At 44.9% G+C, this 70,316-nt stretch overlaps 4 protein-coding genes across 5 annotated transcripts; 1 reads left to right on the top strand and 3 right to left on the bottom strand.

The window, feature by feature from the left end:
- Window positions 1-4,992: 4,992 nt before the first annotated feature.
- On the bottom strand, window positions 4,993-9,863 carry CNGA4 (cyclic nucleotide gated channel subunit alpha 4). The gene is given in 6 exon segments (XM_065882397.1): window positions 4,993-5,504; window positions 7,222-7,571; window positions 8,345-8,984; window positions 9,258-9,364; window positions 9,565-9,666; window positions 9,802-9,863. Coding segments are annotated over 6 exon segments (1,773 nt in total).
- Window positions 9,864-13,906: 4,043 nt separating this feature from the next.
- On the top strand, window positions 13,907-35,042 carry FHIP1B (FHF complex subunit HOOK interacting protein 1B). 2 transcript variants are annotated; one of them, XM_065881885.1, is made up of 12 exons: window positions 13,907-13,992; window positions 21,110-21,438; window positions 21,569-22,207; window positions 22,574-22,732; window positions 22,925-23,011; window positions 23,218-23,385; window positions 27,361-27,440; window positions 27,654-27,817; window positions 28,248-29,027; window positions 31,507-31,685; window positions 31,845-32,007; window positions 34,520-35,042. In XM_065881885.1, the coding sequence occupies exons 2-12, from the start codon at window positions 21,301-21,303 to the stop codon at window positions 34,879-34,881; spliced, it is 2,919 nt and encodes a 972-aa protein (XP_065737957.1). In that variant the 5' UTR covers window positions 13,907-13,992; window positions 21,110-21,300; the 3' UTR covers window positions 34,882-35,042. The 2 variants fall into 2 exon arrangements, with proteins under 2 accessions (XP_065737957.1, XP_065737956.1); XM_065881884.1 differs by lacking the exon at window positions 13,907-13,992 and having other exon boundaries at window positions 21,301-21,438; window positions 27,654-27,859; window positions 34,520-34,881.
- Window positions 35,043-35,365: 323 nt separating this feature from the next.
- Window positions 35,366-40,067, bottom strand: C8H11orf42 (chromosome 8 C11orf42 homolog). The gene is made up of 3 exons (XM_065882396.1): window positions 39,996-40,067; window positions 35,765-36,563; window positions 35,366-35,499 (listed from the first exon to the last, which is right to left on the bottom strand). Exons 1-3 carry the CDS (start codon window positions 40,065-40,067, stop codon window positions 35,366-35,368), a joined length of 1,005 nt encoding a protein of 334 aa, XP_065738468.1.
- Window positions 40,068-45,057: 4,990 nt separating this feature from the next.
- OR52W1 (olfactory receptor family 52 subfamily W member 1) lies at window positions 45,058-46,019 on the bottom strand. The gene is given in 2 exon segments (XM_065882395.1): window positions 45,058-45,363; window positions 45,366-46,019. Coding segments are annotated over 2 exon segments (948 nt in total). The 5' UTR covers window positions 46,008-46,019.
- Between the last annotated feature and the right edge of the window lie 24,297 nt (window positions 46,020-70,316).

The raw sequence follows: 70,316 nt of genomic DNA, 5'->3' as shown, positions 1-70,316 counted from the left end.
GAGGTTAGTGACCCAAGGAGGGAAGCGGGTGAGGCCCTAGATCTTGCAGGAGGGAAAAGAGGTAAGCCAGAAGCAGCTGGGCTCTCAGCAGGAGGGCCCTTGAACAGTTCTGACACCCCTGTAGGAATCTGGCGGTGACTCCCCAACACTTGCCCTCCTCCCACAGCTGCATGTGTGCGGGCAGAGAGCTGGAATTGGCAGCTCTTCTCCAGAGCAGTGGGTGGTCCCTTGTCTTTGGCAGTAGCCCTGAGATCACACTTCAGCACACTGGGCTGGCTTGCTGGTGATTCACAGGTTCTGCTCTGCACCACTGGCTCCTTCTCCTCTAGTTACTACTTGTTATCACCTTCACAGCTTGCAACAGTCATTCTCAAGAAAAGAAGGAGCTTGCCTGGCCTTGACCTCAAGCTGAGGTAGTCCCTTTACTTATCTCCCTAAAAGAAACAGTAAGACAGACCTCGGTTTCTTTCCATGTGACTTAGGGGCCCTGAGATACTGGGCAAGTTATCTAATCTCCCAGAGTCTTGGTTTCCTCATTTCAAAATGGGGAAATAAGAACATCTTTTTCATAGTTGTAAAGATTAATTGAGACAATGCACTTAGCCCAGGACCTGGCATAAAACAGCTTTACAATAAATCATATGTAATATTTTTAGTTGCTCCATGGGCTTGTTTCCTGATTTGGAAAAATGAGCATAAAATCATCTAAATTTCCTAATATTGCTAATTTAAATTTCCAAATGAGATAATTTATATAGAGCAGTTATAAGTGATTCCATAACAGTGTGTTAAAAAATTGGACATTTCCTTGATTCTCTAAATCAGACAATTCTCATCTAAGTGTTTAACCACCTACCTTACAGAAGATTTAATCTCACTTGTGTTTTGTGACTTTCTTTCCATTCTCTCTTCCTCCAAATTTAGGGTCTTATAAAAGTCTCTGGGGGTTTTATCTCGGACAGAATAGCTGCAGAGGGGGAGGGCCTCTGTCAGTCCGACCATGTTGGTTATGAAGGTATGCACCTCGCTCAAGCCTGTGCTCCCCCTGGGGGTGCTGCTGAGGCTCCAGTGTGAGCTGGGGCAAGGTGATCTTTCTCCACTTTCCAAAGACTCAATTCTTAGCGTTCCCTATTCTGGGCCTGCGGTGAAAGTAGGGTCCAGGCTGCTTTCCTTCCCAGAAACCCTGTGATAGGTAGAATTTTTACTTCCATTGTCTTTGCCCTCTGGTGTTACTTCTCCAGAACTGTGAGATAATAAATGGGTGTTGTTTAAAGCTCTTAAATTTAAGGGCAATATGTTACAGCAGCATAAGAAAACTAATAAAATGCTGAAGAATCCCATTCCTTTTCTTAGTCTTGGGGAATCTCCTTCCTCAGAAGTCCATAAGCTTCCGCTTCCTCAATTCTCAGTCCTCGCAGACAATCGGGCACAATTCACCCCTAGGTGAATTTTTTGTGAAAACCTCGGAGCTCTGATTTTCACAAACAAAAGCTAGGGCAGAGAGTTTCTGAAAATTTATATATGCTTTTAACTTTTTATTTTAAATTGGAGTATAGTAGATTAACAATGCTGTATTCGTTTCAGGTGTACAGGAAAGTGATTCAGTTATACATATTCATGTATCTATTCTTTTTCAAATTCTTTTCCCATTTTGGAAATTTCTATTTTTGATGCTGCAATTCAAAAAGCTTTAAGTCAAGGGGATACGGAGATTTAGGTACTTTCTTATGATGAGAGGAGGGATAAAATGAACAAAACCCAAATGAATATCTCAGTGAAGTTTCTTGCCACATATATAAGTACTGAGCCTAGCAATTGACACACAGTAAATAATATTCTTTGGGCTAAAAGATTATTTTTGTTGTTGTTTTGTTGTTGTGATTCCAGGAACTTAAAATTGTGTTCGCTTCTGCCCATCCTGACTCAACTCTATGCAGCTTGATCCCAAGTTGTCAAAACACTGTCTTCCACACGGAAGTCACTCCACAACTAGAGGACCCCAACACTGTCTTGCTGATATTCAAGATGTCTTGTGGTGTGGTGGCTCTACCGGGAGGAATTTGATCCCCTCATCCTGGAAAAGCAGAGGCAGAGCAAGATGCACAGCTGACTCCAGAAGAATTTTGTTTCTGCATCCAAGATAGGCAAGATGGCCAGTTATTACCCTCCTTGTGCTGTAGACCAGGATTCTATGGGGTGGCAGGGCCACCTGTTCTAAGAGAGCCTTCTCTTGGGACAGGTGTGCACCTCATCAATGAAAAGCTTATTCTCAGCACCCCAAATCCATCAGGAACCACTAAAAAGCCTTCATTACATACCCACCCATTCTATGTCAACATGATTTGAAGGTAGAGATGGTAGGAAAACCTCTTGAGAAATTGACACTCGTCTTCCTCCAATGTTGGGCCTTTACCTGCTTTGACTCCCATCTCTTTGGTTGCCAAATATATATTTAGGTACCTACCATATGCCAGGCACAGTTTTGGCTCTGAGGATACAGTGATAATCAAGACAGACAGTGACAATCTGATGGATCTCATAATTTGTGAGGAGGCTATCAAAAAATAACCACACATTTTAAAATGACTTAATGTGGGGCTTCCCTGGTGGCACAGTGGTTGAGAGTCTGCCTGCCGATGCAGGGGATGTGGGTTCGTGCCCCGGTCCGGGAGGATCCCACGTGCCGCGGAGCGGCTGGGCCCGTGATCCATGGCCGCTGGGCCTACGCGTGCGGAGCCTGTGCTCCGCAGCGGGAGGGGCCACAGCGGTGAGAGGCCCGTGTCCCGCAAAAAAAAAAAAAAGATTTAATGTGCAATGACCCTCATAATCTCTCTTGACACCCTGGCTCCAGCCACAGCCTCAGTTTCTATGGCTGTTTGAAAAAGTTGTGTTTCAGGTCCTTCATATCTGAGTCCTGCATCATATTTAAAAGGTTGATCAGCTTAGAGGGCCCCAACAGCTCTGGGGAATGTCTCCATGACAACACATTAGCAGGTGCTCCCTACACATCCTGCCCTCACAGCACTGGGGGCCCTACCCTACATTCTTTTGTACTACATGTAATAATCATTCTTGATATTTTGTAACTGATGATTCAACATCTTGAGATCATGAGAAAATTAATGACCTAAGTTGTTTGCATCTCCCCTGTGATCTGACTTTCATGGATGCTTGAAAATCATATTGCAAACACTTCAACCACAAGACCCCAAACTGTGTTTCGCTTCCTACCTAATAGGGGATGTCCCCACCTAAAAACTTGCTACCAGTATAGAAATAAAGGCTCTTTTACCCATGTTTTCTTCTTGTTGCTTCCGCCTCCTGACCAACGCTGGTGCTTCCCCATGTGGCCCTGCATGGCACAGTGTGCCCCCTCCTGTTGAGGACTCTAAGTAATAAATTCTTCTTTCAATGGCATTGATCTCTGAGTGTGTCACCACTCATCAGTGTACTATAAATTTATCAGTTTGATATTGATAAATTAAATTCCAGGCACATTTTAAAATACCACCTGGCACAGCCCACACCCAAAGACTTGCCAGGCCCTGGAGGAGCTAGAGTTGTGGCAAGGGTGAACCTGATTCAGAGATGACACCTGACTCTGCTCCACAGACCCTATAACACCTCTTCCGCCCCAAACCTGCAGACCTTCTTCTAAGTATGTAAAAGTTTCTCCAAAACTCCCCAGACACTCATCTCCTGTTGTCCCCAGTCATGATATCCCACTCCACCTAGCCTCTATTCTCCACCCTATATCTTGGAATGTATAGAGGAGGAGGACTGGGTTTCTGACAGGACAAAGGCCAGCTCTGAGAACCAGCATGGTAGGACAGGGCCAGCTGAGTAGTCCTGGGAACTACTCTCCCCTTGGAATCAGTCCCGAGAGCAAGGTAGCCCTGCCTCAGGTTCCAGGGCTGAACCAAAGGAAGGAAAAAGGAGCAGAGGTATTTCCTCTGGCTTACTAAGCTAGATCAAACCCTTCAGAGCTCACGAGGTTGAGGACACAAACTCTGCTGTGAGATGCAATGGTCAGTGTGTATATGTGAATGTGTCTATGAAAACATGTGCCCACTTACAGCAGTGTGATGCATAAGCCTGCTTTGCCTTGGCTCAGTGCTTCTTTTTTTTGCGCTACGCGGGCCTCCCACTGTTGTGGCCTCTCCCGTTGCGGAGCACAGGCACCGGACGCACAGGCTCAGCGGCCATGGCTCACGGGCCTAGCCGCTCCGCGGCATGTGGGATCTTCCCAGACCAGGGCACGAACCCACGTCCCCTGCATGGGCAGGCGGACTCTCAACCACTGCGCCACCAGGGAAGCCCGGCTTAGTGCTTCTTGATTCATCAGGTACTCCCGCCTCTTTGAATCCAGCCCACCAACTCTACACAGCCTGTGCCCCTTGCCCCTGTAACCGAGAATTCAGACAGAATTCATCCTGGACCACATTGGCTTTGCTTTTTCCCATCAGCCCCATAAACGCTTAGTGAGGAAGTAGATATTTATTGAAGTGCTACTTGCAGGGTACACTTGTGAACCTCCCATATGGAGGGGCATTTAAAAGATATCTTGGAACAAGAGGGTTATGGGAGTACTTTTGTGTGTTCACAAGTGTGTGCAAATCTGTGGAAGGCATGTGTGTGTACTGATGTGTGATTCTCAGTATATGTGTGTTTATGAGGCGTGTGACTGAATGTGCATATATGATGTGGGTATAAGACGTATCTATGTGAGAAAGCACGTGTGCTCTGAGAAGGGGAACTCCAGAGCATTTTATATGGATTTCACAGTCTCACGGCCAGTGTGGATATATGCAAATAGGTGTGTGTGCGTGCGTGTGTGTGTGTGTGTGTGTGTGTGTGTGTGTGCGCTGCGTGAGCAGGGGATAAATGTGTGTTATACTCCTGCATCTCTAGGTGGTGCACCTACATACCCAATTCACTCCCATCTCTGTAACCTAGCAGACTGGATGGCAGAGTTTCTGCAGGCAGGCTTTCCTACAACTCTGGATTCAATTGGTGGTGGGGGTCTGGGGAATGGCCATGGGGTCCCTCTGGGCTTGGGGGTCCCTCCTGGCCAGCTCTGCCCTCTCCATCCTTGGACGTTCCCTCCCCAGGTTCGCCCTCAGCGTCGGCCTCGGCCAGGTCCTCAGGCATTGGCCACTCCTGAGTCTGCCACTCCAGCCGCTCGATGCGATAGGCGATCTTGAGCGCACTGGACTCCAGCTCAGCCAGGAGTCATGCGAACTTGGTCTGCAGATCATCGAGTTGCTGGTCGAGGCCTCGCAGCTGGGCCTCCGTGGCCTCCTGTAGGGCGGTCCCAGCTGCCTCGGCATTTACGTCCAACTTGTTCATTTTGAGCAGGATCTCACGGCCCTTTTCCTCCATGACGGCCTGGGCCTGTGGATACTTGCTCAGCACTTCCTGCAGGTCCTCCTTGCTCAGGTAGAACAGATCCGAATAACCTAGACTCTTGATGTTGGCTGTACGGCGGTTCCCAGACATGTTCCCTGTGGCCACGGGCAGACACGTGGGAGGTTAGTCAGGGTGGGCGTGAGGGGGTGAGGGGGCATCTCCCTCTGGAGCCAGGACCCCCACTTCCACATCTGTGCTTCCGAGCCTCTCTTCCTGCCTCATTAATTCTCTCATCCAGTAGAGTACTGGGTAGGGACTGGGCCCTGTGCTGGTTGGGTATCAGTGACCTGCCTCCAAGAGTTCACAGTCTAGAGGACTTAGACATTTCAGGGGATAGTTATGTAACAGTATAGCCAATGCAGCGTAGATGTGCATCTGGTACTGTGGGAAGACAGGCAAAGAGCCCCTGACAAGCTGTAAGGCAGAGAATTTAGGGAAGCCTGGAGGAACTGATGCCTGGACTGAGTAGGAGGTAACTAGGGGAGGGGGTGGGGAGGGCAGCTAGGCGAGCAGAGGGATGGACTTAGGAAAGAGTCAGGTGGTTACAGAATACAGTAAGCAGTCCAGGGAGGCTGAAGTTCAGGGTGTGAGGAGAGATGGAGAGAGCCAGGTCATGCTGGCCTCGTAGCCCTGGCAAGGAGTCCAGACCTTGTGTTGAGGACAGTGAGAAACTATTGAAATATTTTAAGCAGGAGAACTGTATGGTGTCATTTGCATTTTAGAAAGACGTTGGTGGGTGGTGGGTGGGAAGACAGGTTCGTCTGAATGCTGCAACGTCTCAGAGGTAGAAGGATCTTAGAAGGGGCAAAGGAACTACCGTTTGTTGAACTCTTGCTATGTGCCAGGCATTGCACTGGGTGCCTCACTCATAGCTCATTTAATCCTCCCAAATAACTCTTTGGGTTTTTAATATCATCCCTCTTGGGTAGGTGAGGAAACTGAGGCCTAAAAGAGGGAAGTGACTTGTCCAAAGTCAGGTAAACAGTGGCCAACTACATACAAGATGTGGGTCTTGAGGGGGTCCTTGGAGGAAGATGTGAGGCATTTAGGACATCCCTCTGGAGAGTGGGATCCCCAGACTGAGAGCACATCCAGTGCTCTCACGCCCTTTTCAGTCTTTCCCATCTCCTGTGGCCTCAGTGTCTTTACCTGTGATTAGGTATAACAACTCCTACTGCACAGGCTGATAGGAGGAACAAATGAGCCAGTGTGCAGTACCTGGCCTGGACTGGAGCTGATGCAGCAAATAGGAATTCCTTCCTTCTACCTTCCTTTCCACTTGGCTATGAGATATTTGTTTCTTGTACTATTCCCAGGAGTGTACACTTATTACCTGTGTGACCTTGGACAAGTTCCCCAAACTCTCCGTGCTCTGATTTCCTTACCTTTAAAATGGGGATAATAGTACCTACTTTATAGAGCTGCTGTGAGAATTTGATGCGTTGGTACATGTGGAGAACTTTGAACAAGGCATGTAGTAAGCAGGCAATATTAACCATTATTATTATTATTATTGATGGTAATTATCTCTGCACTTTCCACTGATCTGTTGGTGCCTTGGGTGGCTATCCACAGAGCAGGTCTACTCTCTCTTCCAAGGACCCACCCTGCTCATTGACCTTGGCACAGCCTCTTCTCAGGGAACAGACCCTCCTTGTCCCGCTTCTCTCTTGAGCCCTCTAGTGGCTCAGGCAAGGGCCAGGTGTCCTTAATCTGTAGGCTCTGAAGTACCACCTGGTCTCAGCATGGGGTTCTGCAGTCCCCATTCCCCTCCCCTAGCCCTGTCACCGGAACGAATGATGGCGTGCCCACCTTTGATGTTGATGATGCTCATCTCCCCAAAGTAGAGCCCTGCACCAAGCACAGCATACTGAGTGACACCATCATCGGCTACCACAGCCAGCTGACCCTCTCGGATGATGTACATCTCTCGGCCAATGTCCCCCTTGCGGCAGACATATTCGCCTGGTGAGTAGGTCTGGGGCTGCAGCTTCAGCACCAGCTCCTCCAGCAGGCTGGCCTCACAGTTCTGGAAGATCTGCACCCGGCTCAGAGTAGGCAGGTGTACAGACACGGCCACTTCTGCCCGCAACCGCTCAGGCAAGTGCTGTAAGATGGCTACCTCATTGGTCATCTTCTTGTTGATCTGCAGGTGCTGGTACCTGGGGGCAAGGTACATCATCAGTCCTCACCAGCCCACTACATGCCTCCCTCTACGTCTTCCATCAGGGCTCTCAGCTCACCCTCATCCAAGAACCCAACCACACCAAGTTCTCACAGGGGTCATGGGAATACTTGACAGTTGGTTGATAAACATCTTTAATGCACTACCTGCTGGTCAGAGATATGTTTTGACAGCTTCTCCCTCACCCAGGGCCTGGAAGCCTCCACCAGTGAACAGTGACTAGGATACCCTTTAGCTCTTGTCAGGATCTACTCACCCACCATTCAGCAATGTCTTGTACCATATCACCGATATCTACTTCAGTCACCAAGCCCCATCTTCTTTAGCGATCCTCTGCTCTAGGTCCCCAACTTGGTGACACTTCCCCTTGTTCAGCCTACACTATGGACTCCATGACATAGTCAACCGTCTTGTTGTTGGCCATCCCCTGAGGAGTATTGCTTTTCCCTCTTACCTCTTCCAGGACCTGAGTCCTACCAGGTGGTGGCAGTTCCCATTCCCTGGGTTCTGGGTTATCCTTCCTTGTGTACGAATTCCTCTCCCTGTCAATCTTTTACCCAACCCCTCGCCCTAAGTCCATATCCAATTAGTGGAGGAAATCCTTTTCCAAGTCCCACCCAGTGAACCCTCCAATGAGCCACATCTTGAATGCCCCGCCTGACCCACCAGGCAATAAGAACCCAGCCACCTTCCTCAGATTCTATCCAGTACACCTCTCCCTGTCCTGGTCTGGAACCCCAGCATCCTCACCAGTCAATGACTCGCCGCTGCCGCCTGCGGTTGACGTGACGCAGCTTCACGTATTTCTTCACCAGGGCGTGGTCTGGGTAGAAGGCTGCATCTGCAGTGTTCATGTTGTAGATGCTCATGCTACCCATGATGGTGGCGAAACCCATGACGGCCAGTAGGAAGTCTCCCACCATGAAGAGGTACTCCTCCTCCCGGTCTGGCAGCGGTGTATCGCCCACGGTGGTCAGGATCAGCGTGGAGAAGTAAAAGCTATAGAGGTACTGGCGCCGCAGCTGCTCAAAGCCAGGCTGCGCGGGGTCGGGGTACACCCAGGCGTCAGTCCCGAAGTCCAGGTACCGGGACAGGGCAAAGTATAGGCAGCTGTTCCAATGGATGACAGCAAAAACGTAAAGCATCAGCTTGGCGACGCGGAAGGCATTCGGGTGAACTGTGTGGGTCTCCATGCGGTCAAAGGCCTCAAAGAGGCAGGGCACCCGCAGAAAGCGGTTCAGCCTCAGTGTGGGTGTGTGCGGAGCCAGACTCACATAGGCCACTCCCGTGGGTAACAGGGAAGCCAGGTCCAAGAAGAAGCTCCAGGTGCGAACGTAGCGACTCGAGATCCTACCCTTGTCCACCACCAGTATGCCTTGTTCCAAGAATCCTGGTGGGGGTAGTGGGGGCCGCCGTGGGTGGTGTCAGATATAGGGTGGAGTTAGGGCATCTGCCTGCTCCAGAAACGAGGTTGAGGGTGGGCAGGCCAGGGCAGGCCAGGGAGACAGTTACCAGGGACAGGGTGGGGGCTGGCTTAACCCTGCTCCAGGGTTTCTGGGGTGAGCCCAGGGATACCGTCAGGGAGGGGGTCACTTTCTTTTTACTAAGAGGCTCTCTTTAGGAAGGGAACATGGAAAAAAAGTCAGTACTGAGACTCACTGACCAGTGTGGAAGTGCACCACGATGTCCAGTAGGTAGAGCAGGTCACTCGTGCAGTCCAGTACTAACCAGGCCACCAGATAATAGCGCTGCAAGTCGGGGAAGCAGGCTCTGCATGGCAGGGACAGAAAGGACTGGCTTAAGGGCGCCCTCTGTGTGTTAGGTGTTCTCCCGCAGCCGCTGAGCATTAAGCGCTGGGCTCTCCTATAGACGCCGCCCCTACACCAGCCCCGTGCAAGGGACCCGCCCCTCTCCTGGGCCTCACTCTTTAGCCCTGGTCTCTGCTTAAGGCCTTTCCCATAGCGCCAAACCTGCACACGACGATGATGAGGTTATACATTACTGGGAAGACCATAGTGTTCAGCCACCAGTAGTAGTAATCCCCACATGGGTCCAGGACAGGCAGCAACTTCCTGTGGGCAAGAGGGGAAGCTGTGCTTCACTTATTCACCGTTCAGTGCTGCGGTTGTGACCGGAAGCAGCAAAGAAGGATCAGGCTCCATCTGGTGAGGCAGACAGATCTTACACAGGGGACCAGGATCTCTCACCTGGCCTTGGGTGGGGCAGAACTGCTGGACTCTGTCGTCTTCACTTTGCTGTCCTGGCTCATGGTTCTGTGGCCTGGTCCCTGGGTGTAAGATACCCAGGGCCTCTGCCTGCAGGTGGCTTCAGGAGGTGGGGGTAGTGCCAAGCTGCCCTTGGTCTCCAGGTGCGATTCCTCCGTCTTTGGCTTCTAAAGCTCTTAGCAACACAACCAGGGCCAGCCGCTACTGAAGGAATGGAGGCAGTGTGGCTCCAGAGCTCCGCCCCCTCTCCTAGGGCCTGGGCTTACACCTGCCCAACTAAACATCTCTAATGGGGTCCCTGGAGATGGTGGAGGTTCATGCCTCAGACGTTAAGGCTACGCCTCGTCTCCCTCCGCCTTCCTCAAAGTTGAACTACACAGGGGCCCTCTAGTCAGGACACCTGTGTGTCAGTGTAGGCTCAGAAATTCATTCTGTTTTACCCTGTGCACGTTCCCTGCTTGCATCTCATTTTTTATTCATTGAACAACTATTCACTGAATGGCTCATTTGTGTCAGGTGCTGAACTAGTCTCCAGGGACAAAGAATGCCTGTCACATCAGATATGAGCTCTGTTTCCATTACCTGCACCCTATCCTTCCTGCTGGATGAGTGTGATGGGGGCCATCCTGTGGCATTTTTGCCTTCATTCCCTTCTTGTTACCTCTCATGCCTGTTCTCACCCGTTATTTCATGTGCTTTCTAGATCCTCAACCTCTTTCAGTTTTCCCTTTCTGTGAACATGCTTAAACCTCCCATACCAGAACAAACAAAAAAATCCTGAAAATTCTCCCTCAACTTGATGTCCCTTTCACTACTAGCATCTTTCTCAGTCAACAAGTCATAACCAGAACACCTGCTATGTGCCAGGCCAATATTGTGCTAAGTATTGGGGATAAAAGATGAATGAAGCACATTCCTTGCCCTCCAGAAACCCACAGTCTGGTATGGGGGAAGAGTCAGGTAGATAGGCAATTACACATCAGTCTGATGGGTACTCTGTTAGGTGGGTACACAGAGGGTTATTACAGTACATAGAAAGGGTCCTAATTGAGACTGGGTTCTGTAGGATGAATAGGAGTTAGTCAAGTATAAGATGGAAGAGTGAAGAGTACTCAGGCAGAATGTATAGAGTATGCAAAGGCATAGAGATTTCAAAAAGCATGGGTGACTGGGAGAACATCACTTGGTTTTTGTAGTGAACCTGAGAGGCTAGTGGTAAAAGATGAGGCTGAATGGTGGACAGAGGACAGCTCAGGGAGAGCTTTGTCAGTCATGTTATACAGCTAGGATTTTATCTAAAGGCAATGAAGAACTCATGAAATGTTTTGCACAGTTAAGCGATATGGCTAGATTTGTGTTTTCAGAGAGTTTCTTGGAAGGAACATCTATAGTTTCCAACATTTTATTTTATTTTTTTGAAATCCTCTTTTCCCATGGCTTCTATTGATACCATAATATCTTGGTTTTCTGCTTATTTCTTCTCAGTCTCTTTCATAAGCCCCTGTGTCCACCCTTCCTGTTTTGGTGTTTCTTTGGACTCTGTCCTAGGCCTTCCTCTCTTTGCATCCTCCCAACTCTCTCTGGTCAATCTTGGCCACCCACAGGATCTCCTTTTGCATCTAATGTCTCCCAAGAACTCTCTTTGAGCTCCAGACCTACCTATACCACTAATTGCTGTCTGGATGTCCCCACTCGGACATTCCACAGTCACCTTCAGCCCATTGGCTCCATAATTGAGCTCATTATCTTCCCCCATCTGCTCTTTCTCTTATAATCCCTAGCTCTGGCTTATCAGCCAAAATACCTAGCACCAGTATTTATTATTATTACTATTGTATAACATTGTGGCAGTTTTCAAAAATAGTCACAAATTCTTTGATGCTCCTTCCTTGTGGCTGTTCAGTCAATAGAGTATAGCAGGAGTGATGTTGTGTGACTTCTGAGACCAGATCATAAAAGTCCATGCAGCTTCCTTCTGGTTTTCTTTGAACACTCACTGTCTGGAAGCTCCCTCTCAGGATGCTCCCTCTTGGAACCTAGCTGCCACGCTGTGAGAAGCGCAAGCCACAGGAGGAGGCAGGTGTCTGTACTTTGTTTGACAGTCCCAGCTCAAGCATCAGACATGTGAGTGAAGAAGCCTCCAGATGATTCCAGCCACCAGCCTCAAGTCACCCGCCACACGTTTGAAATTTCTAGTTGAGGTTCCCCAGATATCAGGGAATAGAGACAAGCCATTCCTGCCATGTCTTGTTCAAATTCCCAGAATCTGTGAGCAAAAAAAATGGCCATTTTTTTACACTATTAAGTTTGGGATGGTTTGTTACACAGCATAGTAACCAGAACATACATAGAGAAAAGTACATATTTCCTAAGTACACAGCTTGATGAATTTCAGAAGGTGAACACAGTCATGAACCAGCACTCACATCAAGAGCCCCACTCTGTCCTCTTCCAGTCAACGCTTTTCCAAGGGTAATCACTGTCCTGGCTCTCAATCCTGTAGTTTAGTTTTGCCTGTGTTTGACTTCTATAAACTAAGCATCAGTTTTTAATCCTTCCTCTTATTTTCCTTACATATTCATCCAGTCATCAAGCCCTGGTGACCTAATAACCACGTATCCATTTCTCTACATCCTTACTATTCTAATTTGGGCCTTATCAATCTGATCATAAAATTCTTTATAGTTCTCTATTATCCCAAGGATAAAAATCTAAACACATTAACACGGTCTGCAAAGCTCTCTGATACCTGACCTCTGTTTGTGTCTTCAGCCTCATCTCACAGTGTTTCCTCTGCACATTTCCTAGGCTCCAGACAAGCTGTACTGATTATGGTTTTCAGAGTACCTCCCACATGTTGTGCATTCTTTCTCACCTTGTTATGTGCTGATCTTTTGGGCTGAAACTTCCATTTCTTTTTCTTTTTAAATACATTTCCTTTTGAACTAATTTTAGGCTTACAGAAAAGTTGCAAAAATAGTATAAAAGTCCTTGTAAACTCCTTACCCATGTTCCCTTGTTATCATCTTATATAACTAGAGCACAGTGATCAAAACCGGGGAATTAACATCGATACAATACTTGCAACTAAACTGCAGACCTTATCTGAAACTTCCATTTCTCAGTCTTACTCTTGCTTGGTTCTCAAGACTGCTCAAACATCACCTCCTCCTGGATGGCTTCCCTAGGCCCCTTCGCTCTTCTTTCCCCTCATCTTCTAAACACACATAACACGCTAAGTGCTGCTCCAAGATGGCAATTACACTACGTTGCAATTGTCTACCAATAAGGGCTGAGGTCCTGGAGGGCTGAGACTGGTTTTAATTGATCTGGAATCCTGCCTGACAAAGAGGACCTTACTCCATGTTCCTTGGGTTGACTGAAAACGATAGTGCCCAAGGTATCACAAGGCAGCAGGTGTTGGCGAGCCAACGAGGGGCGGTCATTACCCGGGTACTATCCAAGCCGTTCGTGCAGATGGTGCAAAAAAGGAACTAGACCTCTCGCTGTCAGCCCTCTCTAGGGCTCTGCTTTTCCACAGGCCCCGCCCACCTACCGACTCCTCCCCTCAGGCCTACCCTCTTGTTATCTCCTCCCCTTCCACGCCCCCTCTTCCACGGTCAGCACAGCCAAGATCCGTGACCCCGCCCCTATCACGTTAGCCTCACTTTCAGCCGGATCTCTGTCCTAAGCCCCGCCCCCCGGTCTTTCCCTGCCTCTTTAAGTCGCGTCGCTCTTTAGGTCCCTCCTTCTGCCCTCCGGTTCGACCTTTCTTCCTCAGGCTCCGCCCCCGCCCCGCGGGCCTCCGCCTCCCCAGAGGTCTTCCCCTATGACACGCCAGAGTCCTTCAGAAGGGCGGGGTTTTCAGTGCGAGGGGGCGGAACCTGGGGGAAGAGGCGGTACTCCTTGCTTGGAATGCCGTCGGCGACCCCGCCCCTGCGCTCTGCCGTTACCAGGAAACAAGCATCAACGCTCTGGCTTTGGCCGGGCCCAGCCAATGAGCTGGCACGCCGCTGCCCAGCGGTGCGTCGCTGGGCGGTTACGTGTGGTGCGCGGGGGCGCGGGTTGCGTGTGGCGCGGGGCGGGGCGCGGCTGGTGCGCCTGAGGAGCGATGGCGGCCTCAACTCACCTAGCACCGCGGTGGCGATCGGGCCTGCTCAGGGTCGGAGTTCTGTGACTGAACAGTAAGTGAGGGCCGGAGGGCGTGTGAGAGGGGAAGAGGGGCTGGGGAATGACGGCACTGGGTTTGGTGACTGTCCTGGTTGTGAGGGGACAGGGTGAGGGGCTGGCATGTGGTGAGGGGCCAGGTGTGAGTGTCTAAGGTAGGGGAGCAGGGCAAGAGCCTCGGGGTGAGTGGGCAAGTAAGGAGCTGGGTTGTATGAGGGGCCGGGATGCCTTCTGAGGGGCCAAGTGGAAGGGACTTGTGAACACGATTTACTGAGGAGCTGGGGCTCCTGTGGGCAGGCGTGAGGGACAGCCCTGGGACCCGAGTGAGGGGCTGAGGCCTGTGCGGGGAGGGGGAATGGACAGGGCGAAGGCGGGAGCACGCGGGCTGGTGGTGAATCGGGAGGGAGTTGAGAGTAGGGCATGGGGGAAGGAATGAGGGTTGTGAGACTTGGATAAAGGTGAGAGGTCGGTTCTGAGTGGAGTGTTCTGCCCAGTGAGAGCAGTAGTTTTAGACTGAGTAGGACAGCTTGGGTGGAAGTGTTGTGCTCTTGGCTCTTCTGCTGCCTGGGCTCTACATATTTTGGAGGATCAAAAATGATAAGCGTCGTGGGCAGTAGTAACAATGATAATGGAAATCATTTTTTAGGCTTACTCTTCAACAGAGTCATCATTGGAATCCCTCGTTCCCTCAAGTTTCTCCTTGGGACTGCAGACTTGAAGATGGTCCCTCTCATGGAGATTTTTTGGCTATGACCGCCTATGTTTGTTGTCATTCCACCTGCTTCTGGGCAACCTTACTCCACTGCTGCTCCTTACCTGTGCTGAGCTGTGGGGCTTTGACCGTTGCCATCTGTATTGGACTAACCACTTACAGCTGCTAATTCTACTTTCACGGAAATCATATGGTTTGTTACATACAACGCTGTATTTCGACTCCCAAACAGGATGGCTTTGCTTTCATTTTCTTACAGTTAAATTAAAAAAAAAAAAAAAAGAGAACTTATGTACAATAAACTACTCATATTTAAAATGCACATGTTTGATGAGTTCTGACATACGTTTACATCTGTGAAACCATCACCACTTTCAAGATACTGAACATTTCTCCCACCCCCAAAAGTTTTCTCCTGTCCCTTTGCAGTTCATTCCTCGCTCCACGACGTGTTATTGGGTTCACTTTATTAGCATTTTACAGGTCCCCTTTTCCCTGCCAACCCATATGCACATGGAAATTTTGAATGTTCTAGAAAGCTGGGTTGGCCCTCAGATAATGGCTCCTTTCACACCACTAAAATTTCCTCTCTATTGACAGTCTGCCACAGAGCAGCCTCAGGAAGAGGTAGACATCCCCTATCCCGACCATTCTTTGGGAATTAGGGGCAGCCCAAGTCCCCATTCTGTTCTAGAGTCTGAGCCTCAGACCAGCTGTTCTGTCCTATGGTATGTTTTCATTGCTTCTCTCTGGAGGCTGAACAGGTTTTCATGCTGGTGGAACCCTTGGCAATCTGCCCAGATGGTCAGAACCTTATAGAACTTACATGTGTAATGAAAGAGGTTAGAACAATGATTCCTGAACACTGGGCCAAGGACAGTGCCGGTCCATGATAAAGTTTTTTATCTATTCAAGGTGGAAGGAGAGAAAGGCAACATATGGAACATGAGTTTTCCATAAAGATAAATTTATTCTTAAATTATCTTTCCTATTCTTTTGGTATTAAAGTGCTCTCTCACTGGTAAAGTAATGGTGCCAGTGGATGATGGGTTTTAAAAAACGGATCTATTTGCCAAAATAAAAAGTAACAATCCTATTTAAAAATTTTTAAAATCTATTTCTACTGGTTCATGAAATCCAGGAAATTAGGGTGATGATAGTGTGCCTGCTGAATTATGTTGAGGAAGCATCCATTTATACAGTAGAATTACTGTCTGACATCTAAATTGCATTCATGCATTACACAGCGATGTCAGATTTTACTGGAATTACATAGATTCCTTGTGAAGTATGCAAGGGCAGGAATTCTTATTTTATAGATGGAGAATCAAATCGAAGAGCCAGAGACCACATAGTGATAAAGTGGCAAAGCTGGACCCAAAATTTGGTCTCAAGAGAGTGACAGTGACTTGGGAAAAAAAAGTTTGTAACAGAGAGTGAAGGTGATGTGGAGTAAAAAGCATGTGATATACAGGAAGGGTTGTGATGACATGGAGGACGTTATCCTGGCAAAAAAGTCTTTTCTATGATTTGTAATTGTTCTGTTTCCAAAAGAGGTTAAAGAGACTTTGAGGGTGACATGGGTTTGAAGTTTTTGTTTAATAATGTGACAAAAACATAGGAACAGGTGTACATAATACCTGGATCACATTGTGATAGTGATAGGTGAGTCAAGTCACATGTCCGATGGTTCTTAGGGACTGTCCAAATTCTTGGCTGATCTGGAGAAAGCACTAGGTTTCATAAGCTTCCTGTTTGCTATACTGAATTCTTTGTTGAATAGTAGTGCGTTAAGTATAATGGATTTTGCTTTATGATATATATAGCTGAGTGGTAGATCTGAGGAGATGAAACGTAGATGTAGATGATGATGTAGAGATAGAAACGTGCTTGGGGTGCTGTGTGTAACCATCTATTCCATATCTGCTATGTGCCAGGCACTCTTATAAGTGCTGGGAGGACAAATTCATTCATTTGTATAGTAATTCATTTATTCATTCAGCAAATACTTTAGCATATAGTCTGCCCTTGTGATGCTCACATTTTATGAGATAACAAGATAGATAAGATGTGGTCCTGTGAAGTCTCAAGGAATTTTCAATCTGGTTGGGAGAGATGGACACGTGAAAAGATAATTTCAGTTGAGAGAGAGAATGTGAAATATGAAAGTATATCATAATGAGGTGATTACTTGTCTGTATCTAGTCTCAGTCTCTCTCTATGTTCCAGTCATATTTACTCAGTGATCTATGGTATATCTCCACAGGTATCGCAGTTAACGTGTCCAAAACAGAACTCATTGTCTTTGCTTTGAAAGTCTGCTTTTGTACCGTGTGTCATATCGCAATCCAGGCAAGGACTTCAGTGTCATCTTCCATCTTTCTGCTCCTTCACCCCCTGTATGTAGTCAGTCACGAAAATCTTAATACATTTCCCTTTATATTATCTGTTTTCTTCATCTCCACAGCTACATCTTCACAGTTAAGGCTTTAGTTTACTACCTCCTCATCTCTCATCTGGATGTTTTTCCCCAGACAGTCTCCTGCCTTCAGACTTGCTCTTTTCTCATCCATCCCTGGAATGGTCTTTCTAAAAATGCAAATTTGATCATGGAGCTCCTCTGCTAAAAACTTTTGGCTCTTTGTGTTCTGTAGGATAACATCCAAATTCCTTAATATGGCATCATTTGGCCTCAACTCACCTCTCCAGCCTCATCTTGGGCCACTCTCTCTCTACTCTGTGTTCTAGCTTGAATAAATTGTTCACAATTCCCTGACAAACATGTTACTTTTTTGAGCCTTGAAATCTTTGTAATAGCTGCTTCCTCTACTAGGAATGCCTTTTCTTCTCTGCCCAGTGAACTTTCCTCAACCATTAGGATCTAGTTCAGTTTCACCTCCTCTTTGACTTCTTTGTCGCCCTTCTGCAAAAGGGTGGAGAAAGCTGTGTGTGACTGGGGATTTACTGTTGTAAAGGGGAGTCACTATGCAATGGAGTTCATGCTGTGAGTTATGAGGGCTCTGCTGGAGTGAGGTGGGGAGATCCCTGCAAGAAGCAGAGGTGGTACTGGGGAGAGGGGAGGGAGTGAGTTAGCACCATACACTGATAACCCATTTGTCTCATACATATAGGCTGAGGGATAGACAGGCAGAGAGGATATGTCTGAGCTGAGCTCTAGATCGTAGGCTCCTATGAGGTGGGGTTTGTTGATTTGTTCTTCCCTTTTGTATTACTATGAAGTTTTAATCAGATCTTTCTACTTTCAGAATCTAGGGTAAGAACCCATCGCTGCCTCTTACGTCAGTAAGAGGAAGAGCCATTGTAGGGGGAGAGAAGCCTCAGAACTTCACTGACCTGTTCTTAGAAGGTTGTTTTGGTCTCTCTCTGTCTGCTGTAGATGTTGCAGGTGTATCCCTGCCCCCACCTTCCTCCCTCTTTGCCTCTCCCAGGGCAAAGGTTCATAAGTGAGACTGAGCCATTTCCTGCCTCGTGCCTGCTATTCCGAGATTGGTGGGCACCCTTGCTGAGTGTTCCTATAAGGCTGTATTTCGGGCCCTCTGGTGAGTGCTTGACCTTGGCCATTTTGGGGGGTCTGAAAGATCATCTCCTTCTCTTTTCCTTGTGGCTGAGCCTGTAGGTAAATTTGGGAAGAGGGATCTACTTTTCTCTAGACTTTGCTGTGGGAGGAAAGGGCACAGTAATAGGGTGGTGATCCCATTCTCTTCTGTCTTGTTCTGAACTTTTCAGGGTTAACAGGGAGTGAGGGAGTCTTAGGTGGGTGACAGGAACACCAAGCTGTGGCTTCCTTTTAGATTTCTGAAGTATGTGAAGAGGGTCCAGGTTAAGTGTTAGCTTTTGGGTTCTGAGACAGTGATTTCAGTGTGGCTTTTCTCTTTGAGGTCTTTGAAAAGAAATGGGGGTGGGGTGGGCAGGGAAAGTCCTGGAGGCCAGTTCCCCTTGGGTCTGTGAGCATTGCTCTATGTTAGTCAAGGAGTGGAGCAGAAGTGGGCGCCCCAGGTACACCCCAAGGTAGAAGCTGTTTGTTAGTCTTTGGAATTGAGTTCTAGAAGCTGGAAGCAGTTTAGCTGTGGACATGTTAAGGCCTTACTTTGCTGAGACTGGACGCTTGGCCCTTCTTCAGCTCCCCTGGGGTATGAGTGTGAGGTTAGGTCTCTCTTTGCTCCACCATATGTTGCTATCTGACATATTTTTAAAGGCAAATTTGATCTTGTCATTTCCTTGTTTAAAAACCTCCTTTATTCCAGGGTGTTGATAGATAAAACCCAAAGTCCTTAGCATGATATTCAGTGGTATTTATAACCTTCACCCATGTTTACCCTTCAACTTAATATTGTATCTCTCTTCTCTAAATAGTCTGAGATTAAGTCACACCAAACTTGCAACTGTTCTTCAAATTTGCTATGTTCTTTCACAGTACCATATTTTTGAACATACTGTTTTTAATACGAAGAAGGCCTTTCTGTCTGCTTTCTTTGTGGCCAGTATCTCGTTGTTAAAGATTTAAATCAGATATCACCTCTTTTCTGGAATCCTCTTATAGTTTCCCAGGAAGATTTAGTTGCTTTCCTTAGCACCCCCATGACATTTTTGTAAGTACCTCTGTTTATAATATCTATTGGAGTTTTTGTTTATGCTCCACCAACTGTTTTTATCCATTTTTGTATTTCCAGTGCTTACCTATTATTAGCACAGTGTCCCAGCACTTATCAGTATGATGTACACCGACTTAATCAATGAGTGAGCCCTGCCTGCTGTTTAGGACTGCTCCCACCCTTTATAAGACTTCTGAAAAAAAAAAAAAAAAAGACTGTCTTTTGTTCTCCAGAAGGTTTTCTTAAGCATAGTTGCTATCTTCCTTTAGTGTGCGCTGATAATGGTGAGAGGGAGTGTATCTGGGTGGAAGGGGTGGTGGTTAATATAACTGGAGGCCAAATGTGGGCCTGTTGCTAGGTCTCTGGGTTCCTTTAGCCTTATTGAGTGTAAAGAGGAAGGACAACTGAACCACACCTTTCCTCTGAAGTTTTTTTGTTTTTTTTCCTCTGAAGTTTTTATACTTGTGAGATATTGTTGACAGACAGTATTGTTGAGGGGGTGGTAGATGTGATGAGAAGGAACTGTGAGCCATGGCCAAGGCCAGCAGCTGTTTTGGTACTTTTCCCCATTCTCTAGTGAGGGTGTCACGTCATGTCCCCAGGAGTGAGTGTTGGATGCATCTGACAGGAGTGAGTATATGTGTGTTTATGGGAGTGTATCCTTGTGTTCTTTGCTAGAATGAAAATTCTTTTGCTCTTTTGGTTGGCTCTGAATTTTTACCTCTTAAGATTATTCAGCCAGTTAAAGGTCTATTAGTGTATTTCCTCCTGGGTGGGCTTCTAGGGAGGGACCTGTAATAGTTAGAAAAAAATTTCTTCCTCAACAGTCCCAGAGGGCCGGAGTCAGATCAAGACTGGATTTCCTGATTGTTCTTTGTTTGTTCATTCACTCATTCACTTAAGCATCTGTACATTCAGCAAATATTTATTGAGTCCCTAGGCACTGCTCCAGGTACTGGGGATACAACAGAGAAACCTTGCCCTCAATGAGCTTCATTGTAGTGGGGAAGATAGACAAATAAATAGGCAAATAAATATTTTTAGAAAGTAAAAAAACTGCTAAGAAGAAAGGATTAGGAAGCTAGAGAGTGAAGGTGGGAAGATGTGCTATTTAGATAGAATTGTTAAGTAAGTTCTCTCTGAGGAGATGGCATTTGGAAAGAACTGAGCGATGTGAGCAATGTGAAGATCAGGAAAAGTACACTCCAGACAGAGGGAAGAGCAAGTATTCAAGAAGCCTTGTATGAGTAAAGTATGAGTGAGGAGGGGTATGGTAGGAGGTTAGATTATGTAATGCCCTAGAGACCAAGGTAGAGAATTTGGATTATTACCAGTGTGATAGGGAGTCAATGGAGGGTATTCAGCAGAGGAGAGATGTAGTATAACTTATGTTTTAAAACTCTGGTTGCCGTGTGGGGAATAGATTCTCAAAGGGGCAAGACTGGAAGTATGAAGACCAGATTGGAAGCTATTGCAATAGTGAGACACGTTTGGAGGGTATAGATGATAGGCTGATGAACTGGATATTAGAAGTAAGGACAAGAAGAAAGAAGGATGATGCCTAGGTTTTTGGCCTGAACAAGTAGGTAAATATTGGTATCATTTATTAGGGTGGAGAAGGCTGGGGGAGTAACACAGGTTTAGTGTTGGAATGAATTCTGTTTTAGACATGTTGGATTTAAGGTGCTGACTGTGTGTATGAAGTTCTCAGTGGAGTGGTGGTTCTGAGTTCTTCCTGCTGGGCGGTAGAGAGAGGCAAACTTCTATTAACCTCTTCCTTCCTTTCTCTTTGAATTAGATTTGTAGGTCTGGATCGGGCAGTGACCTCTGAGCTCACTACTTCAGCCTGGTATATCTTCTGGCTCCATGGACAGTTACTAGCTCCTACAGACCGGATGAAGCAGACTAGAGACACAAGTAGAGAAAGCCTCCGGCTGGCAAATTCTCAGAGTGTGGCCCTCTGGCCACTGGCCCTACCCGGCCTACCTCATGGAGAGGATGAACTGGCTGAGCAGACTGGCCTCCCGGGGCCCTGGGCATCGTGTACCACAAGGGGCCAGTCTGCAGACTCCTGTCATGGCTGACCCTGAGACCTGCCTCATGGTCTTCAAGAATCACTGGTCCCAGGTAGGAGACTATATGCTAAAGGTCCCAGTCTGCTGGCTGCCCAAGTCCTAACATTCTTTGTTCTCTCACCTTGCCATCTAGTCACCTGATCATCTTAAATTTTTTTCTCTTATCTGTCCTGCTTCCCCAGGTGGTACGAATTCTGGAGCGGCAAGGCCCTAGGGCAGCTCCTGGGGGAGCCGACGATCTCAGTGCTGTGTGCAACCACACTTACCAGATGCTGACACTGCTGGCGGAGGATCATGCGGCGCCCTCGGCTCCCACGGCTCCTGGGCCCCTGCTGGAGTTTGCTCTGCGCGAGGATCTGCTAACCCGTGTGTTGACGTGGCAGCTTCAGTGGGATGAGCTTGGGGATGGGGTTGAGGAACGGCGGGCTGAGCAACTGAAACTATTTGAGATGCTAGTGAGCGAAGCTCGCCAGCCACTGTTGCGGCATAGTCCCGTTCGTGAGGCTCTGCTGATCTTGCTGGATGCCTGTGGCCGCCCTGTGCCCAGCAGCCCAGCACTGGATGAAGGCCTGGTGCTACTTCTCAGCCAGCTGTGCGTGTGTCTGGCCCGGGAGCCTTCATTGCTCGAGTTCTTCCTGCAGCCACCTCCTGAGCCCGGAGCTGCTCCCCGTCTTCTCCTCTTTTCTCGCCTTGTACCTTTTGTCCATCGAGAGGGCACCCTGGGCCAACAGGCCCGTGATGCCCTACTCCTGCTCATGGCTCTATCAGCTGGAAGTCCCACTGTGGGCCGCTACATCGCAGATCACTCTTACTTCTGCCCGGTCAGCACCTCCTGGGATGGGGGGTAGGGTATGGTGTAGGCACAGGAGAGCACCTTCCTGTCCAGGAGTTGTGGAGGGACTATGTACCAGGGCCCTCTCCTTCAGGAAGTAGCCCCCCCGGGTTTGAAAGCAGCACCTGGAGTTGGGGTGGGGATGAAACATGGGCTTAGGTGGATAAGGCAAGTATGAAGGCTCTTCATGGGCCAGTGTTCCCAGGTGATGTGTTGGCACCCTGGGTGACTAAATATCTGCTCTGGTAATAGCTCTTACCCCTACTCACATAAAAACTCTGGGTTAATAGTTCCCTGTTCCCCTTTTTTATATCGTCTGAGTCTTTGGTAACCTGTCCTTGGGGCTGGCCCCCAGGTGCTGGCCACAGGGCTGAGTGCCCTGTACTCTTCACTGCCCCGAAAGATTGAAGTTCCAGGAGATGATTGGCACTGCCTGCGACGGGAGGACTGGCTGGGGGTGCCAGCCCTTGCTCTCTTCATGAGTTCCCTAGAGTTCTGCAACGCAGTCATTCAGGTGGGACTGGGGTTCCCAGGACGTCTGGCCTTTGGTCATTCTGGGGAGATGGGGTGGGAGGGGGTGCATTCCCTGGAGTTCTGGTTTTCTTTCAGCTTGGGGGTAGGGTGCCTATTTGTATTTACCATTCTGCTCCCTTCCTGACAATGGCCCCCTTCAAAATCCTCCGTCCTGTGTCTTGCACCCTTACAGGTGGCTCACCCTCTAGTGCAAAAGCAGCTGGTAGATTATATCCATAATGGGTTCCTGGTGCCTGTCATGGGCCCTGCCCTGCACAAGGTGAGAGTCATGGGTGGCAAGGCAGATTAAGGGATTAGGTTGAGGGGTGGTAACCTCAATGCCAGGACCAATGTGGGTGGCAGTGGGCTGGGTACTCCTCCCTTTTTCCCTGTCTGCTCCTGGTACCTCCTTAGAACTTAGGGAAAATGGCTTAGCATATGTGCGGGGAAGCCCTAAATTTCCAAACTTTCCCTTTCTTTGTCCAGACCTCTGTGGAGGAGATGATTGCCAGTACCGCTTATCTGGAACTTTTCCTACGGAGTATTTCAGAGCCTGCCTTGCTCCGTACCTTCCTGCGATTCCTGCTATTACACCGGCATGACACCCACACCATCCTTGACACCCTTGTTGCCCGTATTGGCAGCAACTCCCGGGTATGGCCCCTACCTCTGTCCTGGCTTACCTGGGTGAGCCATCTTCTCTCTCCGACCTTTGTTCTGGGAGGGTGTTCCTGCCCTTCTTTGGCCTTTGTCTCCAGCAATCACTTCAAAGTTAGGTGGCATTTTCTTTCTAGTATTAAACTTTTAACTGTTTTGGGTACAATTTTAATGTGGCCTCCTGCTTTTGTAATATACAAATCTAGGACACAGTTACCTTTTCTGGATGACTTCGGCTGCTCGTCACGGCTATAGGTGTTGCCATTGTGTGACACTTGTTACGTAGCGTTGACCTGAGGTTCTCTTCAGCTGTGTAGCGCTTTGTGACTTGCTCTGGGTGACTTGAGATCACTTCTTCAGGCTTTGTGTCTGCTTTGATAGGTGATCCAGCTGCTACTAGTACGTTTACCTTTTCTTCCCTCTGGATTTGCTGTAGAGTTATAGAACTTGGGGCACCCATTTGCCCGCCTACCTACTTACGTTCCTTCTTTCTGAACATTTTGATTGAATGTTCACTGTTTGTCATACTGTTCTCTGGTACTGAGGATATAATGGTAAGCAGTGGTTGTTGACTTCATGGAGCTTCCTTCATAGAGGAGGTAGACAAGTAAACACATAACCAAAATAATTGAAAATTGAGGTCATTGTTGTAAAAAACCCAATAGGGTGCTTAGAAAACAGTAGAGTGGTCAAAAAAAACCATTCTGAGGAGGTGACATTGAGTTGAGACCTAAAGGTCATGAGGGAGTTAGCCTATTGAAGAGCAAGTGGAAGAACAGTCTAGGCAGAGGGAGCAATGTATGCAAAGTACATAAGTGGGGAACAGGAAATGAAATGTATTTGAGGAAATGAAAGACCAGTGTGACTGGAGGTATAGTGAGCAAAGGGGAGAAGGGAAGGAGAGGTGGGTGAGTTCAGATCATGTGTGGCCTTGTAGACCATGGTAAGAAGTTTAGATTTTAACCAATAGAAATGTATATAAAATAGGAGTAAATCGTTTCTAAGTCATAAAGACCCGAAGTCTTTCTGGGGGAGTAAAGCATTAGTTTAGCCATGGACTTTATGGCATTTATTTTGGCTCTGTCAACCATTTTTGTTTCCTTCTTTTATTATAAATAATTGAAGTTCTCTGGGTCCTTGTGTTTAAAATAGAAGTTCTTAGATCACTAAAGGTTCTAGAAAACTGTTCTAGATAACTGAGGTACCCGGTAGTAGGGTTCCAGGTAAGTAAGGTTCCTGGATAGCTATGTTTTGTATAGTTGAGGTTTCTGAAGCTACGTTAGGGTGTATATGAGATATTCTAGACTGACTCTGATTTGACCAGTGTTTCTGAACCAAGTGTACACTTTAGAATTTGAAAATGACAGTAACCGTAACAACAGATTCTAGGCTCTGCCTTAGATTTCTTGAGTTATAATCTTTGGGAGTAGGCCCAAGGCATGTGTACTTTTATAATACTCCAAAATGTAATTATGATACATGCCTTGGGTTAAGAATTATTGTCATAAACTGATAGGGAAGAGATGTCAAAGCTTTAATTTTACAAAGGCATTGAAAAAGTTTTATTTCTCATTATGCTGAAGCTCGACCAAGGTCTTAAATCTGTTTGGCCTCATGGAATGTCCTGTTCATGTTTTGGGAATGTTGATTTCCTTCCTAGGATTTGATTTTTCTTCCTGTATTGGGCTCTGTCTGTCTTGCTTTTGTCTTAATCTTATCCTAACTTCTTTGATTCTCCCTCAGTGTCTTTAGTCTTCAGCATATATTTCTGTTAGTCTTGCATTTGGTTCCCTGGTCTCAGGAGCCTTTCATGGTTTTGGGGTATTTATTCTTGGCTCTCAGTTCTTGGAGGAAGCAAATCTTTTCTGATTTTAGGATGCCCATGTTAAACATGCAGGTGCTTTCCTTTCCCCTGTTTAGCCCTTTTAAGCTTGATTCTGTTGGCCTGACTTTGTAACTGCTATAGTCCGACTTTTGTGGCTTAAGGTGAATCATGCTGGCTAGCTAGCCTGCGTATCTGTATTAGTTTCCTATTGCTGTCATAACAAATTACCACAAACATAGTGGCTTAAAGCAACACAAATTTTTTATCTTACAGTTCTGTAGGTCATGTATCTGACACGGACCTCACCCCACTAAAATCAAAGCATCAGCGGGGCTGCATCCTTTCTGGAGGCCCTAGGAGAAAATCCGCTTCCTTGCTCATTGGGATCATTGGTTGAATTTACTTAATTGTAATTATAGGACTGAGACTCCTGTTTTCTTGCTGGCTGTCAGCTGAGGACCATTCCCATCTTCTAGAGACCAACTAAATCCTTGGCTTGTGATCCCTTGTTCCATCTTCAAAGCCATCAGTGGTGAATCGAGTCCCTCTCATGCTTCAGATCTCTCTTCTTTTTGACCCAGCTAGGAAAGGTTCTTGGCTTTTAAAGACTCGTGTGATTTGAGTGGGCCTATCTGGATAATCCAGGCTACTCTTCCCATCTTAAATTTTTTAATAACCTTAATCATACCTGCAAAGTCCCTTCTGCCATGTAAGGTAATTTACAGGTTCTGGAGATTAGGACCTGGACATCTTTGAGGGGCCATTTTTTCTACCTACCACACAATCTTTCAGTGAGTCTGAATGTTTTCATTGCTAGTTAAAATGGTCATTTAGGATAAACATCCATGCTGTCTAAAATGGGAACTGCTATCTTATCTCTTTCCCACCATGATTGGCTTTTGTTTGGTTTTGTTTTGTTTTTTCCTTAAATGTATGTATGTATGTATGTATTCATTTATTTATTTATGGCTGTGTTGGGTCATCGTTGCTGTGCGTGGGCTTTCTCTAGGGGTGAGCGAGGGCTACCCTTCGTTGCGGTGCACGGGCTTCTCATTGTGGTGGCTTCTTTTGTTGTGGAACATGGGTTCTGGGCACGCAGGTTTCAGTAGTTGTGGCACGTGGGCTCAGTAGTGTGGCTTGCGGGCTCTAGAGCGCAGGCTCAGTAGTTGTGGCTCATGGGCTTAGCTGCTCCACGGCATGTGGGATCTTCCCGGACCAGGGATCGAACCCATGTCCCCTGCACAGGCAGGCAGATTCTTAACCACTGCGCCACCAGGGAAGTCCCATGATTGGCTTGTAATTCCCCCACAGTCATTTAGTTAATGATGAGCACCTAGACTGTGCAGGTAGTGCCCTGGACTAAGACCCAATAGTTGTCTTCAGGGTGCTCAAGGTATACTTGCCGTAAGGGAAGTATAGAGAAAGTGCTTCGGGGATTCATAGGAGTGAGGGAGTGCTTACATGTGTCTCTTCTCTTCATCTAGCCAGAGGTGAACCACCTTTTTTACTTTTTTAAAACAAAAGTTTCCCTTGTTCTGGACCCACCTATTTTTTCCTTTTCCTGTCAGCTGCCCTTGAACTTTTCTTTATCCTACCTTCTGAGAGAGACACTGGTGTTGGAGAGGTGACTCAGACTCCTTGTTCACAGCCCCACCCACTTCCCAGCTGGGATTCTTCCAGGTTCCCTCTGGTTTTTTGTTGGTAGGCGTTCAGTTACTATGCTGCTATAGTCTGTTGACAGGCATTCCCTTAGTTATCACGTTGCTGTTGTCTCCTGTTAGTCATTCACTCAGTCCCAGTATTTCCTGGGGTCTCTTCATGGGTATTCATTCCATTTAAGTATTGCTGGTATCTCTGCTGCCAGGTATATATAGCCAGAGAGTTTGCTGACATGTGTATGGTCTATAGAAATACATTAAATCTGACATGTGGTTCATTCCTATCTGTGAATAATGAAGTCTTGACCACAAAGATCATGTGATCATTTATTTAATATTTGAATGATTGTTTTGTGCCAGGCCCTGTGCCATCATTGCTCCAGGAGAGGTTGGTTGGGCCTGGGGTTGGGGAGGTTTCCATTTGGTAAACATCTTGGAGGGTAGAGAGCTCTTATGGTGACTCCCCGCCCCCCCCCCCCCCCCCCCCAGCTCTGCATGGTCTCTCTGAGTCTCTTCAGGACCCTACTGAACCTCAGCTGTGAGGATGTCCTGCTGCAGCTGGTTCTCAGGTACCTGTGGGGGCAGGGCTGAGGGATGGCTGATCCTGAACCCTCCGGGCCCTCAGGGCCTTGTGCATTGCTGGGGTGATGGGTTGCATTGGGGTTGCTTGTGTGTGTGTCCTCTCGAAGCCTGGCTTAGCCATATAGTTCCACTGATGATCTCCCAAGCCCTGTCCTTCCTTCCTGATCTATCCTGTGTCCCTTTTCTGCTGTCTTTCCCAGGTATCTTGTCCCGTGTAACCATGTGATGCTGAGCCAGAAGCCAGCTGTGCGCGATGTGGACCTATATGGACGAGCAGCAGACAAGTTTCTCTCCTTAATCCCACGCTGTTGTCGGCACCGTGCCTCTAGCCCACCTCGTCCAGAGCATGCCTCGTGGGCACGAGGTGGGCCTAGCAGAGAGGCAGGGAGAAGGGAGGACACGACGGGTATGGCCCGGGTTCTGGGGGAGCCTAGCAAGAAGGTGGGAGGAGGGAGGTGGCCGTGAGTGGCATTCCATCTTTGGGGAGGTTGATGAGGGGTGTTGTAGGGTGGATCCTTAACTCCACCAAAGAAATTTAGCTTCTGAGCAAAGCTGTTCCTTTTCTTCACTCCAGTTGTACTCTTCTATTTCCATTGTTTTTGTGGTGTTGGTGGTAATGAGGAGGGGGTGGTGGATGAGGAAAAGCTTAATTTGAGGAGTGGAGAGTCAGCTGTCTGAATCAGTCCCATGTTTCTTCTGCTTCGTTGCCTTCTCTCTTAGTTACCCAAGGTGTCTCATCCTTCCTCCTGCACCTCTGGCTCTTTGATCTCTCTTATGTGTTTTCCCCTCTGCAGGCCCTGGAAGCCCAAGCGTTGACTCCTCTTCTGTGGTGACGGTACCCCGGGCCTCCACGCCGTCTCGTCTGGCCCTCTTTCTGCGACAGCAGAGCCTGGGTGGCTCCGAGTCCCCAGCCCCAGCTCCTCGCTCACCGGGGCTTGCTGCATCCCCAGCCTCCAGCCCTGGCCGACGGCCCAGCCCTGTGGAGGAGCCCGGTGAGCTGGAAGACAATTACCTGGAGTATCTGCGTGAGGCGCGCCTTGGTGTGGACCGCTGTGTCCAAGCCTGCCGTACCTGGTCTGCCCCCTATGATGGCGAGCGGCCCCCTCCTGAGCCCAGTCCTGTTGGCTCCCGGACTAAGAAACGCAGCCTTCTGCCTGAGGAGGGCAGGGGCGATGCAGGGGAAGGGGAGGTGGAGGAGCTGGGGAGGGGGGCGCTGGCTCTGGGTGTGAGGGAGGGCCCTGGCCACCTGCGCCCTCCCCAGCTCAATGGGGTGCCAGGACCATGGCCTGAGGGGGCCAAGAAGGTTCGTCGGGTGCCACAGGAGGGAGCTGGGGAACTACTAGAGGGCACCTCCGAGGGCGTGGCAGGACTAGAGAGCTTTGGGCAGGAGCTCCGGGAGCTGGAGGTGGCGTTGAGCAATGGGGGCGCTGGCTCAGAGCCCCCTCTAGAGCCTTCACTACCTCTTGAGGAGGAGGAGGCCTACGAAAGCTTCACCTGTGCCCCTGAGCCCCCTGGCCCCTTCCTCAGCAGCCCTTTGCGGACTCTCAACCAGCTGCCAAGCCAGCCCTTCACTGGTAAGCTACTTAGCCTAGGTCTTCTCCTTTGTGTACTCTTTGCATGTTCTCGACATGTTTGTGCTGGTTTCTGAGACTTCTTGCCCATGTCATTCCTGTGTACTTGCCTAGCTCCTCATCCATTTTGCCTGGGTCCCCTCCAGATACATATCATGTCATACTTGTGTCTCAGTGTCTGTCTGTAGTCTTCCATGCTTGTGCTGGTTTGAGTATTGACTTATGTCTGAGTCTTGTATGTCTGTCCTTTATGCATGTTCCTCCTCTTCCTCAGTCTGGCCATTTTCTGGGATGTGTGATTACGATATTCTGTGTTTGGTGTTTCCTGGTGAATCACAGCAATACATCTGAACCATGTGGAAGACATACGTGCTGTCCTGTATGTGAGGCACCTATAAATCATGCTGTTCCATGTTGTTCCCACCAATATATCTGTCTGGGTGTTGGGTCTCTTGTCAGCTCTTCTGTGGCCCAGGGTCAGCTCTCTGGTATACTTCTCTTCTTCAGCCCTGGCCTCCTTTCTCCCAGCCTCTTTAGAGAAGGGCTCAGTTTCAAGTTGCTCCTGTTCCCTGTCCTTGCACCTTGTTGGTTGCCCTGACTGCTCAGTAAGACTTTCTAAGGGTTTATGGTTAGTGGTAAGAACTGAAGCAGATAGAGTGAAATAACTCTCTCTGGGTAAATTAGATCAGTGAAATACCTCTATCAGGGCAAATGACAAAGCATGGCCCTGAGCCCCCTGGCTAAGTTCTTTTGGTCTCTCCAAAAGGCCTTGGAGCTAGATCTGGCCTGAGTGGCAGGGCTAACTCCTCTTTGTTTTTGTTTGAGAGCCAGCTTTACCCAGCCCAACCCTCATCTGGCTCTTGTCCCTACTCTACACCCCATGCTGGGGATTGGTGGGGAGGCTCTTCTGGGAAGCTGTGTAGTGCTTTGGACTAGACATACCTTGAGTTAGCATTCCATCTATGTCTTTGTTGCATGTAAATCACTTACTATGATGCTGGTACATTGCGAGAACTCAACATGTGGTAGTTTAGGATTATCATCTCTTGGGTGCATGGCGGATACAAGTTGACCAAGGTACCCGCATGTCTTCCTGTTGTTTGTAGTCAAGTTATCATGCATTGATCAGTACATGCCCTAACTGGGCCTTGCACAGCATCAGGCCTTTTGCTCTGGAGTAATGACAACTCTTGCAGACTACAGAAAATATGTCTTTTCATTTATTTAGGCTTTGCTCTGCTCTTTCCTTCTCTAGACCACTAGAAGGTGGTGTGCAGGTTTTACCACTTTCTTGAAGCGTTATTTGAAGTTCTGTCCTTTTTCTTCTTCTAAACTCATGTGAGCTTTTTCTCTTGCAGAAAAGTCCCTGGAGATGAGAAGGACAAAGTTATGGGTTATCTTAGGACCCTGCTAAGCTAGAGTTGTTTTAGAGCTAAGGCTAGTCATGTGCATGTGGAGTAAGAATGTTCTAGGATCTTTCTCAGGATTCAGTGTCTCTTGCCCTTCATTGTTCTCCTGCCTCAAGTCTTAGTGCAGTTCCTAGGCACACTCCCTCTCCCTGACAAATCCCTGACCAGACAGACTGTGATGGTTCTACAGTCCTAGTGTTGGTGATCTGGCTCAGTTGAGGCCAGTTCTCCCGGAAGATCATTCTAATCCCTTCTGCCATCCTCTTTTCCACCAAAGAGTCTGTCCTGAATCAGTTTTCTCTGGCCCTGAACTAAGCTCTTTTTTCCCTACAGATTCTATTTCACCACCTTGGTTCCCCGCTCCTGAACAGACCTGATTTCTTTTTTGGTTCTCCAAAGATTCCTCCCCTAACTTTAAGTTGACCAATCTAGTCACCATCTTTGCCTTCACTATGCTTTCTTCTTGCTTTATTTCTGACTCAGGTCTAGTGTTATCCACTGTCTTGTATGTAACCTGATTTCTTCTTTTGGTCTAATCACTTTCTCACTTGTTCTTTCTTCAGTTGTCATCTTGGGTGCAGCTTTTTAAAAAACTGAGAAATATTACATAGCTTATGGTTATTATTGAATACTTATAACTTGCTAGACTTTGTCCTAAATGCTGTGTATCAGTATCTCTTTGATCCTCTTAATAACCTTATGAGGTGGGTGTATTTTCTTATTTTACCAAGTAGGAAACTATGCTTGGAGAGTTTTGATTCATCCAGTAACTTAACTAGTAAATGGTAAAGCTAAAATTTGAACCAAGTCTGTCTGATTCCAGAGCCTGTGGTCTGGCCCTTCAGCTAAAATGTGTATAAAGCTGGCATCTGGACCTCTTGTGGGTCCATGTGGTGTCTGCCATTTTATCTCCTCCAGAATAGGTGGTCACAGGATATTTAAACATGCAAATCATTTTCTGACACAAATAATTTTCATCTAGTGGTGGTGGGGGGTTTCATTTTGGGGAGGAATGCGTGTGATGTGCATTGTGTTTAGGCCTTGTATCCTTGTGCCCACCCCCCTCACCCCAGGCCCCTTCATGGCTGTGCTCTTTGCCAAACTCGAGAACATGCTGCAGAACTCCGTCTATGTCAACTTCCTGCTGACGGGGCTGGTGGCCCAGCTGGCCTGTCACCCCCAGCCCCTGCTCCGCTCTTTCCTGCTCAACACCAACATGGTCTTCCAGCCCAGTGTCAAGTCCCTGCTGCAGGTGTGCGATGCATGCATGCATGGGTGCGTCCAGGCTCCATGGTGGGCCAGGCCCACAGCTGGAGTGGCCCTGGGGGGGCTGGGAATAGGCCCAGCGGGGCTAGAAAGGACTATGTCAGTCTAGAGCCACCCAGAAATGTCATGAAGTTGTGCTTCATAGGTGCTGGGCTCTGTGAAGAATAAGATCGAGAGCTTTGCAGCCTCCCAGGAGGACTTCCCAGCACTGCTATCCAAAGCCAAGAAGTACCTCATTGCCCGTGGCAAGTTGGACTGGACGGAGGGCCCTGCGGCAGGATCTGCCCCCCGCCGGTCTGATTCCCTAGGTGAGGCCTACCCTGCCACCACCTCCCTGTCCTCCCTAATTAGCTCAGGTTAACTGAGTTTCTTATTAAGGTTGAAGCCTTGCACCGGGAACTAGGGAGTTGCAGAGAGTAGAGTCTTGATTTTGCCCTCAGGTTTCTGGGCAGAGGAAAAACATAGTTCTGTCCACTGAGAGCCAAACCAACGTACCAGCAAAAACTACTCTAGAAGTTGGGGACGGGCAAGGGGACAGAAGAGTCTCTAGGTTGGTAAAGGACATGGCATTTGACATGGGCCTTGAGAGATGGGTAGGACTTGGGTAGGCAAAGGAGTGGGATGGCTTTATTCTTTTGTTCAGGGGACAGCATGAATTGTTTAGTTGGAGCAGGGGATTTGGAAGTTGGTGGAACAGTTGGTAGTAAGGTTGGAAAGATTTGGTCAGAGCAGAAGGTTCTCAGCATAGAAGTTGGGCTAGGCAGAGGTTGTAAACTTTTAGGCAGTGAGAAACCATTGGAGGTTCTTAGATCTGGGAATGGAGAGATAAGTGTGTTAGTTTATGTGCTAGTTGCACTGGAGCTAGGAGAAAATGAAGTCAGAAGAGCAATTGGGAGGCTTATGCCATAATGCAGATGTGACCTGTGAGGCTTGAATTAGAATAGTGGAAATAGAAAGGAAGAATTTGAAAAGGTGGAAATGGGAAGGAAGTACTGGCAGAGTTTGGTGAGTGGTTGTGGGGTATAAGGAAGAAGGAAGAGTTAAATATGACCATGATATTCTAAATTTAGATCTTTCATCAACAAGTATCTGAGTGCTTGCCATATGTGCTAGGTGTTGTCTGTGATACAGGGGACTCAGGGAGGTACAAGATGTGATCTTTGCTTTCAAAAAGCTGATAGTCTAGATAGTGACTAGAGGATTGTCATAACTGAGGGAGCAAGGTCCCAAAGGTGGTGGAAGTAAGTGGGAACCAGAGCACAGGAAAGTTTTTTTCCCCCTTTGAGGCAAATGAGGAGAGATCAAAGGAGGAAATGTTATGTACAAGTGGAGTTTTGAGGTGTGGAGGGAAATTTTAGGCAGTCGAAGTCATCCTTTATTTGCTAATTGAAGTAGGAGGCAAAATAATATGCTGAGCAAGAGAGCAGAGGTGAGATGGGGGCTTAAGGAGGAAAGTGTATAGGTTGGGAAGAGAGTACCAGAAGGGTTATTAGATAGCTATGAAGGCCCAGCTGAAGTTCCTTAGCATGATTTCCTCATGGTCCAGTACCAGGAATTATTTCTTGCTTCCACAGTCCTGGTACTGTGTTCACTGTGGAGGGCCCAGGGATATAGAGGTAAATAAGACAGAGTCCAAGCCCTTAAACTCACAGATTAATGTATGAGGTAGAAGACATGAGAACAAGTTATTAAAATGCAATGTGATAGAGCAGTAAAATGGGAAGTCAGTGGAGGGCAAATTAGAGGAGAGGTAGGGATGGGGAAATTAGGCCAAGGATGAAAACATTGAGGAAAGCAAAATTAAGGCAGAAGGGGCTACAGAGGCATGAAAGGAGCCTGGAGGGTTCCAGGAGGAGCACATAGGTGTGGATGCCAAAGCAGGGAGAGTTTCTAGAAGAGGTGGGAGGAAGTGTGTAGAGAGTTTCTAGAAGAGGTGCGAGGAAGTGTGTGAACCTGGTTGTAAAGGACTCTGAACGCCAAATCTAATATATCTGTTTAGCATATCTCTATAGCCATTATTAGAACTCGAGAATGGGAATGGTATCATGATCTAGAGACTAGATCCCTAGAGTCTAGGCCCTAGGTCCTGGACAGGGCCAAGAACAGATCCAGAGCCAGCAATCTAGGAGGAAGGAAATTAGAGAAGAGAAGGCAGTATTTTAAATGGTTCATTTGAGTCTAAGCTGACATGAAGTTGTCTGGCCACAACCAGTGGGAGAGTGGCTTTGGTGGATGTAGGAGAGGAATTGGTGGAAGGCCAAGTGGTGGCACAGGAGAGCAGAACTTGGAGGGACAGTGGTGTGTGACAGATGTGATAAAGTCACTGAACTATGACTGCATATGTAGCACCTGTGGGTATTGAAGGAGCAGGGGTGTGGGTGAGGTGTTACAGATAGGCAGGGGAAGGAGGAAATGTCTAGAGGATTGACCCATCTAGTATAGGAGGGTGCTGGGCAGCAAGAATAAGGGCATGTTACAGACTGAGGAGAAGGAGCTTGGTGATGGTAGAAGAGTGATTGGAAAGGGAGGCGCAATAAGAGAACCCCTCAAGGTGAAGGGGCCTGGAGAAGGGAGGGGTCTTGTCTGGGAATGAAGTATCTGAAGGGTTGACTGCCTAAAGACTGAGCATGATGGTTGGCTGTTGGGGAGATTGGGTAGAGGGAAGGAGGCTGGGCAGGCAGCACCTTGGTGTTAAGAGTTCTAGTGGAGAGGTCCATGCCCCTGGGGGAGTGGGGGTGCGTGGGGAGGGGAATCTCCTCTCCCAGACCAGGGAACTTTGCCTGACGCCAGCAGCTTCACGACACTCCTGTTTGTTCCCAGTGAAGAGCCGGAGGCCATCCTTGGGGGAGTTGCTCCTGCGGCATGCACACAGTCCAACCAGGGCTCGGCAGGCGGCACAGATGGTTCTTCAGCCTGGGAGAGACGGCACAGGACTTGGCCTAGGTGGGGGCTCCCCTGGGGCATCAACACCGGTCCTACCCCCCCGGGGTGGGGCCCCTGACCGCCAAGGTGAGGCTCTGCGAGTCAAGAATGCTGTCTACTGTGCAGTCATTTTCCCTGAGTTTCTCAAGGAGTTGGCTGCCATCTCCCAGGCCCACGCTGTCACCTCGCCTTTCTTGTTGGATACTTCAGAGGAGGGATCTGGCCCTCCCATCTCAGGCTTTGGGCCCCTCAATCCTTAACTTTCTTCCATGGACAATCAGGGCCTTGAGTGGCCTGTGCTGGGGCCAGGGTGTAGGCTCCTTTTTATGTTTGGAGGCAGTGGCAAGAGGACTTTTTAATTTATTTCCAATGAATGTTTTCTGGAGAACTTGTTGCAATATGTATAAAAGGGAAATCTCTATTCTGTGCTCATTCTTCTTTCCCACCCTTTTTCTGTAGGGCTGGGCCCCCAAGAAAGTTGTACATGGATGGGGAAGTGGTCAGGGTGTTTTCTCTCTGGCGAGGACATGATGCCAAGGTTTTGAGGTACTTCTTATGCCTTTAGAGGGTGAGGGGACATGAAGCCTGGGGAAAAACGTTGGGACGTTCCTCCTCCAGACTCCTACAGGAAGAAGCACCATGGGCCCAGGACGGTTTGGGGGAGCAGCAGCTGATGTTTATTGGGGACCAGTATCCCTATGTCAGATCTTGGGGGCCTGGCCCCCTGCATCTCTCGCCTCAGCTTCATTCGTCGTCACTGTCGAACTCCGAGGACAGACCCTGCAGCAGGGGCAGGGACATGGAGTGCCGCTCGGGGTCCCCAGGGCCCCCACCCTGGGCTCCTGGTGCGGGGCTTCGGGGGCTGAAGAGCCAGTTCTCTGCCAGGGTTGGGGATAGCCACAGCTTGACTCATGCCCTTGTCTTTCTGCCGCCCTGGTCCCTCCCTCTGGTCTTCTGTGCTGTACCCACCCCCTCACCAGGACCATGCTTCCATCTCGCCCTCCCCTGGCTCCCTCACTCCATCCCCCTCACCAGGGTCCAGTGTGGAGTTATGGGTGCCCCACACACTCCTGGGCTCTACACCCCACGCCCTTTCCCTCCACCTTATCCCATCCCTCTCATCTTCATTTCCCCTAGCAGTACCTGACAGCATCTGGGGCCCCCTTCGGAAGGGGTTTCGGCCCTTGTAGGAGAATCTGGGTGGTCTGCCCTCTGGCCCTTCCTGGGGAGATGGTGAAGGTGGGGCTGGGCCAGGTGAGGGCACATCAGCAGCTTCGGGGACATCGGCAGGGGCTGACATGGGGGCCGGAGGTGGCCTGATGCTGAGGTCGGGTCTGACCCAACTGGCCCCATGGGGCAGTGGGTCTTTGATCAGGGGCTTCTGTGGTCCCAGCACTCCCTTGGGCTGCAGTGAAAACTTGAGGCAGGAGAAGGCAATAGGCAGTGACCGCTGTAACCAGAGCAGTTGGGGCTCCCGGGCTGTAGGCAGCAGTCCCAGCTGTAGCCAGGAACAGGAGAAGACCTGGTAGATGACATAGATGCTGTGGGTGCTTCGGAGCCAGGGAAGAGTCTGCAGTAAGCTCACCTGCCCTGGTGGCAGCAGCAGGAAGGCCACCTTCTTGCGCAGGCCACCCATATGTAAGCGGATCCGGCAGGGCTGCCCATCCAACAGTCGCATTTCTTCATAGGCTGTCTCTGCTCGGCCATTTGGTGAGTATTCTCTAGTGCAGTGGGCAAAGGCACCTTCAGAGCCTGCCTGCTCCAGGAGGTTCGGTAGTGGCCCCACTGGTTGTAGTGCCCGCCGGCCCTGCCGACCTGGCAGAGCCAGGCGGGTGTGGGCTGGGCGGGACTGTTTCACTAGCACACCCAGTAGGTCAAAGCAGGCTGCATCCGACAGGAAAGGTACTGCCACTACATTGGGCCCAAAGCGCTCCTCTGTAACCTGCAGGTGGCCAGTTTATAGGTCAGGGACTGAGTTAGGGTCAGAGTTAGGAGTTACCTGGTAGCCTACTCTAGCTTGACCCTCCCATTGTCAGTGCACACTGTGCTCATACTGTTGTGCTTCCTGCTTGTCTCCCAGTCCCCTCTAGCTAAACCTGAATCTCTACTCTGTGCCAGACTCTGCTAGATACTGGGAATGCATTAAAAACTGAGACTTTGTTCTTGTCCTGATATAGCTCAGAGAGCAAGCTGTGGAGCAGATGAGATGTGATTTAACAGCCTTTGTCTTTGATAGAAGAGGATCAAGGATAGTTTCTAGGTGGTAATGCTTTAACTTTGAAGGAATTAGCCAGGTAGGAGAATGGTCAATCCAGGCAGAGGGAACAGCCAGCGAAAAAACTTACAAACTAAGAGGGGCATAGTCAGGAAAGTATACTTTCATATTACTTAAGTGTAGGGTGTGGAGAGGGACAAGCACACAGGAGCTTGATTATTCAAGGCCTTGTGTGTGTGCTAAGTGATGGGACTTTTATCCTGAGGACAGTGGGAAGCCACTTGAAGGGTTCTGGTTAGGAGGGGCACAATTCAGATAGGCATTTTAGAAAGTTAATTTTGAATAGGAAGGCATAAAATAAAGAGAGAGAGAAAAAGTCAGTTAGGAATATTGTAAAATTCCAGGCAAGACATGGTGAGGCCCTGAACTAAAATAATGGGGGAAGGTATTTAGGTTATAGAATTAGTAGAACTCGGTCACTTAAGGGGTGTGGGAAAAGGCATCCTCAAGGATTAGGGTTACATGGGTGATGTCATTAACCAAGAGTGGTTACACAGAAATAGGTTTGGAAGTCCACACTGCGTCTATAACATCTTAGTATACACCTTCTGCCCGAGCTTCAGAGGGTAGTTCTCTTAGGGATTTGAGGCCTCATCTTTGTAATGCTAGTTCCAGTAGGCTTTCACAGATTACAGTTCCTCTTGGTTTGGTCCTTCTGGCCTTTTTGTGCTGGGTAACCCAGTTCTGGAAAATTTAATTTCATGACCAACTGGGAAGCCCTGTAAGATCCTCTCTAGTAATTGTACTTAATTATGATCTTGACTCATCCAAGATATTGTTGACTGAGACTTCTGGCTCTGTGTTCTGCTAAGGAGCACACACAGTTCCCTCTTTGGGCCCCTTTCACGTTAGGGTCCTATTCTTAAAATGCTGTGTGCTCTACTTCCCTCCGCCAGACCCCCAATCCCATGTGTCTGTGCCCCTGCTGATGGCATTGCCCACTTTACTGGCTTTCTTGTAGAATTTACCAGTGGTCCCTTAAGGTTGATCTGCTTTTTGCTACGCAAAGCTGTTTTGGAAGTGCTGCCCCCCAGCGTAAGGGGGGGCGTAGCTAGTTGTGTCTGGACTTTACACAAGCTGAGGTAGCTTGTCACTACTGTCTTGTCACCTAGCTAAGGAAATAACTGGTGCTCTTTGTTGATCTGCATGGAAGAATTTCCTATCATTCCTTCTCCTTTGTTTCACTAAGATATGGGACATTTAACTTTTGGGTGGGGGCATAGGTCTGAAGAACAGGACCCTGAGAAGAACAGTTGGATTTCCAGGGGTGAGAGCAGAGCAATGGTGGGTTAGCATTTTTGTATAGAATGCTCTACCTCATGACAGTGAAAGCATAATCATCAAATATAACCTCAGAATCCCAGCCTAGCTGCTCATTTGGTGCCTAGGATTCTGTACAAATGAGACGAATTGGAATGTCTCCAGGAGAGGTCCCTCTAACAGGAGTGTGATGTTTCTTATGGTCTAAATTTCTGCTAAAAGGTGATTAAGCTGGAAACTCTCTTTCAGAATATAGACATGAATTTGCCATGGAAGTTTATTAGGCCCTTATTCTTATCCTGAGGGCTCCAGTGGTTATCCTAAAGCAGGAAAAATAAAGCACTCAACTCTATGCTAGGGTGAACGTGTTCTTGGCAGTCACCATTTGAGACCACGACCTGCTTCCACTGCACTTCTGGGTAGAATTTCTGAGGACTTAGAGGCCTGCAAATTCAGCTCTCCCCGGGGCAGCCCAGGAAAGTGATGGTGGAAGATTATCTTCCTGGAGGTACCTTGGCGGGTTTGAATTCTGAATAGGGAGCCCTTGAGCCACATTCTGTTTTTCTACAAAGTGCCCAGTAAATCAGCAGTTCTGGAAGAGGAGACCAGGTTACTCAAAGGTATCCTACTTCTTGAACTTGTCACATACTACCAGTGATTTATCCTGAATGTCCCTACCCTGACTTTCCTGGCAATTTTCCATTTAAATAGGACAGGGAGTTTTTCTGATACTCAGAGATGGTGTAGCTTTTTAATAGTTAAAGACCCCATTTACTTCACCCTAATTCTGATTGATCTAGTCCAGGACCAACCTCTAACGCTGCTGAAACTAGTTGCTCTCATTCTTGGGAGGACCTTGGCTCTTCTCTTTCTGCTTCCTTGGGAAGCTGACCTTTGTGGTGAGCTGCTACTCCATTGCAGATGGGAGCTACATGCCATTAAGGCTGCTTTGAGTTTGGTAGGCACTGCTTTAAGATGATTGTTTTAAACTTGGTGGGCTGCTTCCTGCAAATGCTTTAAATTCACTCTCCTTCAGATAGCCTGACCAGAACCTGATCCCTAAATTCTCTAATATCAGAAATTAGTGTCCATCTAGATTTTGTGGGGTTTTCTGGACACCAGCAACTCAGAGCTGAGATCTGCCTGCTCCTGGAAATCTGTATATTTGGCTCAAAACCCAAATTTCTCATTCTGTGGAAGTTAAGCTGGAGGGAATATCTGTGAAGAGGTCAAAGGTAAAGTTCAGGTTCTTTAGAAAACGTAAAAGGCCTTTCACCGTCAGCCCCTATACCTCTTCTTCCTCATTTTCACCACTAATTCTTTGAACCCTGTTCTAGAGGACTATTTGTAGTTCACTAATTTACATTTTCTTTCTTTCTCTCTTGGCTTTTGCATATATTCTGCCTTTAACTAGTACACTGTTCACTCACACACACACCCCGCCCCTTGCTCATTAGGTGTTTATTAAGCACCCTTTATGTGCCAGGTATTCCTCTTCCCTCCATGTGAATAACTCCTATATGCCAAGCTAGAATGTACTCACTCCAGGAAGCCTTCCTGACCTCCTAAGTCTACCCCTGACTTAGCACTTCTCTTTTCTGCTCTCATAGCTCCCTATCCATTGTCTTTCAAGGAACCTTTCTTACTGTTTTTGCAATTGTAATTAAATTAGACACTCTGTGCAAAGCACTTAATGCAGTGCCTCACACATAAGCCGGCACTGAGTAAATGTTAGTTATTATTGTCTTTACGCTTCCAACTCCTTCCAACTTATAAACTGCCCAGACCCATCTAGGTCCCACTTCGTTACTTCCTCTTTAGCCCTCTTTACTTACCTACCTTATCTTTGATGAGGGTCCAGGTAGCATCAGCTTCATCCAGTGTCAGCAGGTGAGGGGTACCAACCAACATGATGGAGTGTGGGAGGGGTTAGGTAGGGCAGTAGCTGCTGCAGAAGCTCCAAGCTGCCCATGGAGGTGAGGCCCCAGGCCCTGGACTCTGACCTACTACAGCATGAGGTCATAGAGGTCCTGCCGGGTGTTGGGGCCTTGGGTGGGGAGAGGGCAGTCGCTTTCATAGCCTCACTGTACCCACCACCTGAGTCCATACTCTTTAGTCACCTATTCATTCTCCTGCTTTAGGGGAGGTAGATGCAGGTTTCCATTAGGGTGTGTTTGTATATGTCTGTATGTGTGTGTATATGTGTGTGTGTGTGTGTGTGTGTGTGTAGTTCTTTGAGTTCTTTAAGGAAACAGTATCAGGCCTTTCCTCCTTAAAGCAATTTGCTATGCTATCTTGTCAGTTGCAGATGACTTCTTTGTGAGGTTGGATTGGGGTCCTGAAGGACATGGGAGAAGCATAGATCAGGACTTAAATTGAGAACAAAGCAGTGGCGCTCAACCTCGGCCATACTTTGGAATTACCTGGAAGCTTTAAAAATTACTGGTACTTGGGTCCTAGTCCCAGAAATTCTGGTTTAATTGGTCTGGAGTATGCCTGGGCATCAGGATTTCTAAAAGCTCCCCAGGCAATTCTCATGTACAGCCTAGGTTGAAACTCATTATTAATGAGTGGGTTACAGTTGCAGTGAGAACCAGGTGTGTGTAGGAGGGTGCCATGCTGAGTGGTGACAATGTGGAGGATAAGAATCGAATTGGGATAATGTTGCCTTAGTAACTGGAGAGAACTTTCAGGAAGCCAAAATTACCCAGCTAAATTTAAGGAAATTTTTCTTCATCCTCTACTTCCTTTCCAAGGCTGCTTTGTATCTAGTGGGTACTCTTCCTTTATGGCCCTAATCTATGTGTGGCTTTCACTTGCGTCTCCATCCAGAGATCTCAACCTGGTGTTTTGCTGGAGAAGAGTGGTTTTTCCTTGGAGAAGAACCACTCTAGAGAGTCCTTCTAGTAGCTGCTTTCCCACTACACTCCTGTGTGCCCACGAAGACTCCTTGTGTGTGGGGAGCATCCTCCCCTATCCTTGCCCAGCATGTGGAGTTATCCCACAAAGTGGGCCATTGTCTGAGGTGACATGAGCATGAAGCACTGGGAAGGGTCCTACCGTGGTGGGAGAGAGTGTTACCAAGAAAAGTTTCTTCAAGGAGAGGTGACTGGCCCCAGGAGAGGGCTGGTCTTCCTAGAGAGCTGAGAGTTTGGGTATCAGGTCTTTGAGCAAAGGTTTGGCAAGTGAGCATGGGCCTGTGCTCCAGGAGAGGAATTAATATTCAAATATTTGTTGAAATTGAATGTGTTAGGGGCTATTCCAAACACTTTGAATGTATTATCTTAGTTAATCCTTTTAGTAACTTCTTGAAGTAGGAACTATCATTTCCCCATTTTACAAGTGAATTAACAGACTCAGAGAGGTTAAATAAACTAGTGCAAGGCATACAGTAAGTTAATGGAGGATCTGGGATTCAAATCTGCGTCTGCCTGATTCCAGCTTTAACCATTAACCAGTAGTTCCTTTTGGTGAAGGGAGAGATCAACACGTTCCTTCTGCTCGCCTGAGTGTGGTGGGAGGGGTGTGTGCCGGGTGGAAGTACAACGTGATGTGGTGACAAGGAAATGGGCAGGATGAGAGAAGAGCTGCAACAGACCAAACCGGAAACCCCGAGCTTCCTGTTACGTGAAACCAAGTCTCTTCCTCCTACTGCCCCTTTAGCGCATTTTTTGTTATTGTTGACAAGGAGAGGTCACCTGGTAAAGTACAACTGGCACCTCTGTTCCCTCAGAAAGGAATTCTGAGTGTGAGGTAGACAGAGACAAGGACAAGAGACACAGACGTGGGGCAAAACTGACCAACAGTGCAAGGAGACAGATGCAGAGGGACAGAGACATTGAGACAGAGAGTGATGCACTTCTGTATCCTGAAGGGGGTCCAGAATGAGAAGGGGGTGGTTGAAATAGGGGTGCAAGGATGATGAGCTGTTGGTGAAATCAGATGAGCCTCTCTTTCAGATTTTTGTTCATAGAGGGAGCACGGAGGGGAAATTGGGTACTGTTGAACTCCTCGACCAGAAGCCCATACCTCTGTCTTCTGTCTTCTGTGGTCTGAATACCATGATTCTCTAGGCTCCCTAAATTCCATCCTGCTCTTCTCTAAGTAAGTCCGTCTTTCCTTTCAGCTCACAGAGTCTGGAAAGTACATGACAGCTGAGTTCTAGGAGCTGATGAGCCCAAGGCCTGGGCTCTTTGGGCCATATCCTGTTCATGGGTTTTGCCACCATGGTAGCACGTTCTGGCGTCTCCCTGGGAAAAAAGGCACAGCTTATCAGCATATCTGAGGAGTGACCAGAGTGGAGAGCACAGGGAAACAAACAGGTAGGGGCTGTTATCCGGAGAACATGCTGCTCTCTGCAAGAGCCTCCAGGGCAGTACAGAATAGTTTGGATAGCAAAGACTTCAGAGTGATCAAGAGCCCTAACAAGTCTCTTCACTTCTCTCAGGCTACAGGGATAATCCTATAGGTCCCTAATCGCTTATTTGAAACCTTTTGGGATGGATGTGTTTTGGAATTCAGAATTTTTCAGATTTTAGAAAGGGAATATTGTGCCTTTATGATATATAAAGGAATACCCCAGTGAGATTGAGGGCGGTGCCCTGTCATCAAACCCATCAATATTTCTGTAGCTAAATGTATGAATATTCACACTAAGTGAGATAAATAGTATATATATGATCATGACGGGTCAGGCCAGATTTTGGGTCAAAGTTATGAAAAAACTATTGTTTCTTCAGAGATGTTTTATTTTGTAATTATAGGTAAGGGATTATGGGCTTATAATTGTTCTCAGGTGGTAGTGAGGAGTAAGCGTGCCGGCAAAGCCTTCTGAACACACTGCATGCTAAGGTATGTATGCGATCTCAATCCAAAACAAAGGTAAATGTCTGCGTGGGTGGACTTTTGGCTTAGCAGTGAACAAGGTACAGCTTTGGACTCAGCTGCCTTGGGAGTTGTGCACAACCATGGAGTGAAGGTGCCTTAGCAGAGAGGCTTCCTGTGGTGGGAGGGAGACAACTCACCGTTTTTGAACATCAGCTGCACATGATTTCCCTTTTCACGTACCAGAGGTGAAAGACAAAATGTGGTGTGTGTGACACATGACTGTCACGCATTTCTTTATATTTCTTTATAATAATGTTGTAATAAGTATCTTACTGCATACATCTTTGTTCACATCTCTGTTTTGTCAGGATAGATTTATTGAGGAGGAATCACTAAGAGAAGGATGTGTACATCTTAAAGACTCATGACCCATTAGGATTAGAATTTTGTCACAATTATCTGTAAAATCATTGCCTGGAGGGCTTTTTAACTTAGAACTTCATGAAAAAAGATTAGCCTTGAGAATGACTGAGCCCACACTTGGGTTGAGGAGAACCGTAGATTTCCTCCTCATCCACTTGGCTTCAGCATTAACACCTCTGAAAATCACACTGAGCTCCTGGGCTATCTCTTTAGTTCCTTGTTAATGAGGACCTGGTGAGACCCCACGTGGCTCTGGAGATGGCATCACTTGCTTTTTCGGATCTGCAGCCCTCCTGTGTGATATCCCATGGTGCTTGGTCCAGCCGTCTGAGTGGTCCAGATTGTACTGGGCTTCAGGTCTTAATGGTCTTCAGGTCTTAATGGCTAACCCTAATACCCACGGTTATGATAGTTTTCCCAGAGAGCTTGGGTCTGCCTGTGCAGCCCATAGCTTTCTCTGACCTCATAACAGTGACTCCCTGCCTTTTGTCTGAGAATATTCTCATTCTGGATTTTATGCTGGCATGAAAGATTTTTTTGTGCAATGTCCTTGCAGTGTGGAGTCTTTTAGCAGAAAGTGAATCCCGTGTTGGGCAATACCACGACGCTTCCTGTTTAATATCTCTGTTCTCTGGAAGCCACAACAGTGTGAAATATTCCTATTTCATCATATTGCACCAGCATCGTGTGCTACTCGTGATGTTGGCCAGAACAAATGGGGGTTCTATTTGATGAGGATTTTTTTTGAGAATTCTACATTCTGGCTCAGGATGCACAAAAGGGCAGACTGGTAAGAGACCATAATGCCTCGACCTCAGGCAAACAGGTGAAATATTAAATACAACGATTTTCTGGGATATCAAAATTTCTTTCAGTTGGACCCCTGGCCCCTGAAGCTGCAGGCCCAGGGAGAGACATTGTAGCCATTAACTCCCGAGACTTGGGCAGCGCAGCGAGGGTAGCGGGAATAGTGATTACACATGAGACCAAGAAGATTCTCTGAACTGAATATGTCTTAAGGATCAGGGTCTTTAGACAAATTTGGGACTCCGGGGCACATTATCCAGATTCTCAGAAGGTGGGGAATAAGCCTGTTTAGCTCCTTCCCTAAGGACAGACTGAAAACAGCATCTGGCTCCAGGCATAGAGGGCTGTCATCCCAGACAGGTACCCAAGCACTTGCCTCCAGAGGCAGTGTCAGTCTTCCCAGGCTCCCGGGTCCAGGATCTGTAGAGGAGCTTTTGTGTGGGAACAGGGGCAGACTTAGGTTAAAATGATGGGGCAGAGTAGGGGGAGGAGGAGGAGGGTAGTCTTCTTTAAGTTAAATTGTGTGTACTGTAATCCCATGATAATTCCCTGGTCCCTTTTCTTATTTTCTCTGCATGGTAACATGTGGTAGCCTGTCTCCTGCCTCCTCCCAAGCAGAATGCATGGCTAGGCCAGTCTACATATGCCAGTGGTACACACAATAGAGCCTTCACAGCAAGTATCTGTCGAGTGATTATCACAGTCATAGGCAGACCATGGGACGAAGATGACATAATCCATACCTCCAGACCCCAGACTCCTCTGAATGTCTCCCCACTTCCACCCCCAGCCTCCGTTGTTTTCACTGCCTATTAGAACTGGCTTTTTCTGAATGCAAAGGTTCCTAGAATGCAAAGGTTCCTAGGAGCTGGTCGCTGATCTGCTTGGTGCGGGCCCCGTAGATGAGCGGGTTGAGGGCAGATGGTAGCAGCAAATAGTTGTTAGAAAGAAAGATGTGCATGGGTTTTGGGATGGTGTGATGACCAAAGAGGCGTGTGAGGTATGAGAAGAGACCAGGCACGTAGAAGGCTAGAATGAGACAGATGTGGGAACTCCATGTACCAAAGGCCTTGGCATGGGCTTCCCCGGTAGGCAGCCGCAGCACAGCGTGGGCAATGAGCCCATAAGAGCCTGTGATGCCTAGAATATCTATACACCTGACACGGCCAATGGAAGCGCCAGCCCATACAAGTTGCTGGCCCGAGTGTTACCCCCGACCAGCTCCACCACTGCCATGTGTGCACAGTAGGCGTGGTCTGTGGTCTTGGCTCGGAAGTGCCCAAATTGTGCAACCAGCAGAGGGAAAGACACAACAACTGCCACAGCTTTCAGTGCCAGTGCCAGGGCTGCATAGCCCTCGCGGGCTTTGGTGACTAGGGCGGGATAGTGCAGTGGATGCCCTACTGCCACAGCACGATCACAGGCCATGGCCAACAGTACACCAGATTCCACGACCATTGGTGCATGAACAAAGAACATCTGGACCAGACAGGCAACGTATGGCACAGGCTGGGACCCAAGCCACAGCACAGCCAACAGCCCTTGAGCTATAGATGTGGCTAAACCCAGGTCTGTGACTGCCAGGGTGGCCAGGAGCAGAAACATGGGCTTGTGCAGTGTAGAGTCTATCTCCACCACTGCCAGCAGTGCTCCATTGCCCAGCAGGGAAAGCAGATACATGGGCCCAAAGACCAGTGTCAAACAGGCCTGGGCAACCCCTAACTCTGGAATGCCAGTCAGTATGAAGAAGGTTGGGCGTGAGAAGGTGGAGTTGGACTGTGGAGCTTCTGCCATCCTGTGGGGTCAAAGCTTTAGGGCTCATGGGGGCATCAGTCCTGATAGGGGAAGGACAAAGGGAGAGATGTGGGGGGTGTCTCAGTGGCATAGATCCATCCAGGTATGTGTAGGAGTGGTGCAGGGCTGGGAGGATTGCACTGTTATAACCTTTGACTGTTTTGGATGGATAATCCAGGTCACAACCCTAGCTGGGATGGGAGAATCCTTGTGCCTGAAAGTCCATGAGTATTGCAGGGGGAGTAATGGGAGACAGTGGTAGTGAAGTGTGGTGTCACTGCTGCAGTGGCTAGTATAGCTAGAGCCCTCCATTTGGAGCTCAGCTGAGAGTGGAGCAGAGATGAATGTTTTTCTTCCTAAGGGTCCAAGTAGAGTCAATTTCGGTCTTGTAGATGGGGAGAAGGCCAGTGCTGGGTGGGGATCAGGCCTCAGGCTGGTTTTGTCCCTGACTGTGTATCCTTAAGCAGAACTCCTGGGCCTCAGCTTCCTCAGCTCTGCAGTGCGGGTGAGCGCAGTGATCTTAAGTGTTGCCCAGCTTTAACATTCTGGGCACCAACCCACAAGAAGAAAGAAGGAGAGTAGAGAGAAAGGGAGAAACAGGAGGAGGAGGCAGATGGGACCTGGAGTGAAGGCTGATGTGACAGGAGAAAACCTCGTGGGTTTTTGGGGTGTGGGATGTGTATTTTATTCTTTTTTTTTTTTTTTTTTTGTATTTTATTCTTAACTTGATGCTGAAGTAGTGAACTTGAACGTGGGCTGGAGAATTGATGCTGGGCCTGGGAAGCAATGGAGAAAGAGATGGCAGCAAAAAAAAGGAACTTCTCTGTCTTCTTTCCTTCTTCACGAACCAGAAGGGGGTTACCCTCGAGTTTCATTCCTGGGGTGCCAGAGGCAGAACAGGTGACAGAAGGGGAGGAGATGGCACTCAACCCAGAGTGGCAGCCAGAAGAGGAAGAAGCATCTCTGGTGTTGGAGGAGGCAGGATGGGTGGAACTAATTCCTCCCAGAATCTAGCCAATGGCAGAAACTTAATAAAGGTTGGATGGATAAATGAAGGAGGAAGAAAGCACCAGCAGAAGACTTGGCTGGGGAAAGAGCCTAAGCACCGTGTGTTTGCAGCTTCTCTTCACCTTGACCAATGCCTGTGGGGCCCTTTCTACCCACTTCCCTCAGGACCCTTACCCCTCCCACCTGGGCCACATTATCTCTTCCCTGTTCTGCCTCTGCTAGCCTGGGTAACTCAGGAAGTAGAGTAAGGAGGCAGGGATGGGGGCAACAAGGAAGGAGACTGACTTTTGGCAGTGGAAAGATCTGGGTTCGAGGAACACTTCCTCTGGGAGGTCTTTGCTGACTTCCTGATATCTGGAGAGAAGACCTTGTTTTCTTTATTCTTTAATAGCATCAGTTCCCCTCTGTTGTAATTACTTGTCTCTCTCTCCCCCACTAGACTGAAAGAGTTACAGGCAGTGCTTATTAGCCTCAATATTACCACCGCTTATCACAATGCCTGGTAGTTAGTTGTCTATAAATAAATATTTATTGCTCTTAATTGTGGGACAAAATTGCTGGCCCAAACAGTCACGCAAACAGCATTTGCTAACAGGGGCTCCTACAGTTTCAGAAGCCTTCAGTATCCATGGAAATGAAAAAGAGTTATTCACCATCATCCACACGTCCACTGAGTAAAATTCTTTCTGCTATAATGAGACATATTCTAAAAATCACCACACTATGTAAGATAATATAACGAAACCACAGGGCCTATGGGAAAAATGGAAGTAGGGGCACAACATTAACAACTTAATCAGTGACACATTTAAAAAAGGATGGGAGGGGCTTCCCTGGTGGCGCAGTGGTTGAGAGTCCGCCTGCCGATGCAGGGGACACAGGTTCATGCCCCGGTCCGGGAAGATCCCACATGCCGCGGAGCGGCTGGGCCCGTGAGCCATGGCCGCTGAGCCTGCGCGTCCGGAGCCTGTATTCCACAACGGGAGAGGCCACAACAGTGAGAGGCCCGCATACCGCAAAAAAAAAAAAAAAAAAAGGATGGGAACCTAATAAAAGTGGTAGTACCATTTTACACATGTTAAGAGGTTAGAGTGTAACCTGTGGGATGAGTAAAAGCAGTTCTAAGGGGGAATGTTATAGCAATAAATGCCTACATTAAGAAGCAAGAAAGATTCCCAAATAAACAACCTCACTCTATACCTTAAGGAATGTAGAAAAAGAAGAAGAAACTGAGCCCAAAGTTAGCAGAAGAAAGGAAATAATAAAGATTAGATGAGAAATAAATGAAATAGAGAACAGGAAAATGATAGAAAATATTAACCAAACTAAGAGTTGATTCTTTAAAATGATAAACAAAATTAATAAATCCTTAGCTAGACTAACCAAGGAAAAAAGAGAAAGAGACCAAATCAACAAAATTATAAATAAAAAGGAGACATTAGAATGGATATCACAGAAATTCAAAGGATCATAATATGCTACCGTGAATAACTGTACACCAACTAACTGTACAACCTAGAAGAAATGGAAAAATTCTTAGAAACATACAATTTACAGTTCAAGACTGAATCAGAAAAAAGTAGAAAATCTGAATAGACCAATGACTAGTAAGGAGATTGAATCAGTAATCAAATTCTCCTGGTGAAGAAAAGTCCAGGACCGGATGGCTTCACTGGTAAAATGTTACCAAATATTTAAAGAATTAACCCCCAGCCTTCTCAAGCTCTTTGAAAAAAGAGCTTGAATTTGAGTTTCTTTGAAACTCAAAGAGTTTGAGTTTCTTTGAAAAAAATTGAAGAGGAGGGAACACTCCCAAACTCATTTTACAAGGCCAGTATTCTCCTGATAACAAAACCAGAAAAGGACACTGCTAGAAAAGAAAACTAGAGGCCAATATCCCTGATAAATATAGATGCAAAAATTCTCAATGAAATACGGCAAACCAAATTCAAACTATTCTCAAACTATTCCAAAATACTGCAAGGTAAGGAATGCTTCTGAGCTCATTCTCTGAGGCCAGCATCACCCTGATATGAAAACCAGACGAAGAACTTAAAAAAAAAAAAGAATTACAAGTCAATATCCCTGATGAACATAAGTGCAAAAATCCTCAGCAAAATATTAGCAACAAATTTAACAATACATTAAAAGTATCACCATGATCAAGTGGGATTTATCCCTGGGATGCAAGGATGATTTAACATACACAAATCAATCAATGTGATACATCATGTTAACAGAATGAAAAAAAGAATCACGTGATCATCTCAATAGATGCAAACAAAGCATATGACAAAACTCAACATCTATTCATGATAAAAACTCAACAAATTAGGCATAGAAGGAACATATCTCAACATAAAAAAGGCCATATACGACAAGCCCACATCTAACTTCATACTCAGTGGGGAAAGGTTGAAAGCTTTTCCTCTAAGATCAGGAACAAGACAGTGGTGCCCACTCTCAGCACTCCTATTTAACATAGCACTAGGGGACTTCCCTGGTGGTCCAGTGGTTAAGACTCCGCACTTCCAAGGCAGGCGGTGCGGGTTCGATACCTGCTCAGGGAACTAAGATCCCACATGCCGAGTGGTGTGGCTAAAAAACAAAACAAAACAAACAACAGAAAAAACACCCCCACATATCACTAGAAGTCCTAACTAGAGCAATCAGGCAAGAAAAAGAAATAAATAGGTATCTGAATTGGAAAGGAAGAAGTAAAATGGTCTCTATTTTTAGGTGACATGATTTTATATATAGAAAATCCTGAAGACTCAATCAAAAGACTATTAGATCTAATCAATGAATTCAATAAGGTTATAGGATACAAAATTAACATGCAAAATTCAGTAGCATTTTTATACACTAATGACAAATTTTCTGAAAAAGAAATAAAAGAAATGATTCCAAATCATTTACAATAGAATCAAAAACAATAAAATAATTAGGAATAAATGTAACTAAGGAGATGAAAGATCTCTATTCTGAAAGCTATAATACATTGATGAAAGAAATTGAACAAGACACAGATAAGTGGGAAGGGTATCTTGTGTTAATGGACTGGAAGAATTAATTTTGTTAAAATGACACTACTACCAAAAGCCATCTATAGGTTCAAATGCAATCCCTATCAAGATTCCAATAGCATTTTTTTTTCACTGTAGTAGAAAAAACTACTCCGAAAATTTATACGGAACTACAAAAGACCATGAATAGCCAAAGAAATCATGAGAAAGAAGAACATAAGCTATAATCTAAAGCTATAGTTATCAAAACAGTATGGTACTGGAAGAAAAACAGACAAATAGACCAATGGAACAGAACTGAGAGCCCAGGAATAAACACAAGCATACACAGTCAACTAATATTTGACAAGGGAGCCAAGAATACTTGATGGAGAAAAGAGAGTCTTTTCAATAAATAGTGCTGGGATAATTGGATATTCACATGTAAAAGAATGAAACTGGATCCATATCTTACACCACTCACAAAAATTAACTCAAAATAGATTAAAGACCTTAGTGAATGAACCCGAAATTATGGAACTCCTAGAAGAAAACATAGAAATAAAGTTTCTTGGCATAGATCTTGGTAATATTTTTCTTTGGATATGACACCTAAAGCACAGGCAACAAAATAAAAAATAAACAAGTAGGACTACATCAAACGAAAAAGTTCTGCACAGCAAAAGAAACCATTAACAAAATGAAAAGACAATCTATGGAATGGGAAAAAAATCTTTGCAAGCCATGTATCTGATAAGTGGTTAATATCCAAGATACATAAAGAACTCATACAACTCAATAGCATAAAACCAAATAACCCAATATAAAAAATGGGCAAAGGACCTGAATACACATTTCTTCAAAGAATATGTGTGAAAGGCCAATAAGTACATGAAAAGATGTTCAACATCACTAGTAATTAGGGAAATGCAAGTTAAAACCACAATGAGGTATCACTTCATGCCTGCTAGAATGGCCATCATTAAAAGACAAGAGAATACAAATGCCAGCATGGATGTGGAGAAAAGGAGAACATGTGTGCACCACTGGTGGGACTATAAATTGATACAGCTACTATGGGAAGTAGTATGAAGGATCCACAAAAGATTAAAAATAGAACTACCATATGATCCAGCAATTCCACTTCTGGGAAACAGTTGACCCTTGAGCAACATGGATTTGAACTGCATGGGTCCACTTATATGTGAATTTTTTTTCAATAAATACATGCTACAGTACTACATAATCCACAGTTGGCTGAATCCATGGATATGGAGGGCCAAATGTAAAGTTTATGTGGATTTTCGACTGTTTGGGGTTTGGGGGGTCTGTGGCCCTAATACCTGCATTGTTCATGGGTCAAGTGTATATCCAAAGGAAATGAGAACACTAACTCCAAAAGATATCTGCAACCCCATGTTCATAGCAGCATTATTTACAATAGCCAATACAGGGAAATAACCTAAGTGTCTGTTGATGGATAAAGAAGTTGTGGTATATATATGAGGAAATCCTACCGTTTGTGACAACACAGATGGACTTTGACGGCATTATGCTCAGTAAAATAACTCAGAGAGAGAAAGGCAAAGACTGTATGTATGATCTCACTAATATGTGGAATCTAAGAAAAAAAAAAAGATGAAGAAAGGAAAAAACCCTAAACTCATAGGAAAAGAGATTAGACTTTTGGTTACCTGAGGAAGAGGGTGGAGGGAGGAGAAATTGGAGAAAGGTGGTCAAAAGGTACAAACTTTCAGTTATAAGATAAATTGTTACTGGGGATGTAATGTAAAACATGATGACTGTAGCTAATGTTGCCGTATGATGTAGGAAAGTTGTTAAGAGAGAAAAATCCTATGAGTTCTTATCACAAGGAGAAAAACTTTTTCCTTTCTTTTCTTTTTATTTTATCTGTATGAGAAGATGGATATTAGCCAAACCTAGTTGGTACTTATTTCACAATATATGTAAATCAAATCATCATGCTGTATGCCTTAAACTTATACAGTCATGTATATCAGTTATTTCTCAATAAAACTGGAAAAAATTTGCTTAGGTTTGTTTTATGGTTCCTAATAAGGTCTATCTTGGTAATTGTCCATGGGTGTTTGATTTAAAAAGATGTATGGTCACTTGTTAGGTGGTCTTCTATGTATGTCAACCAGATCCTGTTGGTTGATTATGTTGGTCAGTTCTCCTGTATCGTTCGTTTTCTGTCTAGTAGTTCTATCAGTTGCAGAGATAGAAGAACTTCAACACTGAGGGGGTTTTGAAGTACTGAATTATAATTGTGATTTGTCTATTTTTCTTTTCAGTTATTTCAGTTTATGCTTAATGTGTTTTGAGGCTTTGTTGTTTGGTGTATACATGCTTAGGATATATCTTCCTGGCGAATTGATGCTTTTATTATTATGTAATGTGTCTCTTTGTCACTAGCAATTTTTTTTGCTTTGTAGTCTACTTCATCTGCTATTGATATAGCCACTCCTGCTTTTTTGATGAATGTTTGTATAATTATATATATATATATATATTCCTTTTATTTTCAACCTATCTATGTCATTGGATATGAAGTGAATTTCTTAACAGCATACGATTGGGGTGTGTTTTCTTTTTTTTTTTCCATCTACTTTGCCAGTCCCTGTTTTTTTAACTTGTGTGTTTAGACCATTCATGGTTCAGGTAATTTTTAATATATTAGGGCTTAAGTCTGACATTTTATTATTTGTTTCTTTGTCTCAGTCCTCTGTTTCTGTTATTTAAGGTTTTTTTTGATGTGGACCATTTTTAAAGTCTTTATTGAATTTGTTACAATATTGCTTCCGTTTTATGTTTTGGTTTTTTAGTCTCAAGGCATGTGGGGGCTTCGCTCCGCCACTAAGGATGGAACCCATACCCCCTGCATTGGAAGGCGAAGTCTTAACCATTGGACTGCCAGGGAAGTCCCTCTGTTTCTGTTTTCTTGCCTTTCTGTGGGTTACTTGAAGATTTTTAGCATTCCTTCTTGATTTATTTGTAGAGTTTTTGAGTGTATGGCTTTGTATAGTTTTCTTTGTGGTTGCTCTATTAAAATATACATGTATGATACACAGTCCACTGACAACAATATTTTACCACTTTTAATGGTAAAACCTTAGTTCCATTTAGCACCTTTACTCTTCCCATTTTAAAATATTATTTCTTGAATGTCAGATGGTGTAATAATTTTCATTGTAATCATTGCATGTGATATAAAAAAATTCATGGGAAGAAGCATTTACCCATATTCCTACTCTTTTCATTACTCTTTATTCTTTCTTGTTGCTCCAAATAATCCTTCCTCTGACGTTTGTAGACACCCATGTAATCCACACTCCTCTCAATATATAAAATGTTTTCATCAGATAAAGTGCCTTCTGCTTCTTCCTACCCCAGAGGCAATCACTGTTATGATTTTTATCACCATAGACAGGTTTTTATCTGTGTGGAACCTCATATAAATGGAATCATGCAGTATATAGCCTTTTGTGACTGGTGTATTTCATGCAACATAATGGTCTTGAGTTTAACCTGTGTTGTTGTATGTTTTAGTAGTATAAAAAATTTATTTTATATTGGAGCATAGTTGATTAACAATGTTGTGCTAGTTTCAGGTGTACAGCAAAGTGATTCAGTTATACACATACATGTATCTATTCTTTTTCAAATTCTTTTCCCATTCAGGTTATTACTGAATATAGAGCAGTGTTCCCTGTGCTAAACAGTAGGTCCTGGTTGGTTATCTAATTTTTCTTTTTAACATCTTAATTGGAGTATAATTGCTTTACAATGTTGTGTTATTTTCTGCTGTATAACAAAGTGAATCAGCTATACGTATACATATATCCCCATATCCCCTCCCTCTTGCGTCTCCCTCGCACCCTGACTTTCCTACCCCTCTAGGTGGTCACAAAGCATTGAGCTGATCTCCCTGTGCTATACAGCTGCTTCCCACTAGCTATCTATTTTATATTTGGTAGTGTATATATGTCAGTGCCACTCTCTCACTTTGTCTCAACTTACCCATCCCCTTCCCCGTGTCCTCAAGTACATTCTCTACGTCTATATCTTTATTCCTGTCCTGCCCCTAGGTTCTTCAGAACAATTTTTTTTTTAGATTCCATATATGTGTGTTAGCATATGGTATTTGTTTTTCTCTTACTGACTTACTTCACTCTGTATGACAGTCTCGAGGTCCATCCACCTCACTCATCCACCTCACTACAAATAACTCAATTTCGTTTCTTTTTATGGCTGAGTAATATTCCATTGTATGTATGTGCCATATCTTCTTTATCCATTCATCTGTCGATGGACACTTAGGTTGCATCCATGTGCTGACTATTGTAAATAGAGTTGAAATGAACATTGTGGTACATGACTTTTTTGAATTATGGTTTTCTCAGGGTATATGTCCAGAAGTGGGATTGCTGGGTTGTATGGTAACTCTAATTTTAGTTTTTTTAGGAACCTCCATACTGTTCTCCATAGTGGCTATATCAATTTACATTCCCAACAATAGTGCAGGAAGGTTCCCTTTTCTCCACACCCTCTCCAGCATTTATTGTTTGTAGATTTTTTGATGATGGCCACTCTGACTGGTGTGAGGTGATACCTCATTGTAGTTTTGATTTGCGTTTCTCTGATGATTAGTGATGTTGAGCATCCTTTCATGTGTTTGTTGGCAATCTGTATATCTTCTTTGGAGAAATGTCTATTAAGGTCTTCTGCCCATTTTTGGATTGGATTGTTTGTTTTTTTGATATTGAGCTGCATGAGCTGCTTGTAAATTTTGGAGATTAGTCCTTTGTCAGTTGCTTCATTTGCAAATATTTTCGCCCATTCTGAGGGTTGTCTTTTCATCTTGTTTATGGTTTCCTTTGCTGTGCAAAAGCTTTTAAGTTTTATTAGGTCCCATTTGTTTACTTTTGTTTTTATTTCCATTTCTCTAGAAGGTGGGTCAATAAGGATATTGCTGTGATTTATGTCATAGAGTGTTCTACCTATGTTTTCCTCTAAGAGTTTTATAGTGTCTGGCCATACATTTAGGTCTTTAATCCATTTTGAGTTTATTTTTGTGTATGGTGTTAGGGAGTGTTCTAATTTCATTCTTTTACATGTAGCTGTCCAGTTTTCTCAGCACCACTTATTGAAGAGGCTGTCTTTTCTCCGTTGTATATTCTTGCCTCCTTTATCAAAAGTAAGGTGACCATATGTGAGTGGGTTTATCTCTGGGCTTTCTATCCTGTTCCATTGATCTATATTTCTGTTTTTGTGCCAGTACCATACTCTCTTGATTGCTGTAGCTTTGTAGTATAGTCTGAAGACCAGGAGCCTGATTCCTCCAGCTCCATTTTTCTTTCTCAAGATTGGTTTGGCTATTCAGGGTCTTTTGTGTTTCCATACACATTGTGAAATGTTTTGTTCTAGTTCTGTGAAAAGTGCCATTGGTAGTTTGATAGGGATTGCATTGAATCTGTAGATTGCTTTATGTGGTATATTCATTTTCACAATGTTGATGCTTCCTATCCATTTTTATGGTATACCTCTCCATCTGTTTGTATCATCTTTAATTTCTTTCATCAGTGTCTTATAGTTTTCTGCATACAGGTCTTTTGTCTCTTTAGATAGGTTTATTCCTAGGTATTTTATTATTTTTGTTGCAGTGGTAAATGGGAGTGTTTCCTTAATTTCTCTTTCAGATTTTTCATCATTGGTGTATAGGAATGCAAGAGATTTCTGTGCACTAATTTTGTATCCTGCTACTTTACCAAATTCATTGATTAGCTCTTGTAGTTTTCTGGTAGCATCTTTAGGATTCTCTATGTATAGTATCGTGTCATCTGCAAACAGTGACAGCTTTACTTCTTCTTTTCTGATTTAGATTCCTTTTAATTCTTTTTCTTCTCTGATTGCTGTGGCCAAAACTTCCAAAAGTATGTTGAATAATAGTGGTGAGAGTGGGCAACCTTCTCTTGTTTCTGATCTTAGTGGAAATGGTTTAAGTTTTTCAGCATTGAGAATGATGTTGGTTGTGGGTTTGTCATATATGGCCTTTATTATGTTGAGATAAGTTCCCTCTATGCCTACTTTCTGGAGGGTTTTTATCATAAATGGTGGTGAGTTTTGTCAAAAGCTTTTTCTGCATCAATTGATATGATCATATGGTTTTTATCCTTCAGTTTGTTAATATGGTGTATCACACTGATTGATTTGCATATATTGAAGAATCCTTGCATTCCTGGAATAAACCCCACTTGATCATGGTGTATGATCCATTTAGTGTGCTGTTGGATTCTGTTTGCTAGTATTTTGTTGAGGATTTTTGCATCTATGTTCATCAGTGATACTGGCCTGTAGTTTTCTTTTTTTGTGTGACACCTTTGTCTGGTTTTAGTATCAGGGTGATGGTGGCCTCATGGAATGAGTTTGGGAGTGTTTCTCTCTCTGCTATATATTGGAAGGTGCTAGCTGTTCTGTAAATGTTTGATAGAATTCTCCTGTGAAGCCATCTGGTCCTGGGCTTTTGTTTATTGGAGGATTTTTAATCACAGTTTCCATTTCAGTGCTTGTGATTGGTCCGTTTAAATTTTCTCTTTCTTCTTTGTATAGTCTCAGAAGGTTGTGCTTATCTCAGAATTTGTCCATTTCTTCTAGGTTGTCCATTTTATTGGCATATAGTTGCTTGTAGTAATCTCTCATGATCCTTTGTTTTTCTGCAGTGTCAGTTGTTACTTCTCCTTTTTCATTTCCAATTCTGTTGATTTGAGTCTTCTCCCTTTTTTTCTTGATGAATCTCTCTAGTGGTTTTTCAATTTTGTTTATCTTCTGAAAGAACCAGCTTTTAGTTTTATTGATCTGTGCTATTGTTTCCTTCATTTCTTTTTCATTTATTTCTGATCTGATCTTTATGATTTCTTTCCTTCTGCTAACTTTGGGGTCTTTTTTTTTATTCTTTCTCTAATTGCTTTAGGCATAAGGTTAGGTTGTTTATTAGAGATTTTTCTTGTTTCTTGAGGTAGGATTGTATTGCTATAAACTTCCCTCTTAGAACTGCTTTTGCTGCATCCCATAGGTTTTGGGTCTTCACATTTTCATTGTCCTTTGTTTCTAGGTATTTTTTGATTTCCTCTTTGATTTCTTCAGTGATCTCTTGGTATAGGAGCGTATTGTTTAGCCTCCGTGTGTTTGTATTTTTTACAGGTTTTTTTCCTGTAATTGATATCTAATCTCATAGTGTTGTGGTCAGAAAATATACTTGATATGATTTCAATTTTCTAAAGTTTACCAAGGCTTGATTTGTGACCCAAGATATGATCTATCCTGGTGAATGTTCCATGAGCACTTGAGAAGAAAGTGTATTCTGTTGTTTGGGGATGGAATGTCCTATAAATATCAATTAAGTCAATCTTGTTTAATGTGTCATTTAAAGCTTGTGTTTCCTTATTTATTTTCATTTTGGATGATCTGTCCATTGGTGAAAGTGTGGTGTTAAAGCCTCCTACTATTATTGTGTTACTGTGGATTTCCCTTATTTTGGCTGTTAGCATTTGCCTTATGTTTTGAGGTGCCTCTATGTTGGGCGCATGAATATTTACAATTGTTATATCTTCTTCTTGGATTGATCCCTTGATCATTATGTAGTGTCCTTCTATGCCTCTTGTAATACTCTCTATTTTAAAGTCTATTTTGTCTGATGTGAGAATTGCTACTTCAGCTTTCTTTTGATTTCCATTTGCATGGAATATCTTTTTCCATCCCCTCACTTTCAGTCTGTATGCCTCTCTAGGTCTGAAGTGGGTCTCTTGTAGACAGCATATATATGGGTCTTGTTTTTGTATCCATTCAGCCAGTCTATGTCTTTTGGTTGGAGCATTTAATCCATTTACATTCAAGGTAATTATCGATATGTATGTTCCTATTACCATTTTCTTAATTGTTTTGGGTTTGTTATTATAGAGTTTTTCCTTCTCTTGTGTTTCCTGCCTAGAGAAGTTCCTTTAGCATTTGTTGTAAAGCTGGTTTGATGGTGCTGAATTCTCTTAGCTTTTGCTTGTCTGTAAGGTTTTAATTTCTCTGTCAAATCTGAATGAGATCCTTGCCAGGTAGAGTAACCTTGGCTGTAGGTTGTTCCCTTTCATCACTTTAAATATGTCATGCCACTCCCTTCTGGCTTGCAGAGTTTCTGCTGAAGGATTACCTGTTAACCTTATGGGTATTACCTTGTATGTTATTTGTTGCTTTTCCCTTGCTGCTTTTAATACTTTTTCTTTGTAGTAAATTTTGATAGTTTGATTAATATGTTTCTTGGCATGTTTCTCCTTGGATTTGTCCTGTATGGGACTGTCTGTGTTTCTTGGACTTGATTGACTATTTGCTTTCCCATGTTTGGGAAGTTTTGAACTATAATCTCTTCAAATATTTTCTCAGTCCCTTTCTTTTTCTCCTCTTCTGGGACCCCTATAATTTGAATGTTGGTGTGTTTAATGTTGTCTCAGAGACTGTCCTCAATTCTTTTCATTCTTTCCTCTTTATTCTGCTCTGCAGTAGTTATTTCCACTATTTTATCTTCCAGGTCACTTATCCATTCTTCTGCCTCAGTTTTTCTGCTATTGATTCCTTCTAGAGAATTTTTAATTTTATTTATTTTGTTGTTCATCATTGTTTGTTTGCTCTTTAGTTTTTCTAGGTCCTTGTTAAACATTTCTTGTATTGTCTCCATTCTATTTCTAAGATTTTGTATCATCTTTACTGTCATTACTCTGAATTCTTTTTCAGGTAGACTGCCTATTTCCTCTTCATTTGTTTGTTCTGATGGCTTTTTACCTTGCTCCTTCATCTGCTGTGTGTTTCTCTGTCTCATTTTGCTTAACTTATTGTGTTTGTGGTCTCCATTTTGCAGGCTGCAGGTTTGTAGTTCCTGTTGTTTTTGTTGTCTGCCCCCAGTTGTTAAGGTTCGTTAAGTGGGTTGTGTAGACTTCCTGGTGGAGGCAACTGGTGCCTGTGTTCTGGTGGATGAGGCTGGATCTTGTCTTTCCGGTGGGCAGGACCACGTCCTGTGGTGTGTTTGGGGATGTCTGTGAACTCATTATGGTTTTAGGCAGCCTCTCTGCTAATGGGCGGGGTTGTGTTCCTGTCTTGCTAGTTGTTTGGCATCGAGTGTCCAGCACTGGAGTTTGCTGGTGTTTGAGTGGAGCTGGGTCTTAGCATTGAGATGGAGATCTCTGGGAGAGTTCTCACTGATTGATATTATGTGGGGCTGGGAGGTCTCTGGTGGTCCAATGTCCTGAACTCAGCTACCCCATCTCAGAGGCTCACGCCTGACACCCAGCTGGAGCACCAAGACCCTCTCAGCCACACACCTAGTCGTTACAAGAATTCCAGTGTCTCCTTTCTCTTTCCTCTCCTGGCAAGTAATAATAACTCTGCTGGGCCTCAGGTTCTCCTGAACATATCAATATGATCAGTAGCACAAGATGATATCTGGTCTTCCTAATGCAGTGCCGCCTGCAGCAGCAACTTCTTCCAGCTCCTCCCAGAGGTGGCTTTAAATACACAGAAGGAGACTCTCTATAGAAACACCTATTTCTATTTCCTCCGTTTCTATTTCAGCATTTGTGATTCCAGAAAGCACATAATACTTGGATAGTGAACATTTCCTACCCAGTTTCTGTTGTTCTAGTATCAAAATTCATTTACCTAGTACAGGTAGCTAACATTCTTAGGTACCTAACTTTGTATCTAAACATTTATATATTTAAATCATTTCACCTGCATAACAATACTGCAGAGCAGGGATTATTCTTCCCCTTTATATATTAGAAAACAATAATTTATGGAAAAATATTGACAAAGGTCACATCTGGTGAGTGGTGGAGCATCAGTACAAGTGCAAGTCTATCTGACTCCGGAGCCTTTCTGACACAGCACTCCTTCCTTGCATACAATTGAAGCTCTAGTTCTGCTCTGCAGGCCACGATCTCTGGGCCATTTTTATGAATCTGCTGCTGCTGAGAGATATCTTCTCTCTAGATTCTCTCCCTTGAGAGTCTGGAAGAACTAAGGAGAGGCACAGAACTCAGAGAGGTTACCATCTTTATCTCATGATGACTGTTCCAGCTTCTGTTACAAAAGGATAATATTCATAATGATACTGCTTATGCCCAGAAGAATCCTTACACACCTTCACACTCTTTATGGAAAGGCCAGGGCACTGAGGACCCAAGTGGAGGTAGATGTGGGGAATGAGAAGACCAGTAAGGTGGGAAATGGTAAAACTGATTGTGGTGGTATAGGGGACATTCTGTTTGCTCAAAATTATGTACCATACAGTCTGGAGTTGCACTCAAGGGCCTCAAATGAAGAGAGTATAAGTATGGCATATGGTTAAATTTCTGGATGTCACAATCTGGTGAATATGGGTGAGGAAACAATATATTATTGTAGTTGGTAGGCAGTGGTGTCATTATTTACATCAGTAGTAGGAAATTTAAGGTTTGGGGCTCATCTAGTAGACGTACCCAAAGGTCAGACAAAATTCTTATTTGTAAAATTCCATAGACTGAAAGCAAGGGCCACTCTATTAAGAGGTCCTTAAACACTGGTTCCAGTGAGTAGATTCCAAAATTCTTAAAGGCCTTTGAAATGTAGATAGTACTAATCCATTGTTTTCAACAAATATGATCTCTGCTTTTGAAATGTCTCTTGACTGGTAAATTGAAGATATTGGATTTGAAAAGGTATTTATTATATGGCATTAGAGTATTAAAAAACTTGGTGAAAAGTGAGAGCTGGAAAGCTCTTGATTTCTTTAATTGCAAAAGGCAAGAAAAATTGGTTAGAAAGTATATTTTAAGGAATTTCTTTAAAGAATAAGCAGAACTTGATTATCAGTTGGATATGTGAGAGGGAGAGAAAGATGACTATATTTTCATGCTGACACTTCTGTGGATTTTATCTCCAGTCTCTGGTTTTTCAAGGAATATTGGCATAAGGTTCTCTTCTTATGAGTGAAGACAGAGATTGGGTTCCCCAGAGCCCAACATAATTAACCTGGAGGCCTGGTCATGTAGCTGTCCTTGCTTAACTCTCTAACTCTGTGAATGAAAGATTGACAGTTACATGTTCTTCCCTGAGACACTCATATTAATTCTGAGTACACATCCTATTGTCTGTCTCTGCACACAGGGAAGAAAATTTTGATAGACTCTTCACTTAAAAATAAATCTAAGGGCCGTTCTTAATCTTGAAGGTCCTGAAGTAGTCACATCTCATTTGATTTCCCATTTCTACACACCACTGCCCTTCCTCCAGTCCTAAAATCTATTTTCTTAAAAATTATTGGGTATATATATATATATATATATATATATATATATATATATATACATAGTTAAACTTTTTATTTTATATTGGAGTATAGCCGATTAACAATGTTGTGATATTTTCAGGTGCACAGCAAAAGCGACTCAGCCATATATATATTTCTTGGGTATATTTTAGAGTCCCTAAATTGCTGTAACCTCAGTTTCCCCCAGAAGTGTATTCCCTTTTATTTTGGTATATAGTCCTCCTAAGATACCAAGTCTTCAGATGTAAAACATACCTCTCCTGGCTGTGGGTAGAGTAGAGGGCTTATGCAGTCACAAATCCAACCCTGAACCCAGGGAGGTTGGGCCAGAGGTTGGATGGTGCTTTCATCTGTTTGTCCAGCATGATTATACATATTCAAGAGGGACTTTAGCTTTTAAATATGGAGTGACAAGGTCTAGATTTATCCTCTCACTTGAAACAATAATAACAAAACCTGGACAAAATATATGAAACAATGGTTCTGAAGACAATGGACATTAGACAATGGAGGATAGAAAACAAACGAGGTAAGTTCATTTTACTGGAGAAAGATTGTTGCAGTGTTCTGGAGAGGGATTCCAGGCCATGTCAAAGGGAGGGTGAACTTCAGCATAGCCTAACAGTCTTCCTGTGTTGAGGACATGGGAGTCAGGGGAGGCCAGTGCAGCTGGAATTCACGGGGTAAAGTACTGGAGAAAAGAGAATTGCCTAGAAAGAGAATTCCAAAAATCTATAGAGGGACCCCCTTAAGTATTCAGCAGAGTACTGATCGGTGCATGCATGTGTGGAAATTCTCCAAAAATATTTGAGAAAACAAAGACAAGAACTTACATAACCACCCCCAAAGGGAGCTTGGGACGGACTTTCAGAGTTTTCTATTGAGACTTGTGTGCCAGGCCTTCTTCCTCTTTCATCAACTAGTCACTGGATGGGGGTTGCCCCAGGGAGGGAGCATAACCTTAGAGGAGGCAGCCCCCTTTCGCCAAGGGCAATGCACTGAGAGGAGCACAGCCGAATGCCCTTGTCATTGCTGCAGTTCAGTGTAAAAGAGGAAGTGCTGACCAGCACAATACATCAAGGAAGAAAGAGGAGTTTTAAGGATCAGAATAAAAATGGTTAAATTAACATGAGTTTTATATGATACAATAATTTAAAATAATAAGCAATTTTTAGAACTAGTTATATGTTCAGTAAGATGTTCAAATATAAGATAAACTTGGAAAAGTCAATAGTTTTCTTTATACCAGCAAAATTATCTAAAAATATTAGAAATAAACATACCACTTACAGTAGGAAAAACTTATTAACAGGTAGAAATTGGCATCATAACAAATACACAAGACCTTTAAGGACATAATTTAAAAATTTTGTTAATGTATTTAAGTGAAGATCTGATTAAATGTAGAGAAAAACAATATACATGGGGAGGACACATGAACATTTTTAAGATGTCAGTTCTCCCCAGATTAATCGATAAATTCAATGCAATTTCAAGAAACACTCCAGCAAGATTTTCAGAGGAACGTTTGTTACAGTTTTTGTAAAATGTATATGGAAGGTGAAAGTTTCACTAAATGGAAGAGTTTTTAAAAAGATACAAGTCACACCTTAGATTAGATAATAAAACATACTACAAACTCATGATCTATAAAATGGTTTTGCCTAAAAGGCACAGGATATAATAAAGAGTCTATAACAGACGCATGTATATAAGTTAAACAGATATAAATAATATCATATATATACATATATAAAATCTTAACATAGACATAAAAATAGGTGAAAACCACACAACAGATTGTTTACACCAGTTATTTCTAATGGGTGAGACTTTGCTGGACTTTTTTATTTTGGCCACACTGCGGGGCATGTGGGATCTTAATTCCCCGACCAGGGATCGAACCAGCGTCCCCTGCATTGGAAACGTGGAGTCTTAACTGCTGAACCACCAGTAAGTCCCTTGCTGGACTTTAAATGATGTACAATATCATAATCTGAATGCTAGAATGTCAATGTATTATTTTGTAATTGGAGGAAAAATTAAAAATGACTGTTGATTGGGCTGTATTGTTCAGAGTGAGATTCAAAAGATGAGTATTGGACTGGTGAGAAAAACCCATCAGTGTTTATAAGTAGAAAACAAATGTAAGAAGTCAATGAATTCAGGGACACATTTTTTTTTATGGTAATGTATCTGATAAATAAGTTCCAAAGTTAGCTATCTTTATTCTGTAAAGACTGAATTTCTTTCCTTCATTGCACTTACATTAGTTTGCAATTCTACGTTTATTTTTAAAACTTAAAAAAATTTTCCCTTATATTTTTTCTTTTTAAAATTTTATTTATTTATCTTTTATACAGCAGGTTCTTATTAGTTATCCATTTTATACACATCAGTGTATACATGTCAATCCCAATCTCCCAATTCATCCCACCACCACCTCCCCCACCCCCCGCCGCCTCCCCCCACCCAGGGACACATTTAAAGGTCATCAGTTAGGAACTCATGGGAAACAGTAAAAATAAAGATGGGAGGAGAGGGAACTACAAAGCAGCCGTTTCACTTTTTATGGGCTTGATTGTAGCATCCCTTTTGAAATTTTAGTTTGGCCATTAGTCTGTTCTGGTGCTATCTCTGCACAGCCCTATTGTGTTCCAGGTGCACATCTCCCAGCAAAAGACAATAGAGCTGTGCTAAGTTCCCAGCAGAAACAGCTCCTGCCCTGCTTGCCCAGAGCTGTTATCTATTTGTTCTCCTCATTTCTATCTATTACCGATGAACTCAATCCTCCAGTGCAATATAAACCATCAGGAAGTGCCATACAAGCAGCAGACTGCTACAATTACACCAATCCCAGACAAATTTATAAAGGGCACCAGAATAAGTTTCTGTCCATTTTCTAATGCAAGGTACCTCCCAGGCAGTTGTGTCTATAGGTGCATCAGATGAGACAAGAAGGAAATGAATTACTTATTGCCTAATTAAATTATTTGTCTAAAGTCAGTGGGAGCATACAGACTAAAAATTCATATCTCAAATCATTTCTCTGTTGAACATATTCTTTGTCTGAAGTCTAAACTTCTCCCAAACTTTTCTCAGATTTATCCTTAAGAAATTATACTATATGTATCCCTCCTATAATTATTAATTACTTCACTTATATGCATTTATTTTTCATGAGAATGTCATTTGCATGCAGTGGGCATCCCATGGCTGGGAAAACTGGAAATGCTTGAATACTCAATTCAGCTTTTACTCAGAACTTAACCTTTCTTGTTTAAACTCCCAGTTTTTGACTTACCTCATTTTCATGGTTGACCCACCTCTAAAACTTAGATTCAAAACATCCTACTATCTGATTGTCACCTTCTAATTGCAGGCTCAAATTTTTAACTATCCTTAGTACAGTCACAATTGTTGGACCTAAAGATTACCAAGCCACTGAAAGAATCCCCTTCATTCTATTATATATCCCTCTCTTTACTTGACTTTATTCCTGTCAAGCTTAGATTCTATGGCCTGTCATTCAATTATGCTCTTGGAAATAATCTAACCTCCTTTGTTCTCACCCTCCATTGTAGCTGCTTGAAATAATGGAAAATGATTAAATCTAAATATGTCTCCTCTGTGGAAGGTTGAAGCTTTCTAGAAAAATATCCCATAAATAAACTTGTTGACTTCACATTAAATTTATCATCACAAACTTCAAATGTAAACTCAACAATACCCAGAAATCTTACTATGTGATGCCATTACAGTAAATGGGTCCATATCCACCAGGTTATCAGAGAATCCTAAGAATTATATTTGATTTCTACATTGAATACCTCATTTCTAATTCATCTGTATATTTACTTGACTATTCTTCCAAAATTTTGCCACTCAAATTTATTTCCTCTGCCACCAATCTGGTCCAGGCCACCATCTCTTGCCTGGACCAAGTAGTAGTCTTCTGACTGGCTTCTCTGCTTCTACTCTTGTTTTTCTTCCCATTCATCATATCTCTATTCCTTAAGGCCTTTTTGATCCCACTTATCTAAAGTAATGCTCCTGCAATAATGCTCTATGATGGCATATGACAGGATTTTGTATATTTTCTTTTGTAAAATTACCAAAGCTTTCTGCATTTTAACTGTATGATCAAAAGAATAAAATTAAAACATATTTAATTAAGAAATAGAAAATATATTCATGTAGTTCAAAGTTTTAAAAATTAAAAAAGGTATTCAGTAAAAGTAATTCTTTCTCTATATCAGTATTATTTCTGCCTGCATATAATAGTTTAAGGTGGCTGCTAGAAATTCAGGCATCAATCCTGTGCCTGTTCCATGTGGAAGCAGGGAGGGTAAATGACCTTCATGTCTCAGCTGAGTTAGTTCACATTAGAGAGTTTTCTTGGAAACTTTGTAAAAATGACATCTACTAACATTTGGAATCTGAGAGGTATAGTACTTTGTCAGTATACATGAGTACCCAAATAAAATAATGTTTTTTTGTTACTAAGGAAGAATTGGGGCATTGGGGAAACAACCAGCAATCTCTAACATACAATTTTTACTCCTGTCTGCCAAATCTGACACATTTGTCTTTCTCAGAAGGAATTACTCTTACAGGTTTCTTGTGTATCCTTCCAGAGGTAATTTGATTATATCTAAGAACATATAAGAAAGTGTATATATACATACACTTTTTTATATTGCATTCTTGGTATAGCATTACAAAATTATTTTGTGTAGCATTCTATGTACTGTTTTTGTCACTTGCTTCTTTGCTAAACAACATATCTCAGAAATTACTCAAAGAAGTACATTTAGAGATGCCTATTTTCTTTTAACAACCACATAATTGGAATGAACTCTTGGTGAAAACAGGGATCATGTTTGCCTTATTTACCATGTACACAGTGTCTAATACAGTTTGTGGAGCATAGTAGGTAGTATTTGTTTGATGGATGGGTCACACAAATAGCAAATGTCAGAGCTAGGATTCAAATCTGCTTGTGATTTGTATGATTTTATTCCCATATCTTATCTACAACCTTGATGTGTTAAGTTAGATTGTCAGATTTCCTTATGTTGAACTCTCTCTGCATTTTTTAGGGGATAAATATATTTATCAATTAAACAAATCTTAACAGTTTTCTGAACTCTATGCACTAGGATTTTGTTTAGGATTTCAATAGCTATAGTCACATTCATCAGAATAGTGGCGACAGTGGGGATGAGTCATTTATAACACAGACATTGGAGTCAGATTGATGTGGCTATGAATGGAGGCTAACTGTGTGACTTTGGGCAAGGCTCCTTCTCTCTATCTATCCCTGACACACAGTAGGGTTAATAGTTTCTACTCCAAAGAGTTGCTTTTTCATATCTAAGAGACATGATTCAATGAGAAAAATTAAAGAACTTAAGCAGTTTAGGTTGCTCATAAAGCACTCAGAACATTGGAGTTATTATTGTAATAAAGACTCTATTGTCTCTTTCCTACATCTTCAACCATGTCTGTGAGTCAGGCTTATGCAACAGATCCCTGGCTTCTGGCTCCTTGGCAAGTTCTTACCTCAGTTTCAAACCACTCCATCTTTCATATCCTCACTTCCTACCTGCAGGAGCATGATACAACACAGTTCCTAAAGGACTCAGCTTTTTTTTTTTTTTTTTTTTTTGCGATACGCGGGCCTCTCACTGTTGTGGCCTCTCCCGTTGCGGAGCACAGGCTCCGGACGCGCAGGCTCAGCGGCCATGGCTCACGGGCCTAGCCGCTTCGTGGCATGTGGGACCTTCCCGGACCGGGGCACGAACCCGTGTCCCCTGCATCGGCAGGCGGACTCTCAACCACTGCGCCACCAGGGGAGCCCTATCTAGAATATTTTAAATTTCATTTATTGTGTTGTTCGTCGTTGCTTGTTTCATCTTTAGTTCTTCTAGGTCCTTGTTCAATGTTTCTTGCATTTTGTCTATTCTATTTCCAAGATTTGGCATCATCTTTACTATCATTATTCTGAATTCCTTTTCAGGTAGACTGCCTATTTCCTCTTCATTTGTTAGGTCTGGTGGGTTTTTTTATTGCTCCTTCATCTGCTGTGTGTTCTTCTGTCTTCTCATTTTGCTTATCTTACTGTGTTTGGGGTCTCCTTTTTGCAGTCTGCAGGTTCGTAGTTCCCGTTGTTTTTGGTGTCTGTCCCCAGTGGATAAAGTTGGTTCAGTGGGTTGTGTAGGCTTCCTGGTGGAGGGGACTAGTGCCTGTGTTCTGGTGGATGAGGCTGGATCTTGTCTTTCTGGTGGGCAGGTCCACGTCTGGTGGTGTGTTTTGGGGTGTCTGTGGACTTATTATGATTTTAGGCAGCCTCTCTGCTAATGGGTGGGGTTGTGTTCCTGTCTTGCTAGTTGTTTGGCAAAGGGTGTCCAGCACTGTAGCTTGCTGGTTGTTGAGTGAAGCTGGGTGCTGGTGTTGAGATGGAGATCTCTGGGAGATTTTCGCCGTTTGATATTACGTGGAGCTGGGAGGTCTCTTGTGGACCAGTGTCCTGAAGTTGGCTCTCCCACCTCAGTGGCACAGCACTGACTCCTGGCTGCAGCATCAAGAGCTTTTCATCCACACGGCTCAGAATAAAAGGGAGAAAACGTAGAAAGAAAGAAAGAAAGAAAGAAAGAAAGAAAGAAAGGGAGAGAGAGAGGGAGGGAGGGAGGGAAGGAGGGAGGAAGGAGAGAGGAAGGAGGGAGGAAGGAGAGAGGAAGGAGGGAGGAAGGAACGAGGGAAGGAAGGAAGGAGGGAAGGAAGGAAAGAAAGAAAGAAAGAAGATAAAATACAGATAAAATAAAATTATTAAAATAAAAAGTAATTATTAAGAAAAAAAAGTTTTTTAAAAAGAAAAAAAAAAAACGGACGGATAGAACCCTAGGACAAATGGTGGAAGCAAAGCTATACAGACAAAATCTCACACAGAAGCATACACATACTCACAAAAAGAGGAAAAGGGGAAAAAATCATAAATCTTGCTCTCAAAGTCCACCACCTCAATTTGGGATGATTCGTTGTCTATTCATGTATTCCACAGATGCAGGTACATCAAGTTGATTGTGGAGCTTTAATCCGCTGCTTCTGAGGCTGCTGGGAGAGATTTCCCTTCTCTTCTTTGTTCTCACAGCTCCCGGCGCTCAGTTTTGGATTTGGCCCCGCCTCTGCGTGTAGGTCGCCGGAGGGCGTCTGTTCTTCGCTCAGACAGGACGGGGTTGAAGGAGCAGCTGCTTCGGGGACTTTGGCTCACTCAGGCCGGGGGGAGGGAGGGGTACGGAATGCGGGGCGAGCCTGCGGCGGCAGAGGCCAGCATTACGTTGCACCAGCCTGAGGCGCACCGTGCGTTCTCCCGGGGAAGTTGTCCCTGGATCCCGGGACCCTTGCAGTGGCGGGCTGCACAGGCTCCCCGGAAGTGGGGTGTGGATAGTGACCTGTGCTCGCACACAGGCTTCTTGGTGGCGGCAGCAGCAGCCTTAGCGTCTCACGCCCGTCTCTGGGGTCCGCGCTTTTAGCCGCGGCTCGCGCCCGTCTCCGGAGCTCCTTTAAGCAGCGCTCTTAATCCCCTCTCCTCGCGCACCAGGAAACAAAGAGGGAAGAAAAAGTCTCTTGCCTCTTCGGCCGGTCCAGACTTTTCCCCGGACTCCCTCCCGGCTAGCCGTGGCGCACTAGCCCCCTGCAGGCTGTGTTCACGCCGCCAACCCCAGTCCTCTCCCTGCGCTCCGACAGAAGCCCGAGCCTCAGCTCCCAGCCCCCGCCCGCCCCGGCGGCTGAGCAGACAAGCCTCTCGGGCTGGTGAGTGCCGGTGGGCACCGATCCTCTGTGCGGGAATCTCTCCGCTTTGCCCCCCGCACCCCTGTTCCTGCGCTCTCCTCCGTGGCTCCGAAGCTTTCCGCCTCCACCACCCGCAGTCTCCGCCCGCGAAGGGGCTTCCTAGTGTGTGGATACCTTTCTTCCTTCACGGCTCCCTCCCACTGGTGCAGGTCCCGTCCCTATTCTTTTGTCTCTGTTTATTCTTTTTTCTTTTGCCCTACCCACGTACGTGGGGGAGTTTCTTGCCTTTTGGGAGGTCTGAGGTCTTCTGCCAGCGTTCAGTAGGTGTTCTGTAGGAGTTGTTCCACGTGTAGATGTATTTCTGGTGTATCTGTGGGGAGTAAGGTGATCTCCGCGTCTTACTCTTCCGCCATCTTACCCTCGTCTCCTGAGATTTTGTATGGATAAAGTTAGTAATAATTTAAACCGAAGGAATTCAAGAAAATTCTTACTAACATATTCGGAGCAATAGAGTGGTTCTGTGTTTGTTTTAGGGCAAGGGCAAAAGATTTATTAAGTCAGAGACCTAGCCCAGGGTTTTCCCACTCACCAAGGGACAGGCTCTCGAGGAGCACCTGCAGACAGTGGCATGAATAAGCCTCCAAGTTCCAACATGCATTTTGTGTCATGCCCAGTCCATCCTCTGAAGTCCACCGCACAGACCCTCAGTGACCAGTATTTGTAGTAGTTTTAAAAAATATTTATTAAAATATTTTAAATTTAAAAAATTTTATTTTATATTGGAGTATAGTTGATTAACAATGTGATAATTTCAGGTGTACAGCAAAGTGATTCAGTAATGCATATACATGTATCTATTCTTTTTCAAATTCTTTTCCCATTCAGGTTGTTACATAATATTGAGCAGAGTTCCCTGTGCTATACAGTAGGTCCTTGTTGGTTATCCATTTAAAATATAGCCACCATTCATAGTATTGATCAGAGCTTCTCCTTTCCCTTCCTCAGGATTCCCTTCGGCACTGCAACTCTGGTTAATTCTCCACTTTCACTTTCCTTCCTTGAAATTTCCCATCAGTGTAAACACCAAGGTCCAGGAACTAAAAAACCTTTTTCAACAGGCTTTTGTTAAGTATC

The sequence above is a fragment of the Phocoena phocoena genome, chromosome 8 (genome assembly GCF_963924675.1).
Source record: "Phocoena phocoena chromosome 8, mPhoPho1.1, whole genome shotgun sequence".
NCBI lineage: Eukaryota > Metazoa > Chordata > Mammalia > Artiodactyla > Phocoenidae > Phocoena > Phocoena phocoena.
Note: the sequence above shows the minus strand (reverse complement) of the source record. Positions and strands in the feature narration are given on the sequence as shown.

Coding starts and splice junctions, on each gene's coding strand:
- FHIP1B (XM_065881884.1), top strand. CDS start 21,301: ATGGAGAGGATGAACTGGCTGAGCAGACTGGCCTCCCGGGGCCCTGGG. Junction 21,439..21,568: donor TCAAGAATCACTGGTCCCAG/GTAGGAGACTAT, acceptor CTGCTTCCCCAG/GTGGTACGAATTCTGGAGCG. Junction 31,686..31,844: donor GTGTCAAGTCCCTGCTGCAG/GTGTGCGATGCA, acceptor TGTGCTTCATAG/GTGCTGGGCTCTGTGAAGAA.
- C8H11orf42 (XM_065882396.1), bottom strand. CDS start 40,067: ATGTTGGTTGGTACCCCTCACCTGCTGACACTGGATGAAGCTGATGCT. Junction 36,564..39,995: donor GGACCCTCATCAAAGATAAG/GTAGGTAAGTAA, acceptor GGCCACCTGCAG/GTTACAGAGGAGCGCTTTGG. Junction 35,500..35,764: donor GGGGCCCCAGATGCTGTCAG/GTACTGCTAGGG, acceptor CAACCCTGGCAG/AGAACTGGCTCTTCAGCCCC.